Below are 72,089 nucleotides of genomic sequence, written 5' to 3' on the forward strand. Positions count from 1 at the left end.
GTCCCTTACAGCTCTGTTTTTTGTGTGTGTTGGTGGTGGGGTTGTTTTGAGGTTTGTGGCTTGTTTTTTGGGGGGTATTGATCGGTTTTGTTGGGTTTTTTTGGACCCTACAGAGTGATGCTCGTGAAAACTCTTAATGGTACGTTAATTATATATTAGTGTATTGTTGTGATGACAAAGTAGAGGGTAAATGTGAGGGAAGAAACTGAGATAAAAAGAGAATGAAGAGGAGAATTGAAATTTCTCTCACTGGTAAATAAGACTCAATGTCACCCCATTTATTTGCTATCTGCTGAAGGTGAGGAGGGAAATGTATACTTGCAGCTATGTTAATATTAGCACATTCAAAATTGAAGATAAAACAAAACTGACCTATAGGTGTTTCCCTTTGGTTTGTTAGTTGTTCTGATAACTAGCTTTGGGAAGGGTTCACCCATGGGTGTTTGACCAGCAGACAGCGATGTGCCCACTGTGAATAAATGTGCTCATTCTCAATACCTCCTGTGTCAGCCTCGTTTATACGAGACATGAATTACAGGGGCAGATGTATAATCTGGGAACTGCTCCAGATCCATCTTTTAAACAATGAGGTGCTCCACGCTGATTGCACCAAGTATGTTCCTCTGTACCCCTGCCAGCAGCCACGGCGAATGTCTGCTTTGAGCCGTGCTACTTGGTAGACAAGTCGGGTAGGAAGTTGTCGCAGCGGCTGGCCATCGTCAACGCATCAGCTCAATCAATCTTCAGTGAGGAGTCTCTTGCTGGAAACTTCCTCAGATGTGAATTTTATTAAAGTGGTGTTGGCTTATTTTCTAGGATACCTTTGCTCAATTCTGAAGTGGCCTCAGTTGCAATTTTTGCTCTTGTCCCATTAATAAGTTCCCATTATTTATTTAACTGACAAGGTAATTAATGTATAGGGATCCTATATCTACACTTGAGCTTCTTAAATATTGCTAGCTTTTTATTTTTATTTATATCCAATTATTATTTATATTCATAGTAGCTTGGTTACGTTTCACTTAATGAAGTTTCAGTGTGAGGTGGAGGCAAATGTGGCCTGAGACCCCCACCCCTGTATGCATATTAAGTGCTTGCTCTTTTCTACTAATGTGTGTTAAGAAAGAAGCGCTGTGTTTCTCAGCAGAGCTGTGCACAGACAACACTGTAAACCTTAAGTTTCTCAGAAATACAAGGAAATTACTCTCCTGATAAAACTTTTTTTTTTCCCCCAAAGTAACATACGGTTACTGACTAATACCTGGCTATGTTTCAGATTGCTTTGGTGGGAAGTATTAATGCTTTATGGCATCTCGGGGGTATGGCTAATAGCTTTATCAGATAATTACAGTGCTGGAAACAATGTGATGTGTGTTCTGTTGTGGGGATTTGAGATGTACCCTATCTCACAGGGCTCTTAGTATTAATATCTTTTCTTCTCTCATCCATTTCAAATAGCAAAGGATGAGCTGGAACAGATGGTTACATGTTGTCCCTGTTGTCCTAGCCCAAATCCCAAACCTGCTTGTTCTCCCCCATCACCCTCAGGAAAGCTCTATGCTACAACCTCTAGTTGGCTCTTTTCCTATGTGTAAGTGTCGGAGAGGTCGTACATGCCTCTTCCAAGGACATTTTACAGGATAAGGGACTGTCTCTTCTGCTTCTCCAAGGGAGGAATTCGGAGTGGTGGATGTCATGTCTGTACCCAGTGAAGACTTCAGTGTAGCCTGAACACTGGGTGCTGGATTAGGATGCTGGAATAAAAGGTCAAGGTCCTTTTTGTCTACACATCCGTATATGTGCTGTATTTTGTAACTTGGGCTCACGCATATGAAACATAGGGCTTGTGAGCAGCCTTGGGGACAGTGCCTCATTCCTGGCTGGCGGAAGGAAGGCTGAGTCACACTTTCTAAATATGATGGTAGTTAATATTAACAATAAGTGGGGTTGTAAGCAGTAGGGAAGAAAATGAAATTCGAGAAGGAGATGTGGTCTCTTAACATTTTTGGGCTGTTAAGTCATTGTAAGATTAACTAGTCTTCATTAGAGTGCTGTGATGAAATCCAACCTTAAATTAAATGCTCAAGTGAAGCGTAACCTTCTGTTGTAGAAGTCCTAGGGTTGAACAGCTTCCCTTACAGGAAGAAGCAAGAAGTGGACAGGAACCTTTTGCTATCCTCTAGGGCAACTACTTGTACCATGTGACCCCTCCATGAGACTGAGCATATTGGGGATGTTTTGTGCCCTAAAACGAAGCATGTAAGGCAGGTTCTTGTGTTCTGTGCTTTGTGTCACGTTCCTTGTTTTGGCCAGATTAAAAACCTCTCAGAAAACTATACTAATAGTGTATTTGCGCATTTAGAAATATAAACTAATATACTTGCAGAGCCAGAAGATTGATTAAAACTTGGATGAGTTAGATATAAAATTCTCCTTCATCATCAAAAGAAGCAACATCAAGCCATGACCTCTCTGTGTCCAGACACGCTGCAAGCCAGAAGCAAGAATTTAAATGTGACTAGCCTCCTTATCAGCTTCAAATAAAAAAAAAAAATTAATAATTTGTCAACTTTGCAAACTCATTGCACACGGCCCTGTGTGCTGCACCATTGAAACACGTAGACAGGAATTGCCTTTTACTGCTTTTGCCTTTCACGTCCTGTGCACTCTGGAACAGGTCCCCCATGCCTCTTGGCTATTGTAGACAACAGAACAGACACACCCAAAGGGATAACGTTCCTTGCTTAACCCTCTGTTGTCTCCTCAGTGTCACCTTCAGCCTCTTGAACCGACACAAGTACACCTCCTCCAAAGAAATATTTCAACCTTTATCCAGAGATAATCAGAACCCCTCCAGGGATTTGATGGGAGCTATAGGGAGATCTCACTTTAAAAATAGGAACTCCTTTTAGAAATAGTAAACTGGTGGCAACTGAGTTTGAATTTCTTGGCAGACTCTTCAAGGACATTGTGTGGCCTCTCTTCTGGGAGCCACAAGTGTCAAGTGCACTTGGACATGTCCCTTGACATAGAAATGATGAGCCACACAGCATCACATCGGTCTGACTGAACAGTTAACATCACAGTCTAATTAGGCCATGATCTTTTATAGAGTACAAAATATAAGGCCTTCATGGTGTAGACAGTAATTTCATACTAGATGTATAATTTATTTTAGTTAAAGCAGGCTGTATTACTTATATAACAACCAAGCTTGGTAAGAAGAAAAATTTCTGACATTTTTGCACCTTCCATAAAGCCACTTAGCTAATTCAAGTGAGGCGTTTTACTACAGCACAAAAACATTAGGCTGTGCTCAACTGATGTGTAATGATTATAATGTAAAGTAAATATCCTTAAGCCATTTGGACACAAAGTTTGGAAATCAAATGTTCTTAGGCAATACCATTTTCACAGGCCTGGATCCTTCCTGTTGATTGGTCACATACTGATTTTTGTATATATTTTTAAATGTGTATATAAAAAAATGATGGGACTCCTCTCTTTCAGTCAATCCCAGCAGCTGTATAATGATTTAAATTTTTTTCTTTGCAGACCATCCAACTAGCTTTTAAGAGTTAATTTCTACTCCAAAAGTTTCCTGAAGCGTTAATTACACAGTTTTCAAAGTCCTCCTGCTCTCCTATAAGCTCATCAGAAAAGAACATGACACACACCATCCTTCTTATGTGAAGTGCTTGAAGGTGAGAGTTCTTCTTTGTCTGAGAAATACCTCTGTTTAGGTTTGTGTCCTACCACAAAATGTTTTGTGAAGTTAAATGTTTTTATAAAATCAAGGAGATAAATCAAATTTAGAATGGCAGTGACTAGTATGACCTTCCATTAAAAACTGCTGGAAAAACGAAGGGGGGGAAATAGTTGAGCTTTTAGTTTTCATTTTTAGAGGCCTTGTATTATTTTCCTTGGTGAAGGACAGATTTTAAGTCACACATCATCAAATATTGAATATATTTACTGCTTATGTAAAAAAGTAACTTTATCCTAGTGAGATAGAGGAGATTAAAATAAGCAGGCTGCATTCCTAAATTCAATTGTTTTCCTGGGAGATGCCATGCAGCTTGGCAATAGATTGACACTGTGTCAAATCTGTTTCTTTAAAATTGCGCTCAAATGAGTTGCCCTCTAAATGTGTCCCTGAAAACTGTGCCGGCTGATGCGGTGCCTAATGAAATTAGTGAATTAAATTTCTGAGAAAGTATTATCCAAACGCATGAAGCCCTTTCAGACCGTATCATTTGTTTGAACATTAAATTAAGCAATCTCCCTTCCAAGGAGCTCAGAAGAGCGCTTAAAAGGGCCAGCAATAAGTCTTCTGCTCCCTCTGGAGGAAAACACGCTTCCTTTGCCTGTTTGTTCTCCATTCAACAATTGAACTCCTTGCGAAGGGTGTATCAACAATAAATTGACAAATCAGGGAGGACACCATTTACCAAGATAAAATTAAACCCATGTCATAGATCTTGAAATAGGTGGTGGCGCTCGATGAAAAGGTAGTGGCTGATGCCTTCAGCCAGTCGCTGCCAGACAGCGCTAACTGGGAAGGATGTTTGATGATGACTTTGAGCAAATGCAGTCAATAGCCAATATATCCTACTGAAGCCAGGCACAGCCCTTGTTTTGCTATCAGTCCTTATTGGTCTGGACACTACAAAAAGAGATGCCATATGTGTGAGTATCAGATAAAGTCCACAGTTTTTTATCAACTCCAACATTGAGCTGGCTGAATAGAGGACATCAAAAGCTCAATCTGCAGACCACCTGTTAGGGCAAGCCCAGTATTACAATTTAATATATGAACTGTGATTAGAAAAAATAATAAAATACTAGTACTCCTTACTAATGCTCTCTTTCTGTCCTGTCTCCTGACACAAAGGAGATCATATGAAAATCTTAATTTAAGCAATAACTAAAAATACGCTTCCTGCACCAGGGTTGGCATGGTAAAGCCTGGAAATGGGACTCCTTAAAGCTGTAGAAATATAAAGGAGGTCTTTTTTCCTTCCTTGTGATTAAAACACAGGCATCATTGTTTTCTGGTTGCTTGATAAAACTTTCCAAATCTGAGCAGGTATAAAACTGTGCATCTGAAGTATGTGTTGCTGTGCACATCAAAACATGCAGTACCAAAAAATATAAATGAAGAAAGGCTGGCAAGGAATAGATAATAGTCAACAGTGATAAGACTGAGGGGTCCTAATTTTGGACATTGGTGTTTGTATGTGAATGATTTCTACGGGTAATAATAGGGAATTCAAAATATCCCAAAACAGGCACTTTGACATACTTCTCCAGCTTGGGGAGTCTTTTTACTTTTTATCCTTCTCCCCTCTCATTACTATGTTTGTTGAAAAGCTTGACAAGATTTTGGGTTTTCAAGGCTAGAACACATAGAAAGACCATAATGCAATTTCATTTTTGCATGCGAGAGATCTGTCCTGTCTAAGCAGCCTGTTAGGGATGCAATTTATTTTATTTATACCAAAACATCTGGTCCAAATGAGTATGGAGCTAGTTATGTGCTCTTAAGAACATATATCTAAAGGGCTTTTATAAGGAGCATATTTTTTTCCTGAAAGCACTGCCAATTAGCTTTAGCATCAGCAAATGAATAACAACCTGGAGAATGCTGTGTCTGAGGCAGTTCTGGCTATGATTTAAAGAAATGCGATAAGGCAGTAATTAAAATTAGCAGTGAAAAGTAGAACTCGCTTGACGTGGTGCTGTCAATGAAATCAAAACCTTATGAGTCAATGATGGCTGATTGTATTTTCATCAGCTGTAACATTCATGGGGAATAGATTCATTTTTCAGTGACTGACCGTCACCAGCTCACGTAAACGAGGTACTGGTGGTCTACAAAACACAGATCCTAAAAGACATTTTTATGGATCAAAACCACATTTTTCCACTTTTACGCTTAAACAGAGAGGAGCTGCTTTTTTGGCCCATGTAAATTACTGAAGTCAATGACACCATGCTGGAGAGATGCATTTACCTTCTGATAGAGGAAACCATGGGAAGCTGGAGCTTTTGACCAAGAATTCTAAAAACAAATTCAAGTTTTCAGACCTCTAGGGTGTTTGGAGGGTACTTTAGGTTTCCAATAGGCTCCTGTGTAGCTGTTGGAGGCAGGATGCCAGCCCTGCTGCCAAAAGTCACCCGCGTGTAAAAACACTCATAAAAGCTCTTGATCACAGGGAGGCACCTGATCAGGTGGATGTTCTCACTTGCTCCCCAGAAATAGTCCTTTCCTCTAGTCTTTGCAAGATACACTGAAAATCATTAAAGTAGTGGATTTCAGACAGCAGCTGCCTGAATGTCCTTCCGAAAAGCATGGCTGCGAAGCGCTGAGCAGGTATGGTATTCCCTCAGCACTCACATAACTCCCCTAGACGTAATGAGAATTGTTCATATGTGTTAAGAAAAGACTGCTACTCTTAATTGCTTTAAAAAGGGTTTTATTTCATCCGTTGAAATGAAAAATCTCTTGTAGCCGCAGCATATACAAATATGTTTTCACGAATCTGTTTTGAGCTTTCCTTTAAATGAATGCTAGCAAAAATTACACCTTCTGATGGAAAATATTTAGTATTTTCAACAGAGAAAGAACCAAGAAATCCATGTAGTTTAAAATAGATTATTATTATTTTAATGAAAATAATTCAGACTTGACAAGTTCTGTTACAAATAGAGAGGGAGTATGCTGGCAGGTTTGTGTATTTTAACTACTTAAATGATTTAGAAAAACTGTGGTCCAAATGGCTAACAAAAAATTTACCCTAAAGACACAGTGTTTCTTTATTCCATATTAGCTGATGTTTCTTACCATGAGAAGTTAGTTCTCTCTTAGCAAAATGCCTTTTCTGTTCTGCTAAGCAATTGAAAATTAAAGGTTGACAGGACATGCTAATGAAATAAAGCAATAAATATTTTCTGACAGGTGCAAAATACAGTACTTGCTCGATAAGATTACATTTTTGGAAAATTTTGCTTGGTAAATCTAACTTGTGTCAGTTCAATATTGGCTTGAACATCTACTTCTAATTTATTGAAAGCATCAGAAAGACTATAACCATTTGTTTAGCACAAAGTGTTCAATCTATAAGAATGAACTTCATGAAATTTAATTTTCCAAGCAAAAAAGACAATCAAAACAGCAAAAAAAGCCCATGTCACTTCTGCCCCTGAACAAAGGAAGCAGCAAAGTGTGTTTGAAAGCATTGGGCCAGTGTTAGCAGCGACCTTGCCAATATCATTCACGTGAAGAGGAATGTACAGGAGCTCAGGAGAGATTGTCAGACTTAGTATTGATTTCTTACGCAGAATATTGGAGATTGAGTTTTACACAGAAAAACTTGGATCAGCTGCACTGGCATTACTCTTTTTTTTTTTCAATATGGGAAGATTTAGAGATTAGTCATGCTCTAACTACTCTACAGGTGGTTGAAACTATAATCTTAGAGGACTAAACCACTTCTTTTACCATAAGATAAATGGAAAATTCTCTATGAAATAAAATAATATGACAGATTTTTAACTGTTCATTTTTATTCATGTTAATCACTATTTTCGGTGCAGCCATCTTGAAAACCTGGCCCATTTCTAGGCCACACTTGCAGAGACCTTTTATGGATTGATAATGTAATGGTGATGTCCTGAACATTCTTCAGGCCAGTATTTAAGTCTCAACCTGTTTCCCCAGTCCTATTGTTCTCGAAGATGTTTGAGATTGGGATGAGCGTGGGAGGGAACTCCCCTACTATTTATTTAACATGGCAGTTAATTTGAATTCATACATATATGCTTGTTTGAGATGGTAAGGGTCAGCAAATGAGTATATCAGACATTTTAAATATATATTTAATTCCACATGTTTTTTTTTACTGACCTCCCTTCTGCTAGGGGCAGGAATGAGGTAGAGTTAACCCTATTACTCTATTATTTTGATGACTTCAGAGCACTAGAGCTCCAGGGCTGGAGGCATGTACTGAGCAGGAGATGGATTTTACAGGTGTTTATCACAGCTGTCTCTTTCAGGGATCCTGAAATAGGCTGGGATTAATCACTGCTGTGAGGGTCTTTGCAAGACTTGCCCATGGGACCTTGACTGATCTATTATGAAGCTCTTGAAGAGTCCTGACAACAAGATATCTGATATGACATGGAGCATATTTGCATACATAAGACTTAGTGTCCTGTGGTCCTGCTGTGCATAAAACTGCATTACTTCAGAGAACTTTTAATTCTTTACTGTTTTTTTGGCCTGAAATCCTGAAAACTGAAGATTCCTGTGGACTTATGTGGCTGGCACACTTCAGGGTGCCTCTGTACTTATTTAGTTCTCACAGGCTCAGGTGAGGACACAACGTGAGAAGAGAGCAATGGTTCTGTCTTGGCAGGTTCTGTAAATTATTTTTTTGTGCTCTTGTTTTGGTAGTGCCAGGTTCAATGTAGCTAATGGGTCGCTTGTGTTTCTGTTGATGCTGCTTTGTTTGAAGCAGCAAATAATTGAAGCTAATAGAGGCCATCTGATATTTCTAGCTTGCTATACAAAAAGTACCTGCTTGTATTGAACACTGGTTTGTGGCATCATTTGGCAAATGTGAACTTTTGATGATAATTCCAAACTAATAACTAGTCTATGTCTAAACTGCAGTCTGTAGGAGAGACTACAACTTTTAAACTAGCTCTAATCCACATGAAAATGTGTTCAAGGGAACAAAACCTGTGCAGAGACAGTGGCCAGACCATAATAATATGTAGCAGTTGCATCTTACAAAGACCTTATTAGACCTCTACACTCTCCTGGCCAGAAGGCTTTGTCTTTCTGGCTGTAGTGGATTGACTTTTTTTCTCTTTCTTAATTTCTGTTTAAATACAGCTTTTTTTTTGACAGTATCTCCTGGTTATGTAATAGCCACAGTTTGTATATTTTTCAGCGTTAAAGATAACGGCTTAGAGAGCTCAGTCACAAAATTTGGTTGAGATGCAATTAAAATTTGAATGTGTTCCTTGGATGATAGAAGCAATTTTTTCAGTAATGGTGTAGAAAGCAGAGTTACTATTTTCCAGCTAATAACACAGAATTTGTACTGATTATGCTATATTTATATAAAAACATAGATATACTTACCTCCTGCACTTCTGAAACCTGGAACTCTGTGGTATCCTTGCACCAAAATGCAAACAGAGGGCCATAATTTTGTTAAGAAAAAAATACCTACCAGTCTTGCTCTATAATTCATTCTTTCTAGCTTTGTTACTTAGTTTCCCTACCATTATGCCAGATCTTCAAGAAAAGATCAAATCTAACAATTATCCTGAGTGAGCATTTAAAGTCTGGTCTGCGTTACAGCCTTTGCCTGCATTTGGGTACCAAGGCATGTGTGTTTCTGGAGGTCTCATTCTCCTTCCTTTAATGAGTTTTGTGGAGTCATTGTTTTTAGGATAGTTAATCTTTATATATAAAATGATACATTGGAGATAATAGCAAGGAGATGATGGCAACATCAGAACCCTCTTTTCTGCTCACTGTGTCATTTATATTTATTATGCTGCACACTGACCTGCTGAAGTTGTAACTGCTACATTAAAATGATTGAATTCCAAATATCACATCTTTATTATGTTTCCCATTGTGGTTTATTTTTTGAGGGGAATATGTAATGAACCTTCATGAAAACCAGAAGCAATCATCTCTCCCAAGGCCTTGGCTCTTGTATTGGATTGCAGAAAAAGTGGTAATTGGTGGTCAGAGATCATTAGTATCTTTTTTGGGGAGTTGGAAATCGTGCAAACATTTTTCCTTTGCCCTCTGACTTGCAGAAATTTCAGGGTTTTTTTCTTTATGCAAACACTCAGCTAATGATCTAATTGGAGTAAATAAATGTAGACTAGCCTGACTGCTAATTAAGCATGCTTAACAAGATACTGGGTTTATTATGTGCTGTCCCTTGTGTTTTCTATTGCTCTCTTACTGGATATTGCACAAAGCTGCCGTTCCTTCAGCTTTGCAAGATTTTTCGAAGTTGCTTGTGATGGCTCTCTTAAAAAAGATTAGTACCATACCTAGCTGGGATCACCAGCTGTGGCGCTGACTCATCAGATTTCAGGGCAGACCCTCATGTGTGAATTTTTTGGCTTCGCAAAGACTGACTGATGGCTGTAAGGCTAAAGGATTTTCTAGGTTTAAAAACGTATCACTGGAATCACTGGGGCTGTATCTAATTAAAAATAAGGGTTTCTTGGAATTATGATTTTAAAAACCAGGGTTAGTGAAGCGTGTGTAAATTGAGCCATCTAACTTTGGGCTGCAGCAGATGAGGCGCTGATGGGGATGCTGGATCATTAACAAGTACTGAGGAGCAGTGATTGCTTAAACTGTGTCTGTCTTACCTGCCCAGGAAAACTGTACATCAAAATCATTTTTGTCTCCAACTGCCCACACAATTTGATATGAGTGGCTGTCTCAGTTGAAGAGATGCAGCCTGAAATATCAGCAGTGTTGCAAGGCTGGAAATTGTGCTGTCTGGCAAAGTTATGTGGAAAGATCTAAAACCCATGTATGTTATTAAGCAATACTTTTGATGTTATGGCTTTTGGGTATTGGTTCTATTTACTTCTTGAACAATTTTTGGGTTTATTTTTTTCCCTAAAGTAAGTATAAGGGGAATATTTCTCAATTTTATATGGTGAAAGCTCAACAAACGCCATAAAAATTCTCAAAAAAGAGCAAAATCCATATGGAATATTTATAGTCAATTATTTTTCTGATTCTTTCTTTCTTCAACTCACAAATTTTCTGTGAGCTTCAGCTTTATCCATTTTACGCTCCAGCAAGCTTTGCAAATAAATACTGATGGTTAAGGAGAGTTACTGATCTATTCTTAAGCCCAGCTTGATAGTAGCTGTAATGCCAGGGCTGTCTGTATCACATTGATCTATGTTAGATTAGAAGCTTATTCCTCATAGGCTGCTCATTTGTACACCTTTTAAACATATAGTTATGAAGCAGCCTAAACTTTAACAGGTATAAAAATAAAAATTGACTGTATTTATCAAGCTTACTGTTATTTTTCTTTAAGAAATTGAGCCTATGCCTAATTGAACAACATAATTCTGCAACTGCAGAGTCACGAAATACAGACCAGACAAAACTTATGAGAGGCTAATTCAGGGATGTTCTCCTTATTAAATTGCTGCACAACAGGGAAAGATTCTTCTCATCTTCTGCCAAAAAGTTCCAGCTATTATGCAGGTTTTGCAGTACAGTGGCAACAAGAACTGCAAAGTTTTCTATATACATGTGCTCTATCCTTATCGGCAAGTAAAAATTGTCATCTCTTGCTCTTTGGAAATCTCATTTCCAATTATATCACTACAATCTTTGGATTAATTAGCATATAGTCTTCAGCCTTGGCATTTTGACCCAAAACTCTGTAGCTCTAAATATGATCGATAACTTTCTGATAGGTATCATTCTTGGCAGCGGCACGTGAATATCTGCATTAAACCATGTTCTATCTTATTACAGGGATTAAGGAAGATATTGTGGACAACTGTGGTAAGGTAAGGATTAATATGTTTCTGTCTGTACACTAATTAACTCTATCACTCTTAGTACTTAAAAGAGCTTTCTTTGCACAGCTTCTGCACACTTTTTGTTTTTCAGGATGTCTTTGTTGTGGTAAAACAATATGTGAAACACCTAGCAGAATGCAACTCTGCCACAGTTCTGAATCCCTGAGCGAAATTGTCCACAGAGCTGCATTTGAATTTTGTTACATTATGGATTTGTTATATTCTCATAAAAGAACCTTAAACTGTTGGCATCTTGTACAGCATGGTACTAACAAAAGAGCCTAAATTTATAGCTCTGGATATAATTGATTCTGGAGCTCAAACAACATCTCTTTGGCTATAAGAGGCTGTGTGGGAGTCTTCAATATACTTCTACCCTGATATTTTCCCAAGAGCTGTTAGGACATATATTGAACACATGATCCCTCTGCACTTTCTGCAGGTTTTTTTGTTGTATCTGGGGAGAAGACAACTCCGTTGTGGGGGTATGCTGGTGGCAGGGGTGGCAATCTAAAATTTGAACCACACCTGGGTTCTTTTGCTACCTTTAAATGAAAATTACTGCACACTTCTATGTGTTTGTACACCAAGTATACAGGAGCATTTGCAGCAGTCTAAAACAACCAGCACTTGAAGTAAAGCAATATTACTTCTGGCTGTCAGACGTTATGAAATTGAAAATGATGAACTTCCAGATCAACACAGGCACACCAAGATAAAAGCCCAGATTCCTGGAAATGACACAGCTATCAGCATGTGGGACAGAATTGAGGAGGGAACTCATAAACTGCAGTAATAGACTTGGCTTTCAACTCTGTTTCTGCATAAGAAAAGAAACTATGAACGTGTTGTCAATATCTCAACCCCTTTTTATGATGTTTGTGAAGATGTATGGAGGATGTATCGGATCTTCAATTGATGGAGCATTTTAATTGCTAATTGCCTTGTACCAGGTGTGACTTGGTGTGAACTACACAGTTCAACTGAAACTACAGCTTTGTGTTTCTAAAAAACTCACTTCAAAGGCTGTTTTACACAGCCTTGTGTAAAAGGTAGCTTCACTAACTGATGCTGTGTAGCCAAAAAAAAGGATGCATCCGGTTGTCAGATGTCACCTAAGCATTATGAATAAGAAGCAGAAAGAGAATGGTGTTCAGCATCTGGGACTATTTTATACAACATGTCACTGTGCATTATTTCCATGGTTCAGGATTTACCCTGTTTCTAATAAGGCTCAGTTTCCAATACCTGCAACATCTTACCCCTGCTGAAGCTGAGAAAGCAGTGCCTGCTGCTTGGCCATCAATCCTGATACAAGCCAAAGGGTTATTTAGTGCCATACCTCTGTCATCCTTGTCATTCCTCTATCACTCTCACATGTTTGATGCAAAAAGACAGCACTGGGCTAACCCATTCTGGAGGGGAATGTGAAATGCTGCATCCTTGGCATGTGCAGCTCCGTGCAGCTCTGCCAGCTGGGTAGGTTTGGGGCAACGCTGTCAAATGTCTTAATGTTTCTAAATTATTGGGTTATATTTTGAGTTGCAGATGACTCTGCAAAAGTTTAATCTCTTGAGCAAAAAGTGTCTGTAGTTGTTATCTGCTGAAATCTCTTTGGAAAATTTCAGCCATTTCTGAGGATGCCAGTTGAGAAAACACATTGTTTTCCCTGTTAAAGAAAGTTCGGACAATCATTACTGTAAAAAAATCAAACAGAGCAAACCCTCTTGTGTCTTCATGCTTTTGAGAAAAGGAGTTCATTTTTCTCTCTTTATTATGAAAGAAGTCTTTGCTTTTCTTCTGTCCTCACTAGAAAATCCCTGATATTTTTCCAAAGCATACACCTTCTGAAAATCTATAGTTTGAACTTGGGGCAGGAAAAAAAAAAGACCCTGTCTGTAGAAAGGGGCTACGGAAAGGAGTAGGACATGTCCTGGCAGCTCAGATAAGGAGGCTTGGAGTGGGTGCCGAAATGTGGAGATCAAAAGACTCCTGAGCCTGTCTAGCTTAAAGCAGTGAGAAAAGAATTAGATGATGCATCTGTGAAAGGGAGAAGGTTGAGATGGGTCAGACAGTACAGGAAATATAAATGGGGAAAATGAGCAGAAAAAATCTTGCCCCAGTAGCCCTTAAAAGCTGTGACTAGAAATTGAAGATTTCTGTATCTTACTGTTTGTTTCCTTCTGACAGAATAACTGACGATGTGCCCCATGTGGGAAGCCATCACTACTATCAATTATTTGATGCTTAGACCATTGTATTGGGGATGCAGGCTTCCAGCCCCATTAATAACCTTTCATTGAATTTCTTTCTTTTTGTTTAGAGGGGATTCTTTTTTTTTTTGTTTTGCTTGTTTGTTTTTGTTCAAGAAATTATTGAGGAATTCTACACAGAACACCAGGACTTATAGTTATCACTGAATTTCGAAGTCAAAAGTAAGGCAATGCCACTGGTGGACTTTTTCTGTCTGTAGCGATAGTTTCATTTTTGATGGTATCCCTTTGCTGTCCATGTAAAGAGAAGATTTACTGTGGGTGCCAGTCATTGAACAGCCCTTCCAGAGATCCAGGTGGGGCCCAGGCATGGCCATGGCTCAAGTCAGTAAAAACAATATTGGATTATGTAAAGTGCCAAATATTCTACAAGGTTTATGCTCTGTGGTTCTGCCTGGCACCTACAACTCATAGGTACTTTTGACCTTAACCTCTCCTTCAGCTCTTTGTAAAATATCTGCTCATCACACAGGTGTGTTGCAAAAACAAATGTGTGTTTACAAAGCACTCTGGTGCTATTGTAATGAACTCCCAGGAGTAAAAAAAAATACTTATTTCATTAGGATAACAATGTTAAGAATGTGCAATGAATTGCACTTTGGCTTTGGATTTGGATACAAAAAAGCAAACCCAGAAAGGTAATTTAAAAGGTAATGTGCCAGTGAGACATACACAACCACACGTGAAATCATTTTCTCACATATTTCCATGCAGTACTTTTTCCTGAGAGAAAAAAAAACATGTGCATGCATATATGTACTGGCAGATGAGTAAAACTTGCATACAGACGAAGTTCAGAAGTTGCCATTTGATGTGCATACTACCTGAAGATGTCTTATTGTAAATAGATGAAAGGATAAATTTGAATGCCATGGTGATACGATGCTTTATATAAAGTCTAAAATGGTAATTGCATTTCTTTTAATTCTTGTGGGCTTGTACACGTATTTAATTTGGATTTAATAGAACAGATGTATCAAATTAGCCATGACTTATCTGATAGAAATAACCTTAAATATTGTACTATTTAAAATCTGACAGTCAGGAAGCATCCGTCAGATGTACCACTAACATCACATCAAATGCTTGGACTACTAAAGTCATTATGCTTCTTGTTTCTAGGTTACTCATTTATTCACTTATGAAAGTTGACTTCTAAACTACTTCAAAGTCTGATTCAATTCCCAGTGAATGAACAGGAGTCTTTCTAGCAGATGTAACAGGTCTTGGACTTGGTGCTGGCTCCACAGCTCTTTGCAGTGTGCAGGACAGGGGAATTCCTCGGCAAGTGTGGATCATGCTTGGCTCCGAGAGCTAGCAGAGGTGGATGCAGAAATTGAGCACAAATAACCTTCTCCCTAAAGTATTAGCCATTGTGGACAGTACAGGAATGATGTCAAGACTGTGATCCCAGAAATAAAAAATGCAAAACTGATCAGTGGTGAAAGTAAGGCAATGGGTACAGGTAAAATAATGGAAATGATTGTGCTCTTCTGCGATGCAGCGACATTGAGTGCTGTCCAGCAAAGACCAGAAGACTTGCATTGTCACAGTCATTATGATCTTTTCTGATATCTTGTTTTCTTTGTGTATTTTTTGTATTTTTTACATCTTACTGACCTTCATTATACATTTTGCAGTACTGTTCATCTTGCATGTAGAATTCACCTTTAGTCTTCTGAAAGGCCCTAAAAATGCTCAGTCGTTTCTTTAGACCTTGAACTGCCTTGGCAAATCACTGGTACCCTGCTTCCCTGTCCACTCAGCTATGTTAAGACGAGGCAGCCCTCAACATGTGCCCCCTTCCTGCTGTCAAAGTGTGGGTTGGACCCGGGCATGAATGACTCTGACAAAATGTCTCACTCCACCTTCTCTCTTCACATTTGCTTCTACTTTTAGCAAGCCCTCATCTGCTGGGATGTCCCAGAATAGTCCTCTGCCATGGCAAACTTCACCAGAGAGCCCCTCTGACACCTCAAAATTAGGGGACCCATCTGCCTTCAGGCAGTGGAAGCAATGAACTGCACACAGACAGCAGGAACACCAAAAGCACCCCAACATTAATTTTATTACAAACCAGGCAAGGGACCAGTGCTAGATACAGTTAGGATTTTTCCTCCATTCTAATTAAGTTTTTTTCTTTTATCTTTGCAAACTCAAGTTAAATCATATAGATGTGTCATCTGTTGTAAGGATGTTTTATGACTACAGTCTTCAAGGGAAAAGCAGAACCTGGTTATAGAGACTGTTTTTCACCAAGAATGTTTTGCTGAGGTAAATCAAACTCTTCATATTTCATGTTCTTGCCAATCAGATTGAAGTTGTAGGTTGTAACTGAATGACCAAAGTTAATTAAAATAATAAGTTAACTTTGAGTAAAGTTACCTTATAGCTTTTAATATCAGTTCTTTCTACTTCTCCTTAATGTATGGTGCCCTTTTGGTACACTTATGAAACACTAAGTGTACTCTTAATACAAGAGTACTACTTAGAGTACTGAATCATGCTCTTATTATAAAAACCTTAACATCGAATAGTTCTTGTAAGAGAAGTTGCAGTCAAAAGAAAGGACATAAATTTTATTATTTTTTCATTTGTCATATCTTTTTTGCTATTTATCTTCCCTTCTCTTGTCATATTGTAACTACTTTTGTATTGATTAACCACATTGAGATATTTGAAGTTGGGTAACAGAACTGTTGGCTTGATACGTCTCTGAAAAGTGTGAAATCCAGATGTGCTGAGCATATTCTCACAAGTCTTTAGTACAGAGGCTGCTTAAATGAGTAGTTCTTCAGGATTTCATTCACAATTTAATACATCTTTGGGATTTCACTTCGTATGAAAAGGGAATTTCCAATAAAATACACAGTAACATACAGAGATAACTCTTTACTAAACTTTTAGTAAAATGTTTCATAATGTGTACTAGGAATATAATCTTTGTTAAATTCTATGTTTGACCACACTGATGTCCTCTTAATGCTCTTATTGGTCAGTGGAAGAATTATTCCTTCCCACAAATAAGCATGAAATATTTGTGGATAGTGACAGAAATTGTTTAAGGAAAGGAATATTCTGAAAATATATATTTTTTTATTTTTAATGTGGTCATGATAATTAATGGTTATTCAGTGGATAGCAGAATAGTGAAGTGGGAATGGTGAAGTAGAAAATGTAGTCCTCATTCAGAAGTTTGATTAACACAAGAGTCCTAAGGACCAGAAATATTTATGGGTTTCCTGGTTTGATGTGGGAGCCTGTGCCACCCACTTGCAAAGGTCCATGGAAAAGAATTACTGATCCACCTTCAAATCTTTTCTCCGAAGCTTGAAGATGGTTTGGGAGGGGGAGACAACTATAATACAAATGCTTTGTGCCCCCAAATATTATCTGAATTGCAAAGTTCAATCACAAGGTGGCAGTTATGCTTCACAGATAACTTTTTTTACTCTCACTTGCTTTTGGTCCAGCTCCAAAAAATGTCACTGTGTGTCTCCTAGCTCAATTCACCTTTTATTTTTTTTATTATGAATAAACATTCTTTACATACCTGAAAGAGGACTTCTTAATATATCTACAGCTTTCAGTTCTAATTCAATCCTATAGTGAATTTACACAGTAAGACTATTAATAGAAGTAAGGTTGCAAAGCTTCATTTCCTTTTCACATAGCTGCAGTCCACGCTATGAACTTTCATTACAATGATTTCTGTCAAAGAGTTACTAAAATTGTTCCTATTGGTATTTTTAAATTTTGGTTGCAGGTGAATTATCTGTTTATCTTATCTGTATTTTGTTATCCATTATATCATCTTTATTCAAAAATGATAACCTACTTCCATATACAGTCTGTACAAATAATATGCTGTGAGCTGCTGGAGTCAAGTAGGTATATTCAAATAGTTTTATCAGCTTACTCGCTGTAAATTTTTAACAGGATCTGAGTACACGTATAGAATACCTTCCTCAATGATATTTCACACTTGACTTTCTACAGGGATCAGGGGCATGCATAGTCAACTGCTATTGTGCGAGCTGTTCTAGGGTGTGTTTGCTCATCTTCTCAATCCTTTAGGAGTTGAAAGTTTTGGGATAGTTTCTGGTCCTTTTGGATTTTTCTTGTCTTTGGGTTAACTTGCTTCATTTCTCACACAATGATCACTTTGCTATGGCTTTTTGGAACAGAAAGTTTTCCTCTTGGAGTCTTCTGTGATTGCATTTTGAGCACAAGAGCCAAAATCAACAAATGTTTCTTGGAGATGCCTAATGAAATGGCATGTAGCTGAGTCCTGTGTACCTCTCTCAGAGGCAGAGGTAGTTGGAAAAGTGTAATATTATTGTTGTTGATGTTTTTTCATTTTCTCCCCTTAACATTGGCTTTTGACTGGAAGAAAATGAAAAAAAAAAAAAACAACCCACCATTGTGAGAGAGTGCAGTAGCTTTTTGTCTTTGTCCCTCCACCCCATCCCCATGGCGAGAGCTCTGTTTTTCTTCTCCTTCCAGGGAATTCAGTGTAGTCAGAACCATTAAATTGCTACTTAAAGATTATTTAAAAGGAAACCAGAGGTGACCTTTTCCACTCAGTGGACTTGACTAAAAGCAATACTTAGCATGATGCCCAAGACAGAATCTGTATTCAGCCTGCTTACTGTAAGGGCTCCAGCAGGACTGCACTTTGTGGAAGCCCTCCAACAGGAGACAGCAGGGGGATGTTCAGTCCCCAAGTACAGATTTGTCCTTGTTTTTGTTTCTTCCTCTCTGAATATGTATACAGAGTAAACACTTCCATTTATCCTTATCAAACTACATCCCCTTATTACTTGATTTTCTCATGAGCAAAGTTGTCATACTATTCTTTTTGGCCTTTTGTGAGCACGATGAACTGTTTTGCTTTGTCTTCTTTTGGTCATGAGCATCTTCAATGTTTCTGATTCAGGACTGTGATTTAAAAAAAAAAAAAAGCCTTTTCCATGGGATACTATACATTTCTCTGCGGTGCAGAACATGATGACAAGTATTTGAAAGCACAGTCATTTTGTTAAGTTTTAAACTGCACGCGTTTTCATTTGTAGCAGTAGTGAAAATGAGGAGGCTCAGGTTGTATGTGCATACATATACAGAAGGTTAGACTAAAATTTATCGGTGCTTTTTCTTGTGCTGATTCTCTTATTGTTAAGTAGATATCTTCATGGTGATGAAGACTGGTGGGCTTGGATTCCTGAAAAAAACCAAAAGTACAGGGTAGGTGCTACTGCTTGTCGTCGGTGTAGGTCTCTGCATGAAGTATTACTGGTAGTTTTCTTCCCTTGTGCAAGGGATAAGGGTGAGGAAGAGCTCTGTTTTGTGTTATACCTTAATGGCTAAAACATGTGCCCAGTTTGAGGACCCAGGTTTCATTCCTCTTTTTGCCTGGGCACACTTTATGACTTGAAGATGGTCTGTCCCAGCAAACACTTAAAGGAGAATGGAAACTCTTGCTTTTTCCTCCTGTTGGGGACTGTCTGAAAACGCTGAGTATTCTGAGCCATTTTGAAGATTTATTCTTGCAAATCCCTGGCTTTGGTCAGGCATAGGCCTGGTGCTTGCACTAAGCATTGAGCCTGGTGTGACTGAGGCAGGTCCCTTGGGCAGGTGGAAGTTTTACTCCGGGTGGTCGGAAAGGTGTGGGGCCGCAGCTGGGCTGTGGCGGGGCTTTTGGCATTGCAGCTTGGTCCAGTGCACTTAACCTAATCTACATCCTCAAAATCTCTTTCTGGATCCTACCCAAAAAGATGATAATTTGGTCACTATACCCTTCTGTCGATGGTCCCTCTGAAGAGTCTATAAGTATGCTAATTATCTTTTATCACAACAGTAATAAATTGCAATGATGTCTTGTTTATCTTACTTGATATTCATAGTGTACCTTCTCCACATATCCCTACCCTGCCTGTTCTTAACTTACAATGTCAACTCCCGTCCCCACGGATGGAAGCTACGGACAAGATCTCATGTAGATCACTGGGAGTAAATACAAGCCCCAGATAATTCACAACAAAAATAATTAACTCTGCTTAACTGCAGCATGTGTTTTTCTGAGAGGCATCCAACTCATTTTCAGAGCGGCTTATATCCATGGACAGTTTGATGGGAGAACAGGCAACTAATAGGCAAGAGTGAACATCAGAAATCGGCATTATAGGTGGCTTGTAGCTGAGAAGCTATTTGATTGTTGTTTTTTTTTCCTAGGCTTTTCAGACACTTTTCCTTCAGAATAAATTCAACAATTCTCAAAACAGTGTTTATCTAAACAAAACCCATGGTGTATAATTCAACCTTGCTGCAGCACTATACACAGATTACGCTTTTTCTCGTAGTAATTTCCTAAAATAATTTCTTTGTGTGTTACTTTGTGTATGAATTCCTTATTTCTTTTTTTTTAATTTATCTTTGAATGCTAGTCAGAATCTGTGTTTCCACTTTACTGAGCTATGGAAACCAGAAATCCCTTGCTACAGAGCTGATAGTATAAGAGGATGCTGCACATAGGTCAGCAAATAATCTGAACGGTGTCCAGATGGAATCCCCAGCAAGGATTAGACCTCCTTTCTATAGCATAAAAGAACCAGAGTAATGCAGAAAGGTTTTGATAACCCTGTTTGTCCATGTGCGAACGAGCAGCCTCGGGTCGTGTGGCCTCTTGTACCCCTTAGGACTTTCCTGCTTGGTCCAACCAAGAGACGCTCGTGGTGCTGCTGGTTTCCATTGAGGCTGTGCGCACACGTGTGTAGGATGGTTCGTGCAGGCAACGTGGAACCCTGTGTGTCATTAAGGACCTAATCTTTATATTAGTTCTTAAGCACAAATATAAAATTGTATTTGTGGCATTTGTGTGGCTTTTTATCTGGCTCTGAGGTAGGGTGTCTGTGGTATTTCTAATTTGTCATGCATCTGTTCTCTTTGCTAAATCAAAGGAATTGACATTTAAATTGTTTCAGGTCTTGGTTAAGTTCAGTTCTACTGGGTGATGTCAAGATAAGCATTTGACTAGATCATGAAAAATGAAGGATTCAGACAGAAAAGTGAGCAGTCACAAAGCTGTTTTCCTGGAGAGTTTCTATGTCTTACTTTCCTTCTCTACCTAAAAACCCTTATCAAGGATTTTCCTGTGTCATCCTGGTGTCTGTGCCTCATGGCCTTGCGGTCAAGATAAAGGGTCAGTGCCGATAGATAATCACCTTTGTGTTAATAGCATGCTTTAGGGTAGAGCTATTTATGCTCATCGAAGATGGGAAGGAGATCAGGAGTCTTGGGCATACCCAACCTTGCTCCATGTGTGTAGCTGGAGAAAACATTGCTGGCCAGTGGCTGGTCTTATGAAACAGCTAATGAATGACTTTGTGAGGAAATCTAAACTCTGATGTTTCTAAAAATTGTTTCTGGTGGCAGGAAATATTTTTTTTTCTAATGATCTCATATGACTTTTATTGTCAAAGTGTTTATTTGCTCACTCATAAATTAACGAGAGGTGTTGCTTGCTGTCAGTCATACAGGCAATGGAGTAAATGTAGAAATTGGTCTGTAATTCTTTGTCTAGTTGAAAAGACTCCAGGCTCATATACCTATTCAGGTTGCTCTGGCTGTTTGGGACAGAGCTCTTCCAGTTTTGGGCCAAGCTTTTAAGGACTATTTCTGTCTTACTTTACAATAAAGCAAGAGGTGTCCCTGAGCTGTGTGGTCAGCACTGCCAGTTACTCTGATATCCAAATGGATTTTGGTGGGAATGCAGTGTGCAAGTATGGATCTGGACCTAAACAGCTCCAAACCCCTTCAGTAGACTGAGATATTTTATCTCAATTTAAAGGATACTTTCCTTAAGTATTTTTTTAATCTGCTCTCTTTTTTCTGAACAATGACTTACGAAACTTCAGTGTTTTGATAAGTGGGGTTTTTTTAACCTTTCATTTTGGATCTTTGTTATCCCTATCATAGTATTTGAATAACTGTTGCGTGTCTTGTTATCCCTGTCCCAGTATTTGAATAACTACTGTGTGTGCATGGTTTACTTATGAAATTGAGTGATGGAATAAAAAGATGCAAATTGTGAAAACAGAATTGTTCTGTTATTGCTTCTGGGTGTCCGTGAAAATACCAACAAGCCTGAAACATGAATCCACTTTTTCTGTTTTCAGACCTCCTTTGTGTGTGTGTGAAACTACTGGGAAATGTTAACTACCCTCATTTATAGATGAAAACCCAAGATTTTTCAACCAGGATGCCTGTAGCAACTTTCCATTGATTTTTCAGATGATTTGGTTTTCATAGGTTTTCTTGTTTGTTTGTTCCTAACATAGAACTGGATAAAGATTTATTTATTTCCTCAAAAACTTATTACTCTTATGGAAAGATTTTATTCAAATCTCTTTCCACCTTTACTGTCACCTCTCCTTTAAAGTCACAAATCTCCACCAGTGAGGACAACTGACTAGCAAGACATTCTTGGTTATTCTGACATCCCACTAAATCATCAAGGGGACTTTTATTTTCCTAATCTATGTGATATCTGGAAAACTTCTTAGTCTCTTTTCTTTTTCATGGTTCCCTTGAAATGTGATTAATAATTAGACCATAAACCAATAATCTTCTGTCGTATCTTTTTGCAAAGCAAATGTCATGTATTGTACCACAGAGGAGCTGGACAGCATATGCTTTGCTCTGTGTTTTCCCAGGTTGATTGTCAGTCTAGAGACACATGGAGTAAATAGCTGGTAAGAAATATAATTGTGCCATATGGTTTCAAATGGTGTTGAGATACTTGTGATTTTTAAATCCTTCATATTTTTTGTTTGGGTTTAAGCATATGGTGGTAGTGAGCATGCTAGATAACTTCTGCCATAAAGCAAATGCAGGTTAATGCCAAATATATTTACCATATGTATATTCATGGTATCATCACATAAGTATTAGTTAGAAGGATAATACACGTATACAGAAATAGCAACAGCTATGTTTTTCCCTGTGTAAGAAGTGCTCATTAAAACGTTGAGGAGTAATAACTACTTGTGATTCTTTCCTCTCCATGTTATGCATAATGGAGTACTATACATTTGCAATATAAGAATAATGTATCCCCATCTACATTTATTGAAGCAATGACAAATTATGTTTTCCAGTTTTGTCTAAGTGAAAGTTGGGTATATTGCCTTGGAAAATTAGTACTTGAAAACCTGGTGTGAGGTAGATATTATCAGTGTACATTAATGATGGGCTATGCTGTTTGATGGAATGATCTTGGTTTGTAATGTTCTTAGCTCATAAAAATAATTTTAGTACCGATAATATTTATATTAGTGCTAAACTTCCTGACAGAACACTGTAACTAAATTGATTTTATTAATAATATAATAGATCATTAATGGCAATTGTACTTGAAAGGAACATAGACATACTGTAAATGAGCTTTCCTTCCATCTCACCATACTGCCATTTTTAAAATTACTTATTTTATTAAGGAGAATAACAACTAAATATGTAATGAGAATGCGCACAGACACCTTGTGAGAAGTGCTACAGAGTAATAGTGTGCTTAAACTGAGTTATGTGTAGCAGTTCCCTGTGTTTTGTCCTCTAGCCATGGATGACTGCTCTTTGTGGTGCAGAGAAGGCAGTTTTTTCAAGCTGGAGCAATTTTAAGCCTAATAATCTGTTTGTATTGGGGATCTTATCTAGATTATTTAACTAGTTTGAATAACGTCTTTTCGGTCATAATCCATAGTATCTGAGTTATGGCAGTGCTGTGGTGCTGGAGGTGAGTAGTAAAGAAATCTGCTCTACATCTTGCTGTGAGCCTGTGACCTTCCCACCTCTGTGTCTGATGGTGTCTGGTGGTATAGTTGATATGTGGAAAAAATAAAAATAAAAAATACATAAACTTGTGAGAAAAAGACATTTTATATTAACACTCTTACTGCTTTGTCAGATTAGACTTTAATTTTTTTGTTAGCCAGGAGATATATTTTAATGTAACAATATAAATTGGTATAAGGCAGGAAGCAGGGACTTTTAAAAATGATTGCCGTCTGTATTAGGCTTTGAGTGCATGGGACTTGCCAATAACATTGGTAACTCCTTTTCATAGAAAAATGTATTGCATTAAAAGAAGTGGAAAATTTTGGCATGCTTAAGATTTTCTACTTAAAACATTTCTTCTAGTAAGCCAGACCTAGAAATGAATAAAAATTATGTAGGATCATAAAAATGTGCAAAATAGTTAATTCTGAAAACTGGGGTTTGACTGTGGAGAAGGCCCAGCCACACACAAGTTTTGACCCAGACCTGCTGAAGACCATGGAACTTTTCTAGTGGCTACAGAGATGGCAGAAAGCAAAACCAACCCAAAGTAGCAGGAAAAGAGTAAGGGGGGGAAAGAATTAATTAAGATTATGGTAGATAGGTGATAGTAGTGAGTCAATAAGAAGTGGAGGGTTTCTGAGCTTCAGAAAATGTAAGGGTGATGCTTAGTTCAAGTGTAGCAATAAAGGGAGACACTAAGCAAATGAGAACATATAAAACCTTTAGCATTTGCTTCCTAGGCAGAAACCACCTAGACTTGGGAGGGATGGAAAGTGGCTGTGGCTTTGAAAGTCTGTTACAATAGATCTTTCCTCTGCTTATTGAAAAGAAGAGGAGTGAAAAGTGTGGGCAGGGTGGAAGCTAGATATGATCATCTGCCCTGAACATCAAGATTTACAGGACGTGGTTCCTCCAGGTCCTATCTTCATTCCTCTCCTCCGGGGCTGGGACTTGAAAATTAAATTACTTTATTGTGGTACTAGAGAAGCTGTAAAACCTTAATCTATGGTCTGGATTCAGCTATTTAGCATGAACAAGGGCAGTAACATTTTGTACAGATAAACGAACATTTAAACATTTGAAACTGGCCTGTATACATTTCCAAAAAATAGAATTGTAAAAGTGCAGAAACTGAGTAGCTGAAATGCTTATTATGAATGGATTTCATGTATAAAAAGTACAGTTAGTTAAAACCAGTGTGATGTTATTGATTATTTTGGGTTAGAGAAGGTCCTGGTTTACAACTCAAGTGCAGGAGAAACTGGAGAGGAAAAACTGTGTACTGGTGTGACTCTAAAATAAGGAGAGCTTAAGAACAGGAAACATGAGACTTGAAACTTTCTGAAAATTCAGATATATAAAATATATATCTTATACATCTTAATGATATCTTTTTGTATGTATGTACATGCATAATATATGTATAAAGTAGAAGGATTTACGCAGGATTTTGTTATCTGCCTCCTCTTGAACAATTGTATCCATAGATCCACTGCTCAGGCTTTTATTAACTATATGAATTTGTTGACAATGTGTTATGGACGACCTAGTCATCCTTCATGACCAATTGAATCTGCAACTAAAACATGGAGCTTCATTCTTGTTTTGCAATGGTTGCCACGCTCTCCGCACACACTAAAAAAAAAAAAAGAGGAAAAAAAAAAGAGCCACACAAGTTGTTTGTATGGTGTTTGAACAAAGTTGTAAATGAGACTGGAGTGTGTCTGGTCGTGCCAAGGACAGAGCTTTGGTCAGATGTGAAAGCCTGGCCTTGGCTGGCAGCTCCCTGCTGAAGGTCAGAGAAGACACTCGTTAGTTTGCACTCAAGTAATTGTTACTAATTTTAGCTTCTACTCCTCAAATTTAAGTCTTGGGTCCCACGGGATGAGTTTTCACATGGAAACTGAGGATCTCTTGATCTTCAGAAAAAACCTTCCCAATAAATGTTTAACTCTCCACCCAACTTGGGTTTCATGGGTTGTAATGAACGTTTTCTTCTGATGCCTGCAGCTCCCCAGGCAGAAATGCTGTGGGTGGAGAAGTGTGACACATTCAACCATCCCTCCAGTCTTTTGCTCTCTGGATGTCTTTCATCCCCAGCTCACTCTCACATAATTATTTTCCAATATCAGAACTTTGCTAAAAACTACATGTTTTAAAAACAGAGGAAAAAGACCTTCAGGAGGTATATCTTTATTATCCTGGAGAAGATAGCATTTCAAAAGCAAGGTGAAACAGGGAGACAGAAAAATCAGATTAGTGAAAGACACAGTATTATGGACCAGCACAGTGACAGAGACTGATTATAGTTTAAAAGATTCTGTCCTTTATAAAAGGGAAGAGAAAAATCCCAAACCCTTCAATCAGAGCATTTCAGAAATATTATACAATAATTTACCCACTATCTGAATCTCTTGTACTCCCCATGCTGTCTCTAATCTGTAGTAAATTTTGGTTTTGATTAAAAGTCTTTCTAACATGAAAATCACTTTCTTTGGGGTTTTTTTTGTTTGTTTGTGGTGTTGGTTGGTTGTCTGTTGTTGTTTTCTTCTCAGTTTTTATTTGCTCCGTCTGTGTACAGTAAAGATCTGTCTCTCCAGGGATGCACTACCCTGAACTGCAGTTCTCTGTGTCCGAAAGGAGATTTCAAGGGGACAAGGGGAGGAGAAGTCTCCTGACCAAGGCTCTAAAAAAGGGCATGATATAACATTTAGGCTGAAGGCAACAGTAAGACTATTGTAAACCTTGGTGGAGTCTCATTAGACCCCTGTATATCAACCAAAGAGGAAGAAATTAAGTATTTATTATTATTCCTTTCATTGGTTTTAAATAAAAATCTCTTAAATTATTTTTTTCAAATGTGTCTGGACAGAAAAATAAATATTCTGGGTAAAGCAAAACATTTGATTTGATTCAAACTGGAAAGATTTTGTTTTTTCCGTATTCTTAAAGTTTTTTGTCCCAAAATGTCTAGAGTGTCCAAATGAAATGTTTCAGTTTTGAAAGTATTACAAGGGGAAGGGAATTAACATTGACCCTTTTATATCTATAGTCACATGATTATATATATGCATACAAAACTTATCTATGTTTGTGGAATACATACTACAGAATAATGAGAAATAACTGAGAAATCTGCAAACAGATCACTAAAATTTGTGATTGACTGGCGCTGTTCAGTTCTCATCGCAGATGGACAAAGAAACATGAGAGACTGGATTAAAAACCCAGCATTTGTTTTCATATTGGACTGTATTTGGACTGATGTAACTTAATTCTGTTCACTTATTATAGTAATGAAAGAATAAAATTCACACACACACATACACCCCCAAATAGTTTTTGAGATGTATAATGTTTGAGTATTGTGCTTATGATCAAGTTTATCGGAATCATTAGAAACACCTATGCAAATATTTGACCGTCTGCCATAGTGGGTCAGCCGGCTTTGATCACTCTTGCTAATGTTTCTTATGATTTCTGCCCCTTAGTCTAGAGTAAAATAATATTTTGAAGCTCATCAAGCTGACCTGGTCTACTGGAGAGGAGGTGGGTCATATCAGGCACTGGTGTGTGAGCAGGTCCCCCTTTCCAAAGTATGTTTTGGAGAGCACTAATCCCAGCAGTGCTCCACTTATTTTTGTGATAAGAAAAATGCAGTTTTGGCATCCTGAAGCTGATATTGTGATTTCCATTTGTTTATGTTCACAAAGCCTTGGTTGGAGTTTAGATTTTGCTTCTCTTGCACTTTGCTTAGCAAAATAGGATGCCGCAGATACAACTTGTTTTTGTTTTCCAGTTCCTTTGAACAAGTGATTTTATAGCTACTTGAACATGAATTTCAGAGGATAAGGGGGTTGCTTGGCAACTAAACTGCAATATTTGCACTGGTACCTGTGGTGTGGTTTCCCCGCTTCCCGGGGAGAGTGCAGAGTGAGTGGCTGTGATGTTTCTATTTTTATTTGTTGCTCATATCACTGGGTGCCAGGGTTTGATGTTGCTCCTGGCTCATGTTGCTGTTGTGCCCCTGGACTCTGAGCATTCACCAGGAGGATTCGTGGTGGGCAGCATGCAGCTGTTCATCCAAATTACCATCCCTTCCACAGAAGTTTTACAAACTAAGTTTATGAAATAGTCAGCCGTTGGAGATGATAAAGCAGAAGCGTGTTTGTGGCTCATCCCATCTCCAAATTGTAGCCTGTCCAACTTTCCAATCAGAAAAGAAAGATCTAGAACTACATCCTTTAAAAGTGATCCTTATCTTGAAAATCCATTTTAGGTAAGTAGTATTATTATTCAAGGAGTGTAAAAAGAAAATTGTTGCAAGATGATCTGAATATCCTTTTTTCTTAGACTAACAACAAAGATAGTGCTAAACTGTAATGCAAAAAGTACTCTAGTAGAATGAAGCCACCTAGTTTACAGATTATGTTATTACTGATGGGGGCCGGGTAACCAACAGGAGTAGTTTTGAGAAGCCTCTATGTTGTTTTATTTCTTTTAAACTGAGTCTTAAGGTGATAGTCTATCTCTTATTAATGGCAACGAGCTAATCCACTATTTTTCTGGAATTTAGAAAAGCCTGAATGTATTCCAAGATTAGTCATGCTACATGATATAATATGCACACAAAGGGCTATGTTTTATTCATTGGTGATATGCAAAGAGTTTTTCCAAATAGAAATGTTCTTCTAGTCTTCCTACACCACCATGTCTAACAACAGCTTATACAAATTCTCCCCTGAGAACACCTTTTTTTTTTTTTTAAAAAAAACTCCAAACAAAACAAAACAAAAAACCAACAAAAAGCAAAACCAAAAAAACCCAACAAAACACCACCTTCCCCTTTTGCTGTATGGACATTCTTCGGATGCTTACAAGTTATTTAGCCCATACTGAAGTTTAAAAAAAAAAGCAGAAGACTTTACTGGAAATGAAAAAGGTTTCTCTCACATCTATTTTCTCCTGTTTATAAGTCTGAAACATTTTGTGCTTGATGTGAGACATGTGAAATAATCTTTACTCTGGTATTTGTGATTTGAGCTCTAGACATGGAAAGTATCGACTCAAGGTAATATGGAAAAATAACTGTGCATCCAGTGTTCACTGAGGGGAAGAGGAAAGCATGAAATCCTCCGTTTACTGCTAACCTATCACTTGACTGGCATGTTGTTTTCCTAATTATTTGTCTGTTAAATGAAGGTGGTTTACAAGGAAATGTGTGATGGTATGTGTTTGCAACAGGCAAGGATCTTTGCCAACACTTTCCTGTTATGGCCGATGTTAAGAGATTTATGAGACACGAGATGCAGGAGGCCTGGAAAGGTGGCATGGAGGGAGGTGGCTTTTTATGACTCCTCCAGACTTGCCCATGCTAAAATAGCTGAATCCTGTTCCTTTAGACTGTATTTTAAGAGGAAAAGGAATAATACTGAGTGGTGCTTGCTTTCATTTTCAGGTAGTTTGCAACTACTTGGAGAACTTTAATACCAGAGGGCATGGTAATCGCAACTAAGCCAAGTGTGCAGGGGATGGTTTAGGATGGCTCTTCACCATGAGCACACATGTGAAAACCCTCCTGTTTTCATGCAGAAACTTCAGTTGTGCAGGAAAATCATCTAAGTATTAAGCAAAGAACAGCTTGGTGTAGGCAAATATGAGTTTGGGAGGTGTGAGATGTTACAGCCTCGGGCGGCACCACCACCACCTCCCTGCCTGTGCAGCCTGGCAAGAGGCTGGGGCTGCACCAGCCACCTGAAGGGGTTTCTCCCCTTCCACTGCCTAGAAGTGTGTTTGTAGCTGCAGGCTATGAATTAAAAGAAGGAATTGGAGTGAAATTTTTAAATGTCAGGTACTCTGATCCTTCACCTCTCAAACTTTGTCAGCTACGAACAAGAGAACATAAGCAGGGAGGATGCTTTTCCCTCTGAGAAGATCTCTAATGTTGAATTTATACACAAAGTAATGTTGCAAACATATTGCCATGCATGGCCCGTAGGTATATCAATCTATCTTTAGGAAATAAGCAATCAAATAAAGGCAAAAGAACTAGTTTTACAGCATATGTAGCCACTGTTTCAAATCATACAGGATGCAGTTTAAAGGGAAGGTCCCATCGTGTGCTCTGTGCGATTCCTTCAGCTTTGTCCTTGAGCCCATAAAAATACAGTACAAGTATTATTTTCTTTTTCAACATAGGCATTTTAGTATGGAAGGGTTCAGTAATTAGCTAGGGTTAGTTTCACGAGGTGAACTGATTGCTACCTTCTACTTTATCCTCCTGAGGGAAATTCTGATCATAAAATTCAAAGGCTGACCTTGGTTTGGGTTATATAAGGAATATTGCATTTGGTCTGACCTTCACAATCTAGATTGAAAAAGATGAAAGGATTAGCTGAAATGGAACACTACGCCTAGCGTCCAAGAAGGGGAAAAAATAGCTTAAACCATGGTACCTATAAATTATACATGAGAAGCCTTGTATGCTAATGTTATAATCTTATGTCACCAGGCTTCTTGCATTAGCTGGATGTGTAGGTGTCTTATTAGGTGGAGAGTAACAGTCACTTTAAAAATAACACATGCAATGAATAGTCCTGGAGGGAGGAGATATACTTTTTTATTATCTGAAAACCTAAACTGCATAAAATATTTGCAAAACCGTATAGTTTTATATGAGTACAAGATTTTTCAGTAAGCTGTAGTGCTTTTTTTTTTCTTTTTTAGTTCCTCATAACGGCAGCAAATTTACCTAATTCCAAATTTAATGGAGGGAAACTCACTGCGCTCTCCATGCCCTCCTGTTAACATGATCAGCTGAAGGCAAAGCTTTGTCACCGTTGCTGCTTGGCTCGTTCAGGCTCCCACTGCGGCTGTGTCACCCTTACCTGGGGTTCCTTCCAGCACTCATTGGCATAGTCCTAGAGAAAGGTACTTTCAGTAATTAACTTGATAGATGATTTCTATCAAATACCTCTTATCCCTATGAACCGCTACTGCGATACCCCACGTGAGAAAAGACAAATAAACGTTGACCTTAAATAGCTCCTAGATCTGCAAGCAGTTGAACAAATCGTGCCTTTTCCCTGTTTCTGCTTGGGTGCAGGCTTGCTCTGCACATGGTGATGTTGTTCTGCAGAAATGCAGATTTCAGAATCGGTTCTTGCAGCTTGGGTTATGATTTAGAATGGACTTTTCTGTTTTTGTCAAGATTGCTGATCCTTGATATAAATGTTATTTATTGACTGACAAGAAGTATCAGAGTAGAAAGTTTTCAGGTAGAGAGTGGGGATTGTTAGAGACTTTCCACTAGTATGATTTATGACCAAAAAAAAAAAAAGGAGTGTCTGTAGAATTTACTGCTGCTTATCACAGAAAAAAACATGTGAAGATTTTTTTCTATACTGAGCTTTTTTATTTGTCTCAGGGTATGTAAAGTCTGACAGTCCACACAGTGGTATCTCATTATAATGTTATGTAGACCCATTGCTTTCTTTAAATACTCATAAATTAATAAAAATCATCATGCCAGTGTAAAAATTACCTGTATATTTTATCTTGAATCTTCTGATTTTGATATTTTGTTCTCCAGAGTGTTTTTTCCTGTCCTGAAACCTTGTACTCTTACACCAGGCTCCAACGTTTTCACAACAGTTGATATACTTGTAAGTTAGCAGACCAAGATTTCTTTTTTTTTTTCTTTCCAATCCCCAGCTATTTCAATTTTATTTTTTTTTTTTTTTTTAAGTCTTGCTAATTCCATTCCCCAGGACTCACATTGCTGATATGGTGCCTTTGGCAAACAGCAGCACCTTAGCTGTCACTGCTGGGATTTTTATCTTGGCAGCAAAAAACTGGGCAGACCTGTATAATCTTCAGTATATTTATAGTGCTGATTTGATTTATTGTTAGTTTTGACACAGAGGTGCTGACTGTCGACATATAATATGCTTATTGATTAAATCAGGCGAGAGAAGACACCAATGATAATGAAAAAATAAAAAGTTCCCCCAGGATGGGCCAGAGCTGCTATGCTTATGTTCCTCCGCCATGGTCCCTAGGAATCTTCAAAAATCTTGAAATACAAATTAACCTATAAAGGTAAGGGCCAAAAATACTGAGTTTTACCTCAATACATGAAAACCCTGGCCCTGACTGCACAGAGTTTTTCAGGGTGTGTGTCCAGACTGTGTGCACGATTTCTGTGCATTTTAATTTTAAGGGAATTTCAATGTATTTTCTAGGTTTTGCTGTACATCTTGCTGACATGTGCTGTGACAAAGTGCTGAGAACCACTTCCATTTCTGGACGCAGTAATTCAATAATGTTTTAAAGCAACATAAAAATTAGGTTGGCCTGCTCTTAATCGACCATCAAGCTGGCTGAATAATCTCATTTGTCAGGAAGCCCAAAAGGTGGGGCCCTGTTCAGTTCTCAGGCAGATTAAACTTTTGGAAAAATTTTAGACCGAAATGTGCCTTTTACTTGCCAACACACTTGTTTTCAGTAGCATAACCTGGTGCGAACAGTCTCCCAGCTTGAAACGCATGAATGAGCTGCATTCTCCTGTGCTGACTCTGAGTGATGTTCAGGATTGGTCAGGGTGCTCTGAGTGATGAATGCTCTCAGTAGAATTAATTTTTCCTGTTTAATAAAGGACCAATACTTAATTAAGTGTTAGTCCTTTAACTAACTAACGAAGGGACTAACGCTTAAATTAGTCTAATTCAGTCCTTAACATTAAAATAGACTAGACATAGAAAAAAAATTATTAGACCACAGTAATAACACCAAAAAGGAAATAGATATTTATTAAGCAGAATCACTTTATATTAGATATCAATAAATACATTGAATGCATTAAATGACATTACAATATATCCCCTTCCCACTGCTCTGGCAAATGTTATCAGACCAACTTGTGCAGGTGATTTCCCATTTGCCAAGGGAGATGCAATTGTACCCTGTACTAAGGCATCCTTGGGAATGTGTTGCTCTTCCCAGCAGAGGGGAATTTACTAAATTGGACTAAAACTTCATATGAACAGAGAATTGTGTGACCTGTTTACTATGTTAATCATCATCTGCAACTGAGGGTCTCTCCAGCATGAACTTGTAAATGGAAATGGCTCAACTTGTACGGAATTTCTACTGGGCAAAACTCTCCTTTAGAGGTTTTGAGGCCAGATTGGTTAAAATATTGCTTGTTATACATCTTTTCACGTGAAGATAATAAGAGAGTGTGACACCAGCCCTTCACTTTGCCATGCTTCCCAATCTCTCCACATAAATGTGTGTTCAAAAATGTTTCCTTTTTTTAAATACTGAAAGCTAGAAATAATACTATTTGCTCTTATGAGATGTCTTCCAGAGTTAAAGATGAAAGTGCCTGTAGGAGCAGTTAATTCATTAATCAAACAGTGTAGATGGGACTCTGTTAATATTTTCTGAGATTTTTTTTTGTGGAGAACTTGGAGACTTCAACTGATAATTCATCCTATAGCCATTAAGCCCCTTCTTTTTGAAGGAGAGAAAGTTAATATAGAGATAAAAATTATTATGGTTAAGATATCCAGCAGGTCAGTTCAGACACTTAAATTCTTAGTTTGTTCCCTTTAAAACTAGTCTGGACTCTTTAACGTTGGTCTGTATTACTAGAAAAATCTATGACAATTCATATTAAATTTAACTGCGGTGTTTCCATAGAGATTATGTTTAGCATAAAAATAGCTGAAACATTTTGACATTGATTCTGAGACTATAGTTCATACTATCTTATTTTAATACTATTACTAACCTTCAGCAATATTATAGTATAGAAATAAAGCCTTCATTTCAATAAGACAACTTGTGTAATGAAACATGTGAAGGTAACAAAATTTATCTCTTATTTAAAATAATAAGACAACTTCTCTATGAATTGTAATATGTAATTTAGCTTCTTACATCAAGGACAGGTTAAAAGGAGTATTTTAATGAAAATTTCCACAAATGGGTTAGATGGTTATAGGTCTGAAGGGTAGGGGAAGGGAAGAGAAAATGTTAGTCAACATAGATGTTTGAATTTTGTGGAAGAAGTCAGAAGCATTGATTTTGGTTAGTTTACTTTATTGGCAATGACTGCAGGAATATTTTCAGAATAGCTTCAAGTGTTTCTAGAGGTGAAACAAAATTATCTACCTGAACAGTCTACTGAGCAGCCAATGTGAACAGAGAGATTTTTTGGGTTTCATCCTAGAAAAGGAGCCAAATCTGATGAACATGGTGAAACTGAAGATTCGGTGATTATAATATCATTATACAGGAAATTTAGTTTGGGTTATTTGCACTGCGTGGTAGATTTTAGCAAGGTAGAGTCAGAATAGCAAGCTGAAGGAAATCCAGAAAGTTAAAATTACAGGATAAAGAATGCCTGTATTTTAGTGGGGAAGAAATGAAACCTGCAGCATGGTGATGCCATTGAAAGCGAAAAGCTGGGCTGTGCCTGAAACAAATCATCCTATGCCTAGAGTATAGTTTGTGCTCAGGGGGTGGGAAGTCTTCCCCGGTTGTGATGCAGCAGCCTGCGTTGCTTAAACACAAGAGTTTTGGGCAGGATTGGATCATCCTGGTAACTCGGGGTGCAGTGTGATGTTGATCAACCTTGACTTTGCTGACGTGATACAAGTTGCTGTGGTTGGGAGAGGTCTTCTAGACTCTCTTTCTTTGGCAGTATATGGTTTTGGATAGTTAGTTCTGGTCTGTAGATAGTGGCTGGTGCATTTAAACGAGAGTAATTTAAACCCATTCAACTGCAATTAAATAAAGAATAGAAAAACCCACTGCTGATGGAAGAGGAGACAGTTGATCACATGTGCAGATGACCAATCGGAGATTAGGTATCAGCCACTTGAGTTCAGGAACAGAAATGGAGAAACTGTGAATTACTGAAATACTTTACTGTAAATTTTACTTAGAATCCATCACTTCTACACATCTGGAAAGCCTGGATGAAATTTAACAATGCATACTTGCTTGAACCATGCATATGTTCAACCAGTTTCATACAGGTGTAAATCTGGAGGGAAATCGTTTATACCAGATTTAGGATTGCTACAGTAGGATGCATCTCCAGTTGACTGTAGCGTAGAGCTGTTTAATTTGCTTGCATTAAGTACCATATGTTCTCTCTTTGTGCCAAACACTATACCAAACATTTGCATGCTGTTGTCAGTAATATTTCCTTTAGGAGTAATGCCATGTCATTTAAAAGCCCACTCTCTAAAGCTCTGCTCTCTTTCTGCAAAATTTATTGCTCACAGACAATTTTAGTCTAGGAGTAACATGACTGTTCTTCCTTTTAGGTGCAAAAGCACTTCTATAATTCAGGCTGTCAAAAAAAGTATGTAGGTATGTCAGCAATGTACCACTGCGAGTTAGCCATGGGTTTTTTATGCTATTGTACTCAAAACAAAAATCTCTTGTAGGGAAATGAACGCACTTCCTTTTTAACTACATATCCTAATTCAAGCTAGTATCCTGCTGTGCACAAATACCCCCAAAACTTAAAGTTAAATTGTTTTAGCCTCAGGAAATGAAGATAATCAAGTGATTAGTGGACTATGTGCCTAATTAGGACATTTGACTTTCATTCCCAGTGAATACCCATGACTGGTGAATCTCTGCATCTGTGAAATGAATGCAGGTATATCCAAGCAACTCATAAAACAGGTTTTTAAAATGCTTTGGGATCCCTCATTAAAAACACTTCAAAGGAGCAAAGCAGCATTAGCTGCAGTGGGTTTTGGGGCTGGAAACCCTGATCTGCGAGGAACTGAGGCTGCTGCTGGGAATTGCTGCCATGCTTGGGTAGAGAGGTCTTAGTGTATTGCACAGGAGGGAGGAAAACAATTACAAGAACTATTTCATAAATTTTCAGAGTGATCCTCAGAAAATCTGGCAATACATTATCTGTCCTAAGTTGCAGCAATACTGATTTCTATTCCAAGAGACTCGTTACCCAAGGCCCCCATTTGCTGTGCTAACTCACCCTGCTCTGCTTCAGTGAGGAAGGCAAGACCGGTAACTTTGCTGGGCACCTGGGGACTAACGGGTGTGATAATCAATGTGAAAAAAGAAGGTATTGAGTAGGTACATTCTCTAAATAACCCCTAGGAAATTAAATAAGGTGTGTGTTCGCAAAAAGAGCTGAAATATTTTTTTGACCATATATCGTTATCCTGTAATGTGCTCTTATTTCTTACTAAAAATGATAAAGTTAAATTTAAATTAGATGTTTTAAGCAATTGTGAATTCTAGTTTACATGTTTGGGGTTTTTGTTGTCTGTGCTAATTTTGCTTATTTCTCTGGCTCTGATATATATGTGCTGCTCATACAGTCTGTTAGGGATCTTTTTATAAAGAACTTAACAAAGATTATACCAATATCTCATTATTTCTGCTTTTGAGTCTCCAGATAATCACAGGGAACTTATTTGGGTACTAATGGGGAAGTTGTTAAGTGTCTGTGCACGACTTCCACTGAAAATCAGCGCTAATTAAAACATAATTATTTTAAATTGTCATGATACTTCAGAAACAATATTAGAAACACGGAAGGGGAAACTGAATGAATTGATTTCAAATGAGATCTTCATGTCGTCCAGACATGGTCGATTTTAAATGTAATTCTTCTGAACCAGGGTAGATAGGCAGAGGTCAAGTAATGCCTGAAGCAAATTAATGACTTGATCCAGTCACATTGTGGAGCGTTGCTGGGATCCACACTGACTAATTGCTGTGATTTGTCATTATTGTAGCAGAGACTTTGGTCTACCAGGCAATGGGGCATGGTCTGCTTTTCACCAAATTCTGCCATTAAGAACCGGGAAGCAATAAATGCAATGAAATGGTAAGGGTAAGGTTTAAAATGGCACCTGTGAGCAAAGCGAGCATCACACTTTGCTGCTGCAGGGGGCTGTGGAGGCTCATTGCTCTGGCATGTTCAAAAGGGGATTACACAAAAATGTGAACAATGGGTCCACAACCAGACCCCACCAGGCAGGGATGTACCCTCTGGTGTCACCATTCTGCCAGGCAGTTTACTGGCTCTCTATTTGTAGTGACCATATTTAGGCACTGAAAAATTGGGAGGAGTTAACCCTGTCCATGCTATGCTGAAGTCACGAAGGAAGTGAAACCATCTTAGAGGCTTTAATATTAAAATTAAATAATTATTAATTATCATTAAAGTTTGCTTTTATTCAATTTATATATATATTAAAAAGTATTTTTATTTCCTACTTTAAAAAAAAGAAGTTGCAAAACCTCTACTTGTATACAATGGTAGCTGGAAATAAAATGCAAAAAAGACTATTGACACCTGGCCTGTCCTCTGCCTTATGCCATGAAGACAGATTTAAAAGCATCCACCACTGTACTCCTTTTCTCTTAAAATCACTGTAAAAACAATAACAAATTAAGAGACTCATGAAGTGAATTTTAAGGAGCTCCTAAAATTGTTAAATTTTAAATAAAAGTTGTGCTACTGGAAAAACAAAGAGAAAACTTGGAGGGGAGAGAGTATGGAGATAAGGGACATTTTGCTCTGACCAGGGGGAATTATGGTCGTAAGGTTAATACACAGGTAATGTAAGATTAAGTACATCTTCCTAGTCATGGAAAGACTAGGCAAAGAAATGGAAAAGAATTCTGAGGTTTGATGCTTAAATAATTAATAAGTCTTGAGTCAAGCTTTGCTCAAGATCTAGGACTAGATGGAAACAGGTCCAGGAAGTATTGTATTTTTCTTTATAGCGGAAATATGTGTTTTATGTGCAGTTGTAACTACTGGGATTGTTGCTAACAATTTATTATCAGTGAAAAGATTTCCATTTAAAACACACGGGATCAGATACTTGTTCTTGCTATAAGATTTTGTGAATGCGTTTATCTTTTACATGTTGCTTTGGTGATATTATTTAAGACACATGTCAGAAAGAAAAACTTGTAAATATTAATCTACATTGTGTTTCTTTTTATTTTATTAAGAAAAAGTGAAAATAGCTTCAGATCTTCTGTGATAACTTTTAGGTTGAAGCATTAACTTACAGTATAAACTGTAGACACCTTAGAGTGAGGAGTTTTTAGGAAAGACTCTGAAAACAAAGATAAAGCTGAAAGTGGTAGTTTACTATCCTTTTTTTCTTTTTTTCTTTTTTTTTTTTTAAATGAGAACTGACATTATCATGCTTGGTTACAGAGAAGTGGCTGCTTGTATTCAGTTTTTCAGCAAATGTGGTGTGTGCTAATTTCACGTGATCCTTTGATTATCCACAGTGAGAAGAAAAAGTAATTGTGAAAAGTCCAGTTGTGGAAAGTGTTAGAGCTGCAGCATTTGAGCTGCTGGGGCTGCAGCTTGCTTTTCCAGCCAAAGTTTTTTCTTGCAAAGAAAACAGGAGGCCCAACTGAAAAGGACAGGGAAAACTTATTCTTGAGGTTTTTCTATTAATCTTGAAGATTGCAATGTAATCTTGAACTATTTTCAACAGAGCAATAAGAAGCAATCTCTGTGCCTAGAGATGCACAGATTTTTTTTTTCCTTTTTTTTTTTGGTATTTTTTGTTTACAGTCCTACAGTTTCAGACATCCAGAGCTCTTTGAGATAACGGAGAGGAAACCCTGCAGATACAGTGACAGAAATGGCAATTACTGTAACACCAGGGCTTAGATGTCTACATCAATCGCATCACGCTCAGGCATCGAGATCTGTGGACTTTGAAAAGATGTCCCAGAGGAGGAAATCTCTGCGAATGAAAGGGTTAGCTGCAGAACCCCGGATAGGACCATAGCCTTCCAACTTCTTCACAAGGTGACAGATTTTGTGCCAGTGGAATTGGGGGGGGAAAAACTGGCCAGTGGAATATAGACCAAATTGTGTATGACATGATGTGAGAAAGACATGAGCTTTCTTTGGAAGAAATAAATGAAAATTCAGGGAGTATTTCTCAGGCTGGAACAGAAACCTCTCTCATGAGACTCCAGAGGTAGTTCTGAGAAGTTCACCTAGATGAAATTGTTCTACCACAACTGGAGAATATATGTTAATGTGAAAAATATCCATCTGGTTGTCCCAGGTGACATACATAGGACAAACAAAAATAAGTTTATATTTTAATACATATAGGGGAATTGCTACTAAGTACCTTTTGTTTGTAAACCTGATTTTGTAATTATTAGTCGTTTGGGAAGCAGACAGTTCTTGCCTGTTAGCCCAAGAACCTTTGGGGAATTGTGCATTCTAGGATAGGAATAATAATAATAATACCCAATTGTTTTTAATCTTTACTAACAATTATTTTTAAAGTGGTAGTCAGAAATGATGAATCTCAGAGATGCCATTAAAAGTAGAGACAGCAACCTTCTTAATTCCATTTTCAGATTCAGCCACTCATTTCCCAGTGGGTTTCAGGAAGCATCTCTGCTCTCGGTGGACTTGGCTTGGACTCCTGTTTCGTCTGATGGCCCTATGGGAGAATGCAAGCACGACTAAGGTTGGAGATGGGGATGAATACATATCACTCTTCAGGAACCTCAATTCTGTAGTAAAAAGTGCTGGCTTTGTACTTTCAGGGAGACTCTGTAGTTGTAACTGAGCTTGGCACAGCTCGATACCCAAAGCAAGCGTGTATCGGTCCTGTATAATTCTGCTCAATAATTTTAGTCTTGAAGTATGTTTTCTTTTTCAGCTGTCTTTCAACTCATTGCTTGCAAAGCTATGTAAGAGCATGTGCTGGTGTTTCCTTCTTGGGAGATACAATTTCTAAATCTTTTCCCACTTTTGTTCTAGAAGCTTTGAGGGGAAAAAATAGAAAGTTTCCTTCTGATAATGGTGTGTAATTTGTGTTAATTTGCAGTTACTGCCTCAATAATTCGTTTGAGAAGCTCAAGCTTTACTGTGGCAGAGGATTCATCTCAGAAACCCAAGTGTGTCCATATGTTTATCTGAGACTCTGACACACTGCAGTGTTCCTGCTATTAACTTTACTGTTGGATAATGGAGGCTCGTACCCTTTAATGTGATGCATCGGACTTTGACTGCTATCAAAAATCCAAGGTGGCAGTAAACTGTGAAGTAACTGTTTTCCCTCCAGCTCCAAATTAAAACAAGGCAAGGGTGGGGAGAGAGGAAACAAGAACATTAATTTTTAAGCTATTTCTTTTCTTGCTCAGCTTGGAGGAGGTGAAGGAGGAATCCAAAGAGCACACCCAAGAAATGATGCTTCTGCATACTCCTCCTGTGGCACGGTCCTGCACAGTGTTCTGGTGAAGATCAGGGCATTTGTGTGCGCTCATCCCGCCAGCAGCAGCGCTTTCACAAGTACTCAGTCATGGCTCTTTAAGGGCGAAAATGTCTTCATTTTCAGGATGTATATCATACTCTTTTTCAGAGAAGGACATAAAGTGAAGCCCAACCTACCCTCAGCTTGTATAGCAAAAAGAGACTGTGAGTTAAGAGTGAAAAACTGAAACTCTTTTGGGTTTATCCTATGTTTTTCCTCCCCAGACACTGGCAAGTAAGAAAAACTAATGACTTCTGTCCCTCTAGAGACTTCTGCCTCAGCTGCTTGTTAAAGAGCATGCCTATGGCATTGATTTTCATTGGATTTGTTTCTCCTTAGATCACTTTTGAATTTGAGACTGTACAAATAATATAAATAGCAAATATGAACATTATAAATTGATTTTTCATATAAAATCCTAGGGCAGCCTCAAGGGGAAAAAGGTTTTTTTATTATGAATCTGTAATTTAAAATAACATTGGTCAATATTGGCTGCTTTCTTCAAATACTAATGAAGGATGTTAATTAGATACAAGCCAACACTGTTGGTATTTGTCTGGATCCCTGAATGTCTGATCGCTGATCACATGAGACAGGTCATAGCTGATGATGTCCACAGTCTGAGAGCAGGGATTTACCATGTGGGACAGGGAAACCAAATTCTTCTGCTAGTGTGGACTTGTGGTGGGAGAAAGAATCCTTCAGAGGTAAGGCTGGAGTGTGCTAATTGCTTCCAGACCTCGCTCAGCTCTTCTGCACAGGTCCCCTTGGTGCTTTCAGCTGTGAGACTGACACAGGCAAAGGGCAGCAGCTGCCATGTGGAAATGTCCTGAATCCACTTCCCGTCACCGGTGTGGTCAAAAGAAGAAGCAAATATAAAACCGGGATCTAATCTGTGTGAATGCCATGAAGAATGACTGAAGTGGTTTGTTACGTTACTCACAGCTAAAATGTTTTTCTGTGTAGCAGGAAAGGTGTTTTTGTGTGATGTGTGGTGGTGGCAGTTTGGATGGATGGCTCTGTGCACCGGGGATGCTCGCTGACGCAGCTGCCTGCTCTGCAGCATCAGGACTGTGCCGGAGCAGCACCCGTGTGCAATCCAGAGCAGTGTCTTTCTTTGCGTGGCTACGGCAGTCTGCAAAATGTGGGCTTTTATCCTGTTTTAAAAGTTATTTCAGCTCTGCTAGAAAACAGGACTTTTAAGAAGAAATGAATAGAGTGAATCAGCTGTGGGAACAACAATGAGTTGCATATTCTGCAAAGATCAAAGATGGAGTGACACTTAAAAAACATCAGGTATCTGAACATTTCAGGTATTTAAACGTGATGCAGCTGTAGTTCAGTTTAGAGACAGTCTCATTTCTCTACAACCAGAACATCAATTCCCATTTGAAGCATATTATATGGACTATAAATATTTTTGCCACCCAGGAAATCTTACATAAGCTGCTGTTTGTATTGCTGGGCAAGTTGCACACTGCTGTTTTGTAGTTGGAGGCTCCTGCTTCAGTTTGTACAGGCTGCTGTCTGCATTTCCTTCTGCCCAGTGCCTCTACAAATTGCTTTCATTGTAAATCAAAGAGAAATTTGAGCAATGATTTTTCTTATTCTGTTTACAGCCTTAAGGTTGGTGGCCCTTTCTGGAAGTTGCACTTGCAAAGTCTTTTTAGTGAAGAATGCAGAGGTAACAACAGGGAGCTGCCCATGATATATACGTACTATAAGCTGATCTCTTCTCCCTGGTATTAAGTGATAGGACTTGTGGCAGTGGTTCACATTTGTGCTAGGGGAGGTTTAAACTGGACATTAGGAAGCACTTCTTTACTGAGAGGGTGGTCAAACACTGGAACTGGTTTCCTAGAGAGGTGGTTGATGCCCTAAGCCTGTCAGTGTTTAAGAGACATTTAGACAATGAACTTAACAACATGCTTTAACTTTTTGGTCAGCCCCAAACGGGTCAGACAGGCTAGATGAACATTGTAGGTCCCTTCCAACTGAAATATATAGAATATTTCCTTTCCCACCACTAAGAATAAAGATTAGGTGTATTGCAATGACCGTAAATTCTAAAAGTAGCCATTCCTAATTTCTGTAGGTAGTTAGTCTTTATCACGTCATCTGAGTCTCCATCTATAAACATGCTTCTCTTGATCTGCCAGAGGTTGAGTGCATCAATTAGGCAATATTTAATTAACAGTTGGAAGTGCATGACTGAGAGAGGCTCTGGGAAAAATTTTGTTGGATGAAAGCTGCTCCCTTTTTCTTTGGAGTGGTTTATGGGTCCCTGAGTCCTGTTTCCTTTAGATTCTTCCCCGGCACTGCTGTGTGTGAGCACTGCTTCATGATGCTGCAATATAGGGGTAGCTTTATTGATTAAAATGGGTCAATAAAAATTTATACTGGCTTGGTGAATGGACCAGAGCTTTTCACTTCATTTTTACAGATAGTTAACCAAGGGAAAGCACAGAGCAGGGGGCTATGCATTTGATCTTCAGGGAGACCAAAAAAAAGTGGCATACCAGTTCAACAGGTATCCTGATTTTGTTTGGAGAAAAGTTGCCAGTTCAACAGGTAATTTTTCTCCAAATGTAAAAATACCTTTTTAATTGCAACCAATCTAGCATGATTGCTTTTATTTTAGAGCATCATGATGATGAATCATGCTGAGATAATTGGCTTGAATAAACTGTCCCTACCTATGCAAAGAAAAGATGGAAAAATCGGATCTATTCTGAACGTGTTGTGTTCAGGCAGGAGGGAAAAACTTCCAGTGATACTGAGGCTGAAGGCTAAGATTAGTGCTCATCATCTGCACTTATCAGTGCTTTTAAAATTTTTACTTCATATGCCAAATCTGCTGGAGAATTTCACCTTTTAAAATTAATCCACAGTGCTGTAAATATAGTCATCCCTGCTGAGTGCTGAGTAAAGTCTAGAGTAACTTCTGAATATTGCTCAATTGTCCCGGTCTTGTTCGACTGTTGATAATATGTGTGGGAGAGTTACTGGAGACAAATACTGCTTGGAGTTTTAGTCTATGGTGATTTGCTCTTGAAGTTTTTAATTTTGTGGAGGTCTGTTTGTAAGGTTTGAGGCCATTTCAGGAACTTTAATCACAATGTATTAATACAATTTTTTTAAATTCTGTTTTTTAGCAGGAAGGGTTGTCAAGGATTTTGCAGACTTCTTTTCTTGTTTCTATAATGCTTGTGGCCATAAAGGTTTTGTAAAAAATTAAAAGCAGTTTTTTCTAACAGAGATAAAGATGACCATTTCCAGGGACTCCTGCTTGCGTCCCAGACCCCATCTTCATGTGAGCAAACAGCTCCAGACTGCACTTTCATCTTTGGTAGGAGGGCTCACACCATTTTAGTAAAGAGGGAAGAGCTACAGGGATTCCTGACAAGTTCTTAGTGAGGGCAAAAGGGAGTGCCCTCATTTTATCTGTGTTTGAATCAGACCATGAGAAAAAAAAAATCTTTAATAATACATTTTTCTTGATAATGTATAGTTATTTTATAAGTATTACACTATGAAGACAATATTTTTAAAAAGCCTGAAATGTGCTGGGGTATATTATGAGGAAGGAGGGGTGTTGCTGCCGTTGGGTTTGCAAACAACTTCTCTGAAGAGGGGCAGAGCCATTGACAGTGACAGCTCAGCACTCCGAGGAGCTGACAAGTGAGGAAGAGCTAAAGCAATGCCAGCTCATGAGTGTAGGAGGACAAGAGGCCTCTAACTTTACCCGGCAAAGAAAGGCAAGAGGTTTGAGATGAGAAGATGGCCTTCCTGGTCCTACTGATGCAGCCCGGAGGGTGAGATGTGCCAGAGGGCATTTCCCTGCCTGGGAGCTGCTGTGCATCCTGCCCAGTCCCCTTGCAATCAGCAGGGAACCACTTTCCCTGTGCTTGTGTGCAGCTGTACCTTTTCTTTTTTTTTATTGTCCTGTTAGCATCTGAAGTACTGCTGTTGTGCAAACAGTATACATATTTTTTTTTCTGGCACTCCCTGTGAATGCAGCGAGGCTCTTAACCTATTTCTGCATTGCAACTTGCTGTTTCAGTCTGCTGAGAGGAGAATATGCTCCCAGGCACATGCCTCCTTTCTCCTTCCTTCCAGTCAGTAGTGGTTTAATGTCAAACTAGATTATGAAATTTAAGAAGAAAAATGTTACAGAATGATCATCAGAAATATTAAAGTATAATTGGAAGTGAAAGATTGAAGTTAAAAACTTCAAGATAATTAATTATCATTGCATAAGCACACAGAAATGGCTGTATGTACAACTTTTTAAATCATTTTATCTAAACTATGTCATTAATATTAGAAATATTTGGCTAGGAGACAGCAAAATTGCTGTATTTAGTACGAAGCTAATGAGTTAGTCAGACTACTATTATGCCTAGAAAAAAATTCTTAGTAGATGGCAAATATTGGTATTAAAGAGAGCGGGTAATTTTATAATTATTTTTCTTTGCGCAATACAGGAGAGTCTAGAGGTTTGTAATAGATTTTTATAACAATAAAGAGAAAATTTGAATCCTTACCAGTAATCAAATAATACTGCCATATGGTAACGTGATAAATGAGGTCTGAAAGGAGAGCTATCATTCTGAGCCAGCAGTCCCATGAAAGATTAGATTAAAATAGCTTAGATAGAAAACACTGGAAAAAGTCATGACTGTGGATGGATGAAAAAGGATGAGTAAGAGTTATCCGGTAAATGAAAGGGAAGAAATAGGAAACAGGATGAATGGCAAAGAACAAAAAGTAAATGGCTAAGAACCAGCTGGATTCAGTATTAGACTCACGCAGCAGCAATATTACCTGTCCAGGAGCTTGGAGGGGGGGAGAATGAATAGCGTTGGTCTGTGACAACTTAACAAGTTGTCGCAGGTCTCTGGAGAAATATGGATGCGGTTGGGATATTTGGGTCTGTAAAGAGTCAGAATAAATATGTGAATTCGAGTACCAGAGCATGGCGTGTAACTGTGCTCCCGTTCCCAGAGAAGGTGGCCATGGTTTAGCATTCTGGAGGGGTTTGGAGTTTGAAAACGTTGGCTGCAAATTATTGAATGCAGAGCTTGTATTTATGAGATTACATAGTTTTTCGCTTAATATTGCTTTCCATCCTTTCCTTTTTTTCTGCTTTTTCATATTATTTTGCCTCCTCCGGTAGGGAAACCAGTAGTAATACAGTGAAAAGTGGTAAGAGCCTTTAATCTTCTCGGCTTGTGTGATGTTTCTTCCCACGCTGCGAGGCTCTAGAATCAGGTGTCCTTGGGCTGTTTGCAAACCATACGTGCTATGGGATTATCTATCCCAGCAGCAGGGATTCCTGTAGAAGGCCAGATTAGCTGAGGGTTAAACAGGCTGTGATATCTCTTCAGCAGCAATATCTCGGGGCTGGTGGGACGGAGTAGTTATCTTCGCAGGGTGGCATGTCTTGAGGCAGGGAGCTGTGTTCCTTGAGTTTTTTGCCAAAAGAGAAGTGTCAGTGCAATTAGGTGGCTGGGACCTATCATTGAAATATCTGGGCTGATGAATGCTGTGCTTTCAGAGGGAGAGAGCTGTTTGGATATATGTGGGACTCACTCCTTTATTTTCTTTACCCAAATGGGTGAAGATTTTGCTGTCTCTAAGAGTGTGGAGGTAGCTGAATGCAAACTGTGCATACATTTGAGAAGGGGTCGTGAAGAAAAACGTGAAGTTTTCTGTTTTAGTTCCACTTCAGAGTTTGTGTATTCCTCTCAGCTTTCTGTCAGAGTTGTTCACTTTCAATTTATGCCTCAAAGACACAGAATAGCTGTGTGCGGGCTGAAAAGCCTGGCTAGACAATTGTGTGCGTTTGTGACTAAGCGGCATGAGAGGCACTGAAATAAATGATTTTTTAATTTGATGTGCTTATTGTTTGAACTCTGAGAATCATTTTCCTCTTTATTCAGTGGTGAGCTTTTTTCTTTCTTTTCAGAGACCAGATGAATAAAGAGCTATAACAAATATTGAAGGTTTAGAATTCATAGGATAGTTCATAAAAGTATCTCTCTGACTTTATAAATCATATTGTCCATTCAAAAGATTGTGCTCTAATGACTTGAAATAAATTGGAGTCTGAGGTGTTTTTCAAGGACCGTTTCTCTGTGAACAACAAAATAGCTGTACAAAATACTGCTGCATTCTGCAGCAGTTAAATGTAGTGAAAGGAGAACAATTGATCGAGAACCCCAAATGTATGATGCCCTCCTTCAAATCAATGAAGGAATTGCTGAAGATGTCATAATTAACTACAAGTGGGTATATTGCCATTCCAGAAAAGGTGTTTTATGCAGATTGAATTATTTCAGCGATGTTCTTTTCTTCCAATTGACTTAGCCAGCTCTTGTGTGCATTAGTATCATTCATCTGAATTGATGGCAGCACCCAGCAGCTCCAGCTGGAGAACAGGCAAGTGCGTCATGGATGCAGCAACAGCACATGCAGTCACTGCCCATCAAAACGCTGAATAATACCATAGTGTGACTGACGACTGAAAGTATGTGGGGAAAGTATGTGAAAGTATGTGAGATGGTACCTATATCAGCGATAGTTATTCTGCCTGTGAAGCTCACGTGCTGTTGGGGGCGGGGGAGCTAAAGGTAATAACCATAAGATTATGCTGTTGGGGGTAAGGCTGTTCACAGCGTCACAGTGTCATGATTCCTGCTCATGCAGTTTTTGTTTCAGAGAATGAAGTGTAAATAAAATCAGCAGTCCTGAGTTTTGCAGCCACCCAATGTGTTATGAGTTGAGACTTGTTGCAGATATGGCATTTTAGCGTTCACTGATCCTTATTCACCTGTGTTAATCCATAGTTTATTAATGCTGCTTGCTAGTCAGACCGTGTGTGTTGTGCAAGCGCGTGTCTGTGCATGTGCATTTCCTTCTGTCATCTTCAAGGCAAATGCTCTCAGTGCAATCCTTGCAAACGCATTGGAATAGCATTTCGGATACATTTGTCACTGGAGATTAAAGTCTATGCTATCCATTAATGCAGACATACCCTTGACCCAACACTTTGTTTCTGTTACAAAACTCTAAGCACAGTGATCAACTGCATTTGCTCCTGATGGGTAGTTTTCAATTTAAATGATATGGTTAAAAAAAAAAAAAAAAAAAGAGCAAATTGTTTTAAAATGTGCACTAAGAGCAGACACAGAAAACACTTGATCAAAAACTGATTGAAGTCGCACAATAAGTGAAGAAAAGGATAGATGGGGCTGGCTTCTGAGAAAAGCAGCAAATGGGCTAATTCTATTCATACACTGTTTCTTACTTTTTTTTTTTTTCCTACAGAGGGAACACATGCATATTACAGTTACTTACCCATGACAAGGAGCTATACGTCAACCTTGATTTTGCCAAGTTGGGGATGAGGACATAAGATAAGGACATAAAGACACTTGCCCCCTGCACTCTCTACTGTGGCTTGGACAGAGTCACGGTCTGTGTATCAGCCAGCTCAGTGCTTAGGGAAAACAAAGCCTCCCAAAGGTGCCTGCTTTCCCATTTTGGTGGTGGTTGGAGTCTTTTGGGATTTGTTTTTTTTGGGGGGCTGCTCCCATCTGTCCTGGTTTAACCAGGATAGGGTTAAGTTTCCCCAGCAGTGGGGGGGAGCTCTAGCCGGGTTATTCAGATACCATGTGGACGTCACACCCTGGCAGGTCACATTTTCCTGGCGCGGGAGCGCGGTGCACTCGTGGTTTTGTACATCGTGCTTCAAACTGCTGTATTTGGTAGCTATTTTGCTCTGTTCATTGCTATCACTATTACTGTTATTGTTGTTGTTGGTTGTGTTGCTATTGCACTGTTGTATTAAACCTTTCCTTATTTCAGTCTTGGGGCTTTGTATTTCACTCCCTTTGTGGGGGAGGGGCAGCGGCCGCGTGGTCTCAGACCCCGGCAGGGGCTAAACCACCACACCATCACACCCAGACCACAGAGTATACGTCTATCCCACACTGCTGGTGCTTGTTCTTGCTGAGTAGAAAACCAGAGTGGTCTCTTTATTGGAAAGATGGTCTCCAACATTGTTATGCTATGGAGGCTATGATCTTTCTAGCAGGGGAAAACCACCCCAGTAACTAATCCCTACCACCCAATGCCTGGAGAGTGTCACTGCACCACATCAAAGAGCACGGTGCCCAGTCACTCTCCAGGCTGTGTTGGTCAGCCTCTGCCCACCTGGAGCCAATGCTTCACCTTTTTGGGAGGCTCAGCACAGTCCCATTAGCATGATTTAATCTCAGCCTTGCTGAAATGATTTCTGAATGGTGCTCCTCTGCCTACACACCTGCAGAAATATAACCTCCTGGACCCTGTACTTCAGACCTTGGGACTGCTGGTGGTCCTTCAGTTGTGTGGGCAGAGCACGGCCTGTGTGTGCAGCTCCAGCCTGGTGGGCACCTCCATTGTAATTTGAGTTCACCCCTTTAAAGACACAGACTAATAATGAAAGCAAAAACTTTGCTTTCAGGGACTTGAAGCAAGTCCAGAGGAGGCCACGAAGATGCTCGGGGGGCTGGAGCGCCTCCCTTGAGAGGACAGGCTGAGAGAGTTGGGGGGGGTTCAGCTGGAGAAGAGAAGGCTCTGGGGAGACCTTAGAGCGGCCTCCCATGACTGAAAGGGGCTACAGGAAAGGGGGGAGGGACTCTGGATCAGTGGGTGTAGGGATAGGATGAGGGGTAACTGTTGTAAACTGACAGAGGGAAGATTTAGATTAGATCTAAAGAATTCTTCCCTGTGAGGGTGGTGAGGCCCCAGCACAGGTTGCCCAGAGAAGCTGTGGCTGCCCCCTCCCTGGAAGGGTTCAAGGCCAGGTTGGACGGGGCTTTGGGCAACCTGGGCTAGTGGAAGATGTCCCTGCCCGTGGCAGGGGGGTGGCACTGGATGGGCTTTAAGGTCCCTTCCAACCCAAACCATTCTAGGATTCTGTGGAAACAATTGCATATGGTCTTAGCCTCTGGGAATGCTTCAGAGAAGAGCTATTCAGGGAGCTGGTATCTTTTCCCTACTCCATGTGACTTTTTCAAAACATGGCATTTTTCTTACATTTGCTTACCTTTAGTCTTTAAAACAGGTTGCTGTTTTTGCCAGCTCTCTATAGCCTCTCCAGAGAAACAATTTCTTCTGCAATATGACCCTTCACCTGTTACCACAGCAAAGAATAAGAACCTTTTCTTACGTTGATTCACTGATCAGTTATTTCTTCTCAGGAATTAATACTTGAGAGTATGGTTTGTAGTACTTGTGAGCCTATTCTTTGTCCTGAAGGGTTGTGTGAATACAGCATCCCCAGGATTTGATTCCAGCCTATTTTTAAGACTACCTCAATAGCTCTTGGGCTTTTGATTGAAGGTGGAGGTAAGAGGGAATCAGGAAGGCAGACAAATCAAGTCTACACATGCAAAGAGGAGAATGCTCAGTAACCCTTAGGAAGTAGAAGCTCTGCCCAGGGAGATTTTTTTCTAAGATTTTCTCAGCACCACTGATAACAAATTAATTTGTTATGTAGGTCACAAGTTAACTCTTATGGATGTCAAAATTAAGAAACAAGATCAAAGTAAATCTTAAATATATTTTGCTTAACAGTCTTTTAGGGTTTCTTCCACTGTTGTTTATATTTCCCATTTTGTTTTTGGCTGGCTGCTTCCTTGCTTGTCTAATTTCATGATGAATCAGTGCTTTGGGCACCGCGATGGAAGTAACAAATGTGTTGACCAAGCAGTTCTGTGTGCACTACTCCCCCGAGTTTTTTTGCAAGCCATATGGAAGGAAATCACATGTTGAGCAAGAAGAGACTATAAAGTAAGCTAAACTGATGATCATGATTTGGCCAAGAGTCTATGTTTGGGTCTGTCAGTATGTTTTGCTTGGTTGTAATGCAGTGGAAGGAGCTCAGATAACAAATAATGTAATTGAGTCTATTAATTAACAGGAAATGATGCCCCGTAGCTTAATGGCTAGTGGGAGGTGGAGCTGAGTGACAACCTAACAGTAGCCAATTAGGTCAACCAGCAGGCTTTTCATTTATTTGTTTAAGGCAAACTTTAAAAGAGGTTCGGAATGAAGATACTTATAGAGATTGCTGCAGGTGGAAGCTGTAATTTGGGGCAATGCAAGAACAGAGAGGAACTGAATGCTATCAACAAAATTGTCATTAATAAGGAGGGGTTTGACACTTGACTGAAACAGTGTGCTGCACAACTAATAAACTGGAGAAAAAAAAAAATTAGGATAGATTATACAGTTGTTCCTGGAAAAACAGATAAGCCTGGAAGGAAGGAGAAGACTGAGGTTGGGTGGAGGAATAGAAAAGTAGGTGAGGAGAGAATTGAGGTTATTGCAGTGATAACCATTAAAACAGAACCGTTTGCCAAGACCTCCCACTGTAAGATAGCAGAGAGAGAGTTTTCTGACCCAGGAGATGTTGTTCTTGCACACCCCTATACCATTGCACTGTGGGGTTAAAGAAGTGCCCATCAGGGGCCTAAAAGTACATGGAAACACCATGTTATTGCACACTTATTGTCGTCACCATAACTGAGAAAGATCCCGAACAACTAAATTTAAAAAAAATAAAAGAAAAAGAAGTGGCTAATTTTAGCTCTCACTCTGAGATCAATGTGGGACGAAATAAACCCAGCATATTTAGGAGAGCCTGAGGCTTTTTTCAGTGCATGAAGAATGCCTGATGCACATTTTGAAATTCAGCAGATAATGTTTTTCCATTGCTGTTATCACTCTAAAGATAACTCAGCTCCTCCCTATCTTTTTCTTGATGTTAGTTCTGATAAGTATGCATTTCTTTTTATGACCTAAAACAACTTTCAGAAGCACTGGTCTTTTTTAAATTTATATATTTTCAACCACGTAACAGAACAGTCACAATCCCAGCAGACCGCGTGCATTCGTGGAGTATCTACTACATACAAAATCTACTCAATTAATAGTCTAAGAAGGGATGGTGAGTTTTCTGTACATGTTTTGTGTACTAGTCATTAAGAATGATTAACATGTAATTTATCAAATCTGGTAGTTAAAATTAACCACCTTGAGAATGGGTGAAGCAATTGCTTAGAGGAAGATGTCCTTGCACAGGACAAAATTGCTGTTTTGCAAAGAGGGAAGGAAGAACTGTGTGCAAGGAGTGAATAACTCCTGAATTTTAAAGGGATGTATTTGTTGGATGTAAACAGAACCTGTGTCCTATGCATCACATTAAATGATAGCCATTTAGGGAAAAAAACAAACAAACAAACAAAAAACCCCCAAACAACACACCCCCACCCCACCCCCCCCCCACCCCCCCCAACTAGCTTAACAGCTGTGTTTTTGTTTTATAAACCAAGGATTTTCAGGTAAAGCACAACCTTTCCTCACTTTCCTTCCAGCTGCCAGTGGTACAGGTTCTCTGCATCAGCATGAGGCAGTCGGGGTGTCCCTCAGAGCCCTCTTTCACAGCAAGCCCTTTTCCTGGGACCACCTTTCTGCTGCCTCCTTCCCCATCACAAAGTCAGTAAGGTGGTAGAGGGTTCACCATCCGTCTTCCCTGACCTATGTCCTTTTTCTCTATCAAATAAGAGGGTCAAAATTCAAAAACAGACTGTGATGGTCATTAAATCTTAGAAATGAGACTGGGAAGATACCGGCAGCAGCTTCTGAGATAGTGCAACCCTTGCAGTAACTTGAGGTAACACCATGCTCTCATTTGCACCAATGTTTATAAGAACGGGAGATGTATTTTTTTTTTCAATAGAGGGCAAAACTGGAGAGGTAGGGATGTTCACCAAAACACCTGCTAAAATTCACAATGGGCAATGAACCAAAGCAATCAATTATTCACATAGTTCTAGTCCCAGGGCTTTCTCTTCAAATATGGGAACACTTTTAATTCACTTGCCTGCTCTACAGAAGAATATTTTCGGTAAAGTTATTTTGCATATGACAGAAGGTGCTTAAATATAGGATTTATGTGTGAATCCGTGTTTTATTTTTGTAAATTTCAAGTGTTTTAGCCATTGTTTTTGTAGAAATAAGTGCCTGAACAAAAGTAAATAGCCCTGTTTCTTGCATGTATCTGTTTGGGGGGAGATGGTTCATTGGCCATCTGGAAAGAGATGAGAAAGGACCTGAAGGGCCTCAAGCTGTGGAGCAGATGTCAGAGAGCCTCAGCGTTGCTGGGAAACCTCTGTCCTCCTCCTCCTGAGTCCAAGGAGGAGAGGCTGTGCAGCTGAAACTGAAGCCTTTAAACTAGGTCTGTCCAGCTGTTTAGCCTCAAAGAAATTAAAGTGCTAGGCTTATAAAAGGAACTTGGCACCAAAAATATACCCAAGGAAAGTCCATTTCCACAGTTTCTTGGGAGGGAATTGTCCATCTGGAGAATGCTCAGAGCATTCCTACCACAGGCACTTTGTCTCCTGATGTTTAGGAAGGGTGAAATATCTGTTTTATTACAATATACATTGCCTTGAGCAATCAAAAACATTTCTTGGCCCCCCAAAAAGTCCACAGAAAATAAATACCAGAAAACTTTATTTACTCTAAGATACTTTGGAAAAATCCTTATGAAGATGTACTTCACCTTGTTGTTCTGGTAGGAAAATACTTTTTTTTTTTTTTTTTTTTTTTTTTTTTGAGAAAGCACTGGAGAAACTAGATGCCTGCTGTGGAAATCTATAGATTCAAGAAAGCTTATCATCTGCTCTTAGAATTCTACTTTTTTGTGTTTGCTTGTCTTTTTTTTTTTTTTTAAATCAATTCAACTCATGCAGATGCTTGAAGTTTTTGATGCTTCAATTTCTTGTCTTTCTAGACAGCAGTAATACCTACATATTCTCAGTATTTGCACACAGAAGGGGTGCAAGAAGCATAACTGGCTGGGCCATCTTCAGAGAGGTGGAAAGGGCAGATCTTCTGCCAGTCTTTGTGGCAGCCATTTCTCACACACGTGCATATAGGTATCCAGCAGTCATTGAACAAAGGAATTTCAACTGTTTCTTCTGTCTTGTTCCAATTTCACCATCATGACAACAATTTCCTGAACTGCTAACTGAGGTAATTTTCTTTAAAACTGTGTATGTGGATATACTGTTCTTCCTTGAAAATGTTTCAAATATAACATTGAATAAAACCAGATTTTGTTCAACCAATGAGGAATGGCAAAAAGTATACTTATTTTTTTGGCCAGCTCTTATATTTTTTGAGCTGTCTATTTACATATATCTGCTTAGGACAAGGGAGAAAAATATTATTTTGGAAGGTTAACTTTATGTTGTTAAGCCTGTTGTTTGGGGTTTTTTTATAACTTTCCATAAAAAATATTAATACAACAAAGAAATTCCATTTATATTTGTGCTTTATAATTAATGTGTTGGAAAGTGATTCGCAGGTCTCTGAAATCAACACAAAAAATGATACTTAACTTATCTTTTCCTGTTGATTTCAATAGATTTTAGATTTAGACCCTTAGACTTTCACATGAGGAAAATAACTTTCATAATTCTTTCAGACAAAAAGAAATGACTTGTTCTTAAATATTAAGTCAGTCTTCTTCTAATATCATTACAAAGGGTAGAACATAATGTCTGCCTGCCTGTGCACTCATCTGTGTGGTCTGCTTTGCTATTTCTGAGTCTGGAATGTGCTTTCTGAGAGACACCTGTCAATTATTTCTGGACTGCTGTGTTGGCTGACTCACAAAATGCCATTGAACGGAAAAATACAAAAGCATTGTGACTAATGATATTGATGGGAACCAAGACAAAATAAGCGTCTAGAAAACAAAGCTGCATGTTCAAATCCCCTTAGAAAAGTTTGGTAAAGGACACAGGAACTGGCTAACTACTTTTGCAAGAGAGGGACACATTTCATTCTTGTACATACTCCTGCAAAATAACATTTTCTCTTTAAGTACCTCTTGGAATTATTTTGACTGAGTGGCTATTTGGATCTGTATAATATTTCTGTGTTTGGAGTCTTTTTTTCCCTTTTTTTTCTTCCATCCATCATCTTTTGTTTGTGCTTGGTTAGGCACTTCCTTTTGTTCTGATTTTATACTCTTTTCCCCAAGAGAGTTGTTATATCTGGTTTTATTTTCTTGTCTATTGTTTTCCTAAGCTAATCTCCTTGTTTTCTTTCATTTTGTTGTTGTCTTTTCTATTTAGGCTCACGGTTGTATGTGTCTTCACTTACAAGCCTGCCTTTATCTTGCTTTGCTTGAGACGAATTGCTCATTTTGGCTACAGTTTTGAAGATGTATCTATTTTTTCCTAATTTTTTATTACCATGACAAATCTTTTTATTTATAATGGTGTCTTGTTATCTTTGTTACTTCATGTCCTGAGTGGGCTTAAGGCTCTTCTGCTGAGTTTGCTCATGCATATTGTATCGTCGGCTACAAGCATTAGCTTGTGAAGGATCTGCAGGCCACTTGCTGTAACCAACTGTAACATTTCTCTCTAATTTTTCATTTGAAACACATGTCTTTTCTATCTTTGAATTATCTGCTGCTGTAATTTTGGTCATATAGGGACTGAAGGTATGTTCATTCAGTGCGTAAGGGAGTGTGACACTGACCCACGTACAGGATACTGAGTCAGTGCTTGGTAGGCGTTCACACTGTCATGTATGCTAATGACAGCTATTTTCACAAATTATAAACAAAAAAATCTATTTTTATATTTGCTTGAAAATTCATTCAAAAATTTACCCTTTTCTTAAAGCTGAAAACTTCCCTTTTATGCTTTTTCTCCAAAAAATATTCCTTTTTCAATATTTTTTCTGAATTTTGTATTATATGTCTGGTTTTAGTTCTCTAATTTTATTTTTATTTTTCCTTTATTCTTTTTCAAATCTCAGCTCTAGCTGCTTTCAAAAGGTGATCCATTTAACAGGGAAAAACCCTAGGCCTCGTTCATTTGTTATATTACAAGAGGTGAAGAGACAGTGTAAAAAGGGTTAAATCAAACATTCAACATTGTTAAACTCAGAATTTAGAACCTCTGATATATTCATAGAAGTATTTCTGGAGAAACTGAAAAATATGTATTTTGAACTCTGAACTGCTACTAAATAGTGTGATTGGTGTTGTTCCAGAAATATGTTACAAGATGCAATTTTGGGGACTGTGTGATGTACGGTATTTCTGTAGATGAATACCCACATAAATAAATGTACATATAAGTAAAATGTATGCTTATGGTTACACAGCGAACTTGAACTTAAATAACTTTACTGGCAGTTCATTTGATTGTGCCCAGGTACCATATGCCTCTTGCAAAGAAAGGAAGCTTGTGCATCTTCATCTCTCTAGCTGTAAAGGAGAAAAGGTTTTGAACTGACTCTGAAAATGCGGGATATCATTCACACTAATTTATTTTAGCCAGTAGATGCAATGCATAAATAGCTGTTGGACCAGTGCGTACCAAGTTGGACTTCACATGAAAGTCAGAACCTTGGGACTTTTATTATACCAGAAATTGAACCTCACGTCTAAAAGATGCCAAAACTCTATTGGAAATCTCCCTACACATCTAACGGGTACCTTCAAACTCCTCAGTAGCTTTGAAAATAAAGTCTTTAGTCATGCACTTTTAAGACTTTAATTATCTAGGTGAACACAGCATTTATGAAATTAATAGGAATATTGTCATTGATTTTGTGTTCAGAGTTTTCCCTTTATATTTAATACCATTTGGTTATAGCATGCCTTTTCTGTCTTCCCCTCCTGCAGTGCTCTCGTGTGCTGTTATTCAGGTGCTAAGAGGGTTCTGTACAAGCCAGTACAGAATTTCTGCTCCTCCAGACCCCAGCTCAGTTCAGTTGGACTTTGCCCAGGAATTAGACCTGTTTACTGAGCGCCAACCTGAGATACTTTAGGACCAATATAAAATGTGTGAGGGAACACACCCAGGTGTAAGTTCATTACGTGGAAATTGCTCTTAAGTCATTCCTAGAGTTAGAGTGGTCATTCCTTACCACAGGGCTGTATAACCCACACAGGTACATCTACTTAATGTAACATGGCAGCCTAGCTTAGAATCCATTAAAAAGCTATAGCGGGCGATGTGCTGCCAAACCTGAGGGATGTTAACACTTCTGACAAGATTAACAGCGTGGGGAAATTGGACTCCCTGCATTGATCAGCAGGTTGATAGGAAAGCTGCCATGGCAACGGGGGCAATATATTGTTTTCATCTATCAATCATCTCACTGGGCTTGACTGGGAGACGTTGAGGCTGCAAAGGCTTTTAGTCGGTGCTTTAACACAGGATGTTCAGCACATCTTTAAAATGTAATTGCATTGTGCTTTGTCCTTTGAACTCTTACACATCCCATTGTACACGTCATTTCGATTCTGTTTTGCTGCCAGTGTGTTTTACAAAGGTGCATTGAATTGCTTTCTTCTTGTTGTTGTTTTTTTTTTTTTTTTTCCAAATTTCTCTTTGAAGCTGTAGCCATTGAGGCTGGAAGTAGGACTCCCACAGACCAAGAAGGAGCTGAAGCCTGGGAGAGACTTGTTAGGAATGAAAAGGGTTTTCTCGTAAAGCTGACAGGTAAAGGGTCTATTCAGTACGATACTTCCTTCAGAAAAACCCATTAATTAACACTTGTCTTCTGTGACAGTCACAGGTAATTCCCACACCAGCAGGTCTTTGCATGTGCCAAATGGATTCCTGTTATTCTTTTAACAACTGGACCATGAAATCTAATTTTGCCAGGACAGAAAATGGTATCGCTGTTTACACCAAGTTTCAAAATGTGTCAAAATGAGCAGAATGTTCTTGCGGATGGAGGAGGGAAGTGTCTGCAGAGCACCAGGAGCACACAGGTAGTCCTCTTGGGACAAGGAGCATCACTCTGACAAGCAGCAACAAGTAATTAATTACAAACAGCAAACTGGTCTCACAGGACAAGTTTTGAGGTCATAATCATAAAAAAGAAAAAAAAAAAAAACCCAAACAATTTATTGATGGTTAGCTGTAATGAGGTAAGAAAGACAACAATACCTGACTTTCATTCCGTAAAATATTTATGATTAATGAAATTGATAGTGGGTATGTGTATACACTGAGCAATCCTTCACATACAAGTAGTAGAAGTCACTGTCTTAGTAAGAGAAACTGCGTGTTTGTTCTGAAATGGGAATAAGCTAGGAAGTTTTATGTAGGTATGGTATTAACAGTGACATAAGAGGTAATTCAAGACAAATACTTCCCATCTGCAAGAAGATCAGAATTATCTATCCGAAACCACATATATAGTATGTGCTTTCCTTAGACACCATGAATGCAAATGTCCCAGCAATTACTGAGAAAATTTGTGCACCATGGAAGTTGATGAGCTTTCTATTCTTGGTTTCAGTGAGGCGAGGGTGTCCTCTCTGGAGTATACACGTGTGTGTTAGATACGGGCGAATTTCAGGGCACCGTGAACTAACTACTTGAGTTGACACTTCTTCCTAAGACTTAATTATACTTGTTGCTTCATATGCACTGAATTCTCCCCTGAGATAACATGGTCAGGCATGTATTTTGGAGTGTCTCCAATTCTCATTTCAATTCATAATATGCAACTGAGCATATGCTTTTGAATCTCTTAAAGAAGCAGCATAGCATGAAGGCCGAAATGACACGTGCATGTGTGTATTAATTACAGTAATAGAGCAGGGAGCTTGAAATAGCCCAGGCATGAGCTCCTTTGCACCAATGAGGTAACTTACATGCACAATTTCATATTTCAGGACTCATGATGTAAGCAATTGACACTAATAACTGTGGGGTATTATGTGATCTTTCTGCAGACAGGGGTAATATTGACTCTACAGGGAGACATCTTCACCTGATTTGCAACAGAGCTCTCCTGAGGACTTTTCTGGAGGAAGAGAGTGTAGGGGTTCAGGCTAACTATCCAAAGGGGAAGAAAATGGTGCAGCAGGATCAGAAAGTTTTCTTCAAATGTAATTGTAAAGTGACTTTCTGCTACGTGACTTCTCAGTAACTCCCTATTGTCCTTCCTCATCCATTTCTCAGAGTGTATATCTATATTGCTGCCTTGCAGACTGGTGCTCTGATTACACATGATGCCTTTGACAAAACTAATGATATAACGGTGAGTTACTTCTACAAGACAGCTGATGCTGGATTTGATATATTTTTTTTCTATTTTATCAGCAAATACCAATCCCATCTCTTCTTGCACCTGCCATCTTAGATACCAGCATTTCCTCCAATACATGGTTTCACTATTCCTTTCCTAGCTGATTATTTCTACAACTTTCAAGTTTGCCAGTGCTAACTTTGTCATATTCCATAAGATAGCAACTTTCCACTTTATATTTTAGAGTTTTCTGGTGCTGAGATTGTAGTAGCATACATACCTTGTATTTGTCAGTCATCAGTGTTCCACTGCCTGCCTTGATTGATGTACTTTTATCTCTTGTAATTTGTCGTATCTTGCTAGCCTTCTTTCCCCTTCTTTTTCACAAGCAGGAAAGACTGGCTACTGCTCTCCCATAAAAATAGTTTATATATCAATCAATGTTATATGTGAATTTGATCTTAACATCTATAAAAAGTTCAATGTGTTACGATGTTCAGAGAATGTATAAAACTGTAGAAAACTTTGTTCCTACCTACAGTCCATAAATATCCATTCTATAAAAAAAGATTTACGGTGCTGTATCTGTGGCACGTAAGTGCTCAAGTTACTCCATAATACTCTTGTAAGACTTTTCCTTGTCCATCTAACTTGGATTTGTGTGTGTGCGTGTATGTGTTTAACTTATTTTTGCAGCAACTGTTGCTATTTTTATCTGATTTTATTGTGTTGTAAACTTCTTTCTCTCTTTTTCTAGAAAGCTGGGTAATTTCACTTCCCTCTGTATGAGAAATGTGGTAAAAAACATATGACTATTAAGTCAAAAAATATATAGCGTTGCATTTGTCCCCAGCCTGCCTTTCATTTTGTATTCTGCAAGCCTTTAAAAATATCTGTAGTATGGGAAGAAGGCATTCATTTTGCCAAGGCAGCTTTTTAATTAAGCTTCTTTTCTTGATCAAACTTAGCTCTCAAGGACTTTTTCTTCTCTGAGCCAGCAGAAACTGAAAGACTTTTACTCAGAATTGTACTGTTCTGAAATTTCAGAAGTACTTACTAACAATAGTATGCAAGTCTTTTTAAAATATTTCAGAAATTCACCCAAAACTCTGACCTGTGTTTCAAGAGATAAATTAAGCTTGATCTTACTGTTAAAGCAACTGGATAAGAAGCAGCAAAGAAAAGACTTCTTCAAGCTTCTGGCTACTGTAAAATACAAAAATGACTCATTTTAAAACGTTGAAAGTTGAAGAGACCAGAAGGACCTACACTGGAATAGCATGAAAATTGCCTTAGCCTCCCTTTCACGTTCATGCTTATTTTAGGTGTACCTTCTGAATTTGAATAAATTATATACACTTTTACATCCTAAATGGCAGTACACAGATGATCAGTTTCTGACTGGCTTTAAAGCATTCTGGTTGTTTTTACTGGTTTTGAAGCTCTAACCTTTGAAGGTACTATAAGATACCAAGGAAAATAATGAGTTAATTTAGATCTTGGTGAGTAGGCACAAATCAGACTGAAAAAATGCTGGTGTTCCTTTTGTTTTATTTTTTACTCAAACTACATCACCCAAAGTGTCAGCTGATGTCAGGATTATTATTGTTATTATTATTAAATATTACTTTCTGAGCAGGGAATCTGATCTGTTCAGAAAATCAGGATTAGATTTTCTGCACAATAGCTTTTCATGAAATTTTTCATTTTTAGCTCAAAATTTTTGAAAGAACTTCAGGTCAAACATTGAATGTTGGTGAGAAATGTGGTGTCAGCCTAAGAGAACTGAGGTAGTGTCACATTTATCTTCGAGTAAGAGCTTGACATGTACATGTAATGAATGTTTTTTTCATTGAGTTAACCATAATGAAAGAAAGGATAAGAAACACCTAAATACTGTAATACCTAAAAACAGGAAAAAAAAGAAAAGGAATTAAAGTTAAAAAACCCCACTACCACCACCAAAAAAAAAAAAAAAAAAAAAAATCCAAGCAATCTATAGGTAACGTTTAGGGACTATTTGCAATGTGAAACCTAGGACAGGATGACTCTTGCATTTGGGAAAAAAACCAACTTGCTACAATAATAGGAATGATAGTTCTGAGAATGGGAAAAAGAACAACTTTTTATAAGTGTTGAAAAATGGAAAGTTAGGAATATATGTCTTTCTAAACTTCAGTTTAAAAAAGTTATTCAAAATAACGCAAAGTCATATGAATTGGGGGTACAAATTTGACAGTTACTACTGGATCTCAGAGATTTTAGTTTTGTGTCAGAATATAATGCATGAACTAGAAGGTCTGAATCTTTATTTGAATGCAGATGCCCAGCGTATTTAAATCTGATCAAAACAATATTTTTCCATGGTAGCTGGTGGCCGCACAGTGGTACATTTAAAGTAACTTACCATTTTTATCTTCAAAAAACTTCATTTGGGTTACATCCCAAAAAGGCATAGAATCTCATTTATTTCATAGAAACACTAAAACCAGTTATTTTTATTAGAATATTTCATATTTTTCATATGAAACCCTCTTAATTTCAAATTATTCATAGAAAATATTCATATGTGATTCAGCTCCCCTTAAATTTTAGTTGATTATGAAAACAAATAAAAAAAATATATTTGAATAGATTTTGTGTAACAAACGCATGTTTTGAACACTTGAAAGTCTGGGTTTTTTGTTTCTGCTGTATTTGCTGTATTTGGTCAATCTTCCAGGTGTTCAGTGCAATATGTCAAAGATGGTTAAAGTATTGATTAAGAAACTACTGAAAGACAAAACAAGTTAGGAATTAAATGATAATTTTTCTACATGGTGAAGGTTTCTCAGAGAGATAGGCTCCAGTTTTGTTCTAGGGTGGGTGTGTTTAAATGTGTTTTTAATAAGCTAAGGGAGAGTGCTAAACAATAGGAGTAAAAATAGGCAGATTTTATAAAATTATTGAGATTTACCTGGCTGAATTGGAAAAGATGGTGCAGGGATCTAGAAGAGCTAGATGGAATAGGAGAATAAAAGATAAAACATACAGGTGCATTACTGAGATTTTCAAATGGTTAATGAATTTGGAAAGGGGAAATGACTCAACGGTGCTGGGTGCAAAACCAAACAAGGATTTTGCCTATTTTAGTGCTGCTCAGAAAAACAAAGGATTAAGTGTTTTTAAATTACAGAAAGGAAATAATACCTCAATTATTATAGCAGAAATTGTGAATCAATGACTGGAACTGTTTAAATCAGAAACAACTAAGAAAGATAAGCAAGATGATTTTGGTGGTATTTATTGTACAAAGAAGTGAAGTTTCTCATACTTCTTATGTTTCATACTTTAGGAGTCCAAGGAGACCCGAGTTGAACGGCAGCAAAAGTAAAATTGATTAAAGGATATACTTGTGCTACAGCAGTGGGAAATTTAACAGATTTAGGTCAGAAACAAATTCATAATCCTCATGTCTAAAACCCACCCTTGAATCTAGGACAAACAAACATCCTCAGGATCACACGCAACATCACAGATGGCCAGGAAAAGGCTCCCATTTGGTTTTTTTTGGTGTGTGGTTTTTTTTTTTTTTTTATTATTTTCTAGCCTCAGCTGTCTCTTCCAGGATTTGTCACAACCTCCTGACTCGAGCAAGTGACTTCCTCCTGCACACTGGATCATTTTGGAATCCAGTTGGAAGAGATAGTAATTAGATCAAGCTTCTCTGTGAAGATAGATGGTTATACCTGATGTTGTGGGGGTGGGTATTTCTTACACACATTGACATCATATTTTGCCAAAAAAACCCCTTTGTTTTGATGAGAATGCAAAGATACCACATTTCTTAAGCTGCTACATATTTACCTGTTCTTTGGTCCAGTGATGGCAATTGATCTTGAGGTACGATTGCTCCTCTAGTGAGCTGGTAAAAATGGATAAAGAGATGCCGTGACTTCTGAAAACTTACTAATAGCTATTGTGGTCAATTGTTCCATGTGATCTTGCTACCTAGATTTCTAGACTTAACAATCAATAAGAGTCATGACTCATGTCTTGGTATTTTCCTGACTAGTTTCTACTGTTTCAGAACTGTAATTTCTCACACTGCATTTAAAAAAATTGGCTTTTTCAAAAGTGATTTCTTGAGGTGGTTGGGGTGAACATTGTTATTTGAGATCAGCCCTTGAAAGAAATCAGGTTTAAACTCTAAATAAAAAATACTTTATTGATAAACTGCAACGTGAGATCTTACAATATATTCAGCTGCTATTTTCAGACTGTTCTTAAAGACTTTAAGGTTCATCCTGGAACATCCCTAGAGATTTGGTAAAGCAAATACAGAAAATGCCAGTATACACTTTATAAATGTAGACTACAAGCATGTCTCAAACCAAAAAGTTAATCTATCAGTACCAGGAAAAGCTACATTTAATACACTGTGGATAATTTTTTCAATGACAGCTCTTGATCAGATAATTTTGCTATTAATTTTGACTGGGTTGAGGGGATATTCTTTAATTTTGGTGAATACTCTGTATGGTTTTACACATTCCCTGGCATCTTTCCTAAGGGGTAGCTATTCTAAACACCTGATTGCTACTTGGACAGCTAGTGTTAGTTTCTTTGTTTATTATTGCAGAATCAACTGATTTTAGAACAAGGTAAAGGCAATGGATACACACTAAAACTTCGCCCACTGATTATATTGGCCTCCTGTCATCCTATTTCTTATGAATCAAATTTAAAGGACTTTAAATCAATGTATTAAAACCCAACGAAATATGTGTAGTGTAGTTCTGTATACTAGCAGATCCCTCTGGAATATGAATTAACATGTAGGGTTCTGAATATGGATATTGAATAAGTGGGTTCATATTGCATTGTTGTAGTAAATCTAAGTCTTCCATCACACTTAAGGATTTGACAGTGAAAACTTAATACAATTAATTAATACCAGTCAAGTTTCACAGGCCACTTGACCATCCTAATACTTGGATATGCATGAATGCATGATATAAAGAACTGGTACTCTTTCTTCTGGAGCTGTCTTTCAAAAGGGATTAATCTGATTTATTTCATTGAATCTTTGAGCTCCATTCAAAGACATCCTGTGTTTCAGGAGGAATGTAGAATTGTAGAATAAATTTCATTCTGGTGTCTCCTCCCAGCTAAATCAACTCACCAAGTTATATTTAGCAGAATGCCATGCTTCTGAACTAGTGAAACAAATTTGTCTGGGCTTTCAATGGGGTCCAGTAATGATGAAAACTGATGCCTTGAATGCAAATATTCTTGTTTCTACTGTGCACTCTGGCTTTGTAAACTCCTGAAAATTGCTATAAATACAGTTGTGCACAATACAGCATAACTGGAGGAAAGCATAAAACTATTATATGTGTTTTACAGTTATATACACATTATCTTTGAAACGCTTATTAAAAATAAGGATTACCCATTGTATTTCGGTAATCTTCAAAACATATGAGACAGTAAAAAAACCTATGAGCGATTGTCATTCAGATCTGGAATGTCACCAGTCTGAGAGAGAGGAACCTAATGGGTGAAGACAAATATGCAGCTGCATGAAAATAAGTGTTTTGACCCCTTCATGTGTCAGTCAGTCATTCTGTTTATAGTAAAGTAACTCACCTGACAAAATATTGAATTTTATAGTTCCATGATGTTACTTTCATGTTCTCCTAAATAATCCTTGCTGTTACAGCTGCCAAGACTCACCTGATGAAACATGTTTTGATTCAGTTAATCATCCCGTTTTCTGGAGTCATAAAAGTAAGGCAACGGTTCATCTTTTCTGAAGGGTAGAAAACAGAACTTAAAACCTCTAAACCTGTTGTGGTTAGTTATTGGGAAACTGTTCCATGCCTCATTTGTATAAACTCTGAAAACAGAGAAGAAAGGGACAGATATTCTGGAGTATTTGTTAAACTGTGCAGTACTAGACTTCTTCTGGAATTAAATGCGACAGTCTAGGAAATAGGGGATATGATCCCCTTTGGACATGTAGCCGTGTATCTTGACCTTCTTAAAGATAAACGTTAAGGTGTGCTTACCTTCTGTGGGCAGAGCTGTCCTGAAGCCCTAACAGAATAAAAGTATTTTTTTAATACAGTTAGGTTTTGGGCACAGATTAGAAATTTATTGAAATAATGTTTAAAAATTATTTCCCCCCATCTCCAGTAAGGTCCTCTTTTGATAGCTGACGCTCTGATTCTTTTCTGAAATTTAAAAAAAGTTTATGTCCTGGTCTGCATGACTGTTTGTCCTTTGAAGCCACTTCTCCTTGGGGGTTTTGATGTTCAAGGCAAGAATTGGACCTTTCTGAGTATGAGAACACATCATCTGAATTAGATGAGGGTTTTTTAATCCTCTCAGACAGATTTCTGAAGCCCCTTCAATCGGCAGGAGAGATCAGAATAGACAAACTTTACCTAGGGGTACTGGTGCAATTTCTGTAATGGGGATGAAGGGGGAAATAAATGACAACCTTTGATTGTCCTCTGGCAACAACAATGAATAATGTTTGCATTTCCTATACCATGCAAGACTCAGTAGAAGAATTTTGATTAAGTGAGAACTGCTTATCATAACACCTTTTATTTTTCTCGGGAAACCTCTTTAATCTCAGTTTCTTTAGTAATTGGATTACACCTACTGCTGGGGTCGATTTTTTTTCCTAGGAAGTACAAATGATATTTATTACTGCTTTTAAACTATGTGCATTGTTATTTCTACAAATGTCTTTCATGACCATCTCCGTTTTTGATTACACATATCTTTGTGCACTTTTGACCAAAAAGGTTCCCAAACAGTCCTTTTGTAGTAAATTATAACAGTCAGAAAAAAATTCCAATTCAAGGTCAACTTCTGCTTTAGTTCCTGTGAATCCATGAACTCTCCTGAACACATTGGATGGCTGCCACCAGCAGTAATGTCACTCTTTAGATATGTAGTTTGAACATACCCATCTGCCATGGTTTCTCAAAGCCTTCAACCTACAAACTTATTTCTGATGTGGTGTTTTCCAGTGATTTTAAATGCAAGGGGTATAAGATATTTACGTGCATTCTTACATGGTTAAGACCTGAAATTATAAACTCTTCTAAACAGTAGTTTAATTTTGTATTATGGCTGAAAACTGCTTCCATTCTTTAAAATGTCCAAAAGACTATAATCAAATCCTACAAGTGGCCTGAGCAAGAGACAGCACTGTGCTGGAAAAAATATGAGGGAAAAAATCATTGGCCAAGCACAAAACAGTGCCTTAAGGGCTTGTGTTGGACTCACTGTCATTTGCAATGATGTTTCCGTACTTTTCTCTGTGTGAAAGGGAGCACTGAGAGTATTTTAATCCTTTCTTCTTTGATTCCTGGGCACAGAGAAAGAGATTACTACAATCCTTTAAAAGGCAGTGTTTTTCCTTGCACTTAAATGTGTTCTCTATACACTCCTATGTAAAAAGCTATTATATTTTAGCATGGATCAGAACAGTGCAGAAACACTACATATAATTTGTTTCATTGAGCTAAGTAAGCTGTTTTAAACAGCTGATGCTTTGATCTGACTTGCAGATGAACTAGAGATAAACAAGCATTTCCTAGCATTTTGACTACATTCTTACTTGCAAAAATAAGTCATTGTCTGTGAACAGTGGGTCTACTGGTTAGTGTAATATATTTGCGTAAATAACACGTAAAAAATGACTGTTTATCTGTTTTATCGCTCCCCTACTTGAATTACAAAACCAGATTGAATTGCAATGCATGCCTGAATTAAAAAAAAAAAAAAAATGTTATGGAGCAGTTAAAGTAATTAGAGCTATTGTTTTGAGTGGATGGAGAAACACTTGTGAATATTGCATAGGTGTTCATAAATAACACTATTAAATTAACGATAGACTGTTTTCTTATATAATGTTCTGTTTGTTGTTTTGTATCTACTGTTATAAATCATGCAGGATGTTTCTCCAGCTTGTAAGATACACAGAAGTAGATTTTGCTAGGTCATGAGTTTAGGAATTTGTTTTTGCCGAAAACATCTGGTTTACATACTCACCTTCACCCCAAGTGAGAAATGACATGAGGAAAACATCATTATCATTGCAACTGTGCTTGGTTATTTGTACAGAAACCATGCCCTTATTGAAAAACATGAATATTGCCAACTGCATAAATAGCACAGTGAGTTGGAAGCGATGGAATAACATGCTCAGCAAAAAAAAAAGAGTTTGCGGAAATAAAAATTTAAAGATTGAATTCCAAATACATTCTCCTGTGCAGCAGTCAGAAGGATGACAAGGAATGAAGTGAGAATGTGAGACTATTGCAATGGAGTAATCTGAGGACTTTATTTAAATGTAAGTCTATAAAACAAAAATTAGGCTCATGAAAATAAGGATTTCTGTTACAGAATCTTTCAGAAAATGTGGTATTTCAGTATGGGTACTTCTAGCAGAGAAAAGTGCAGCACCCTTTTTGTAGAGGGAGAGGGCTGGTGTCACATTGCTGGCTAACTGGAAAGTGTTGGTATTACTGGCAGGAGTATTGAAGCTGCTGCACCCACAGGGTGCAGCCATGGTGCTCGTGTTGTCATGGGCAAGCCAATAGGAATGGTCTTGTAGTAAGTGATTACAGTGTGAGTAAGGGCCATCGTTTTGAGCTCTGAGAAACTTGTATTAAAATGCATAAAGCTGTCTTTTCAGGAGAGTTATTGTGAATATTTTTCTCTCTTTGGACTGCATTGTGAGCCGTTCTTCAGAAAGAGGCAAGAAATTATTGCATTGCAACAAAACAGAAGAGCTGCCACATATCATAAAGGGTCCCTCAGTTTCCTTTATGTTCATAACAACGGAAAATTTCTCTTTCTGGGCTGGCATAGCTGTGCAAGGTGATGCAGGGATGGGGAGGTCACTCTGACCCCCCACGTGCACACCCCAAATGAGATTTCTTGGAAGCTTTCATATTCCCTTCATGCATTGTATCAGCCATGACCACAACCTTCCCCATATTTATATTCCTTTTTTCTGGTCAGCCTTGGCACTGTGAGGCCTCTGTCACGTAAGAGGATTGACCTGACTCTGGGGAGCATCTGAACATCTATGAAAACCTCTTTCATCATGTCTTTCGAAGAAAAGAATGGAGGAGAGGACTGGGGAAGGAAGAAGCTTTGATTGAAAGCATAGGTGAGGGTCTCATTTCTAGTCATTGAAATAATTAATTGTGTTTGCCTTTTACAATCAGATCTTCAAATTTCATTTTGGATCAAGCAAAATAATATAGACTATCAGTAGGTTTTAATTTTTAAGTTGTATTTTTTTATATCCTTGCATTTCTTTATGCATTTCATATGATTTGAAGAAGCAACATAGTTGTGGAAAAAGTGCTCTTAACTGCAGCTTTCATTGAAGTTAATGTCTTTGTACTAAATTCAATTTTTGATTTACTACATTTTCAACATTTTGCCACTAGAATCTCCCATTATACAAAATTTGTACTTCTGGTAATACAGGTATTTCCCTTGTTAGCTCTAGCTTATAGTTTTTATGTTTTCATGTAATGAATTAGTCTAAAGACCAAAAATGCTGTTTTCAGGTTTCCCTTCAGTTGTTGCCTAAGAAATAAATTTACTGTTGTACAACATGTAAAACAAAAAAAATGTAATAGAAAAAGTTTTAATTCTCAGGAGCTTGAAGAAATATGGCATTGGAGCCTTGTGCTTAATTTTCACATATCTCAGTTGAAGGGCACAGGCTGATTTGTAGCAAACTCTAAGCAGGGATAACTCAAGAAATGAGCACTTAGATCCTTCCAGTTCCAAAATACACAGGCTGTAAAACTCAAACTACTTTTTAATACGATATCGCTTGTGTCAGTCTCTGACTTGATATAGACAAGGAATGGAAGGAAAGGTACCAGTCTGCCTCGGACACAACCACCCACCATAATCACAAACTCTGTTTTTCTAAATAGGAATATGCTCCAAAGAATGAAGAGCAGAAGAGCCCAAACTTGAACCTCATTTTGTGGTACGCAGGAAGAGCAGTGAATTCTGCACTCCCCTCATCCTGCTGCATACCTGCACCAAGAGGTGATCAACCCGGATGGTTCAAACAGAAGGCTCTACTGAAGTTCCCATTTACCAAATGGACACAAGCATATATGAAGGATATTTTAAAATCTGCAGTGTATCCCTTGCTTGTGTCATAGATTATTTCCTTCAGTTTTGCAACTGTGCTTTTAATTCCCACTGCACCTTTCAGGAGTTGACTTTAAGATGACAATTCATCTCCATTATTTAGCAAAGAAAATAAAAGAGCATAAAGCGTGAGAAGTTAGTAATTTGGCAAAAATGAAAACATCAGGTTTAGAAAAAACAAATTCAAGCTCTCCCCCTCTGCTCCCCCCAGAACATCCCTTACTCTTCAATAAACAAAAACTAGACTAGGAAAGACTGTCAGTCTTGTGACTGATTTCAATATCAAGCAGAGTGTAACTGTACCTCCCAATTAATTTTTATTCCATGGTTGGAAAAATTCTTATGGGCTTATTCTCATGTGAATTTTCTCACAGTTCCAGTCTTTACCTCAGTAGGATCCTTTTTAGGATTTCTCTCCACTCTTTAGCAGTCAGTTGGGTTGCAATGAGTCAATGCATTCACAGTTGTAAGGGTGTGGGCAGGAAGACCTGCAGGCAATGGGATATGATATAGACAAACTAGATATAAAACATACACATTAAGAAACAGGGCTGGGAAATGACTACAAAACTTAACAGTTGCTCCTTTTAGACGATAACATAGATTTTACACCAAACCACAAATATTACAGCTGGTACATAACTGCAGAAACAAAGGCTCTACATGATATATAATGGCACTGGGCAGATGTTAGTCATTGATAAAATCTCGTTTTGGCTGTTGGCTGTTCTGGTGGTGAGGATATAAAACAGGAACTGAAATTTAATCACTTTAATAAAATGCTTTTCAAAAGACCTTTTGAAAATTTCATCCTCAGTCTGGGTACAGTGAGGGTTTCAGAGGTGGGAGCAGAAGAAGGCTGGAAGCAGCCAGGGAGCTATTTTGTGAACAGTTGGTTCCCATGTGGGTGATGAGCAGTTCTGGAAATAACTTCTTTCTAAAACAAAGTAGTGCAGTATGTGAATTCAGAATATAGCAAAGCTAGTTCTTTTTTTTTTTTTTTTTTCCAGAAATTTCTACTAATACATTTGAGAACAAAAATATGCCTCTGGGAACTTCAGGTACAATGCACAATAACAATTAATTTTTCTACAGGAAATAATATGAGTAATGCATCATTACTGACTACCACAGTGAAAGTTTATAGCAGTTTCATTTTTAGCCATTAATAAACAGGCTAATCATCAACATTCATTACCAAGGAATGTATTGGATACTATATTATTGAGTTATTATTGCATTATATTATTGAGTTGTTATTCTGGATACACAGCATGCTAAATGTGGTATTTATTTGTAAATTACTGCCTCATTGCTCCATATTCTAAAGACACAGTAGAATATTTCACAGCTTTAGTGGTTTATATCTTATGCTTTGGTTTTCCAGTACATATTTTTGAAAACTCTTTCTGTAGGACTTGGGTTGCTGTTCACTGTTTCACTCCAAATCATTATTTTGATGAAACATTTAAGAACTAAAAGTGGGAGGGTAATAGTTTAATGTTTCTTGAAATGACATGTAATGCTTGGAAGATTCACAGTACTTCTACTAGGACCCTTCATGCATGTTTCTAGAATAGCATTTTATATAGGAAAGATGAGGAATTTAATAGCTATTTCAATTCTAGGGCCATGAGTAGAATTAGTGTACACTGGCTTTTTATGGTATGACAAACTGATTATCTTTTCACTGCTAAGAGTATGATTTTAACTTGCTAAAAAAAATCACTGTTAATATTTTACTATTTTTACAAATGTATATCACCTTATAAATATGGTATTTCCATTTAGGTTTATGTTAATGGGAAAGTTCAGTTTCACAGTTAACAGGATACTACAAGTCATTTGGTTTCAGACTTCGGTTCAATCTGAGTATATGTAAAACTCAATAAAGTGTACCGCAGAATGATAGCTGAGTGCCTGGAATATAAGCTGCAGATTTGACCCTTGCAGTCTTCACAATACAGGAAATTTACTCTAGTGTTGGGAGATATTAAATTTCTGAGTTTAAAAATTGATTATGTATCTGCATAAGGGAATATTAAATTCAATATACCATCTGAAGGGCAGGGCTCTTAGCAGCTGTGAAAATCATTATAATATGATTGCTGTTCAGTTGGTTATGTGAAATGAGTTTGTGGTCTTGGTCCAGTTCTTAGCTCTTGACAGGGCCTTGGGTCACCAAACCACATGTCAGCTCTGTGCCTTTTATCTTGTCTTTCATTTCAGCAGTGCATAATGCATATGGAAAGTGAATTAAAGTACTTGGATGAGAAGCTGGCATGACTGGTGAGTCAAGTGAGAGATATTAATCTCAACACAACACATACTGCGTTTTCAAGGTCTAGGAAGTTGACAGAGTTGACACTCAGATTTCATCCAGAGAATATTCTCTAAAGTGGAGATCCCAGTAGCAAGAATGTTGGGTGAAGGAGGGATAAGAAGAAGAAGGAGGAAGAGTTTGTGGAGCTGACACCTGTATAATCTTCATAATTTTGCATCTGTTGTAAATGATGACAGAGTTGAGGTCACTGGGGGAGCAGAAAGGAATAAAAAGCAGGTGAAAAGGAGATGCTTCGAGTCATAAAAGTTGCAGGAGAGCCGTGACTTGTTCTACTGATGTAAAATTCCCTGGGTGCCTGAGTGACTTCACTTCTTAGGGGGAATCTTAGAGATGCTTCTAAAAGGGATATTCTTCTAAATGAAATCATCTAACTGTGAAGTACTAAAAATAGATTTCCTCTCCAGCTATTTCATTAAGGTTTCTGGCTTTGGCTTAGGTAAATTATGTTTGAAGGTCCTGTCTTTTGTACCACCTCTATGGGAGGTCTGTTTCTCAAAAACATGTAATTATGAGAACAAGAAATGTTGTTGTTCCCCCCCCCCCTTTTTTGTTTTTTTGTTCCTGCTGTCCTGCAACTTCAGGGTCTGCTCCCCTATGGTGGTACCACTTCCCCCCGTCTTGGGCTGCTTGGTGTGATTCCCCTCCCTGGGTCACATACCAGCCCAAGATGAATTGGGAAAGGTAGTGGACCAGAGCGTTACCGCACTTCCTTAGGGCGCCTGGCTCCTTGGGAACTGTATAAACCATCAACCTCCTGACAGCCCAGTACATCTGTACCTAGGTTGTGGCCCAAATGGGTTTCCAAAGCCCCAGAACTTCAAGATCTAGCAAGTTCTGGGCCTGAACAACTGGTAGAAAGTACCAGAACATTTCATCATCTGAGGTGGGCTGAAGTGGAAAAGTACCTGACAAAACTCAATTATCTCAGACCCTATAAATACCAATTCTAAGCAGCAAGCTGTGACCACCATCTCCCCTGAGTTGGGACATCTCTCAGGCACAGCCTTCTTGAGGTTTGAAGATAGTCTGTCCACAAATCTGGCAAAAAGCCAGGGTGAAGTCAGAATTCTCAAGGCTCAATTATCACCCATTGAGGAATGGGAGTATTTTCTCTAAACTCAAGAAGAGGAAAATTTTAATGTATAGACTAGTCTCTTCCATCCACCTCTCTACTTATCTATGTGTTTGAACATGCACATTTGCCTTCACGAGTGTGGGTGTCTACCTATTTCACTGGATCCAAATATTTCTGTCTCTGTGTGTGTATGTTTTGTGTTTATACGTACGTACATATATATTTTGATTTAGGGTACCATGTAGTAAGTTAGAGTGAATCATGTCATTCTTGAATCTGTAATTAAGTTGCTGTTTTAATTATAGCATATTCCT

This window comes from Strix uralensis, chromosome 9 (assembly GCF_047716275.1).
Source record: "Strix uralensis isolate ZFMK-TIS-50842 chromosome 9, bStrUra1, whole genome shotgun sequence".
Lineage (NCBI taxonomy): Eukaryota > Metazoa > Chordata > Aves > Strigiformes > Strigidae > Strix > Strix uralensis.